The sequence below is a fragment of the Euphorbia lathyris genome, chromosome 3 (genome assembly GCF_963576675.1).
Source record: "Euphorbia lathyris chromosome 3, ddEupLath1.1, whole genome shotgun sequence".
In the NCBI taxonomy this organism is placed as follows: Eukaryota; Viridiplantae; Streptophyta; class Magnoliopsida; order Malpighiales; family Euphorbiaceae; genus Euphorbia; species Euphorbia lathyris.
In genome coordinates, this window is record NC_088912.1 from 75,717,188 (window position 1) to 75,789,276 (window position 72,089).

The following is a 72,089-nucleotide window of genomic DNA, read 5'->3' on the forward strand; positions in this document are numbered from 1 at the left end:
TCTATTAATAGAAAGTCTCTATCCACCTCTTAGTGACTCTTAACTCATTTTTTATTAATAATTTATTATTAAGGAGTCTCCCTCCTTTCACTGTTGGTAGATAGAACAATAATTAATTATTGATTTGTCTCTCTCCTTTCACTATTGGTTAATATAACAATAGTTAATAACTTTAATAATAAAATAATAAATAGAGAGTGAATATAAGAAGTATTGTTGGAGATGATATGTATTAGTAACTCTTAAATCACTAAGAGTCAATTTTTTATATTATTTTTAGGGAGTGAACTAAGAGCCTGTTGGAGATGCTCTAATGAACTAACAAATAAAAGATAAGGACCTGCTAATAATTTTTGCCCATAAAGGAAAGTACTTAATTGAGGATTAGAGAAAAGTTAGCATGTGTCAACTTTAAGGCCATTCCTTATTTTATAAATTTATTGTCCTTGAAATTTGAATTTAAAGTTTGTGTCTGTTTCCCATTTATTAAGATCGACTAATAAGAAAGTAAGCAATTTAAACTATCCCATTAGTTTCGAATTCCAAATTTGGAACAAAGAGGAGAGAACAACACTTTAGGCATGGTAAAACGACGGCGTAGACCCCTTCACTGTCATTTAAGTGGGGTCCATCTTCAGGTAATCTCCGTTTGGTCCTCTACTTCCATCTACCCATGTGAAAAACGGCATGCCATTTGGTTTGTTTCAATAAAGCAAAAGAGAATTCAGTATCGCCGGAAGGTCTTCCGGCGATGTCGTCACTGGTTCCCTTACCCTCTCCCGTTGTTCCGACTTCACCCGCGCCACCGCTAACTATCTCAACTGCTTCTCCGCCTGTGCCCTTCGTCACTATCTCAACTTCTCCGCCTCCGCTGCCGGAGCCCAACTCAACTGCTTTGACGCCACCAGTGACTAACTCAACTGCTTCTCCGCCTTTAGCCTCCTCGAATGGAACGGTGTCTATAGGTTCACTGCCACCACCTTCGTCGCCGCCGAATAAACTTCCTCCGGGAGCTCTGGCGGGACTTATAGTAGGAATTGCATTGGGAGCAATAATGGTGCTGATCGGCGGGGGTATTTTTTTCATTTTATACAGGAGGAGGAAGAGGAGAGAAGCAGAGAGCCTTGGAGGCCCAGCTCAGCCAGGACCTAAAGGTTTACTTACGGACTTTGCTGCATTATTGTATATGCATTTGCAACAAATTGAAGAAGCATCCTTACCTTCGAAGAAAAGTTTTTATCGTGCTATAGCAATTTATAGTTTTCTTTCTGATTGTGTACATCTAGGGTTGTTCACTTTTCCACTCTCTGCATTCCTGCTTGATTTAGCTCACGGATGGTTGTTTTTCCTAGATTGGTGTTCAATGAGTAAACACAGCACGACCAATGATTTCGATAAAACGCTCAATCCCTTTATTTTATTTCTTGTGCTAGGCTTGGTCTGAAATGCTGAAGTAATGATCCTTATCCGTGTTATAATTAATTTAATGTGAAACTTCTAGGTTCATCAATGCTTATACACAGGCTCTAAAGATAGAATATTCACCTGCAAATTTACATCTTTTGGATGATAGAGATTCGGCGGAACCAAATCTTAGATTTTTGGAAGAATGAGGTTTTTAGAATATCTTGATCTTGAAGTTTTGGGACTTGATATCACCTTTTTTGTGATTATACTTTATAATTCCATATACAATAGTCTGTTGGTAGTTGCTTCAATTCTTGGTATCTCTGTCCTTTGCATCTATTTGTGCATGTTATTTTCCCCTTCTGAAATTCACTTGTCTGTATCATTGATACTTCAGTCTCGAGCTGTGGTTACTCGAATTCAACATTACAGTTATGATTTTCTGAAGCTGCTACTTGTTTATTGTCTGGTTGATCCAATTTCTGATTATGAATTCTCTTTGTGTTTCTGTTCATATACATTTTTCTCCAGATGATTATAGCACTAGCCAGCCACAGCTTTGGCAACCTAACTACCATCCACCTACAGACAACGATGTGATATCACTGCCAAAGCCCACCCCTCCCCCTGGAATGTCCCCGATGCTCTATCAGTCCCCACTTCCCGGTCCTGCTTCATATAGCAGTTTGGGTTCTGAGAAGCCATTTGCATCACCATCCCCTGGCATTCATGGATTTTCGCAGGGTACATTTACTTATGAAGAACTAGCAACAGCAACTAATGGTTTCTCTGATACTAACCTCATAGGTCAGGGTGGATTTGGTTATGTCCATAAGGGAGTCCTCTGTGATGGAAGATTGGTTGCAATTAAGCAACTTAAAGCTGGGAGTGGACAGGGAGAACGTGAATTTCAGGCAGAGATTGAGATCATTAATCAGGTCCATCACCAACATCTTGTTTCACTCTTTGGATACTGCATTGCTGGAGCTCAGAGGATGCTTGTCTATGAGTTTATCTCAAACCAAACCTTGGAATTTCATTTACACGGTGAGTGTTTGTTGAGATAAAACTTCCTCGTTATGACTCCTGAGTATCATAGAATTTAGTTTACATGGTGAGAAAAGCCTTCGCAAAGACAGGTTCTCATCAAATGACTGGTTAATGGTGAAATCTATTGATAAGAAATTGCTCCATTTTTCTTGTGGTTGGGAAATCTGTTAGATGTAAATCGACCAGCCACATTGGAAATGTAGCAACATCATTCATTACTATACTTGAATTACCTTTTGAGCCCAATGGTTTAGGCAGAGGTCTAGGGATCTAGAAGTCATACTTGCAGGAAGGTATATGCCGCATAATATAGAAGACTGAGAATCCCATGATTCTATAACTTCTGTTTCGAGTATATTAACATTGTGACTATATTTGTTGCTATGGTATCATTCTCTTGTGAAACTTGAATGGCCTCACAGGAAAGGGGAGACCAACTATGAACTGGTCAACCAGAATGAAAATTGCCATGGGCTCAGCAAAAGGATTAGCCTATCTGCATGAAGAGTGTAAGTATACCTAACTTGATATATTTGGTTACTAAACCTTAATCAGTTGGGATTAATTAATTCGTATCTGAGAATTAATTGACTTCTCTTGGAACATGTTTCAACAGGTCAGCCCAAGGTTATACACCGAGATATCAAGGCATCAAATATACTTTTGGATGATAGCTTTGAAGCAAAGGTATGAAAAAAGATCTCTCATGCTTGATAACTTTCAAATATATATGGGAGTATATTTACTATTCTCATATCAACCAAATGAACTTGGAGTTGAATCTTGTAGTATATTGTTGAAAAGAACTTCATTTATCACTGACCTCTTTCTTCCTAACAAGAAATTCCGTTCTCTATGTTTCTTGAAATCTTGTGAGATTCTTACTCATTTCTTGCTTTGAAGTGTACAAGGATATGATTTCATCCTTTAATTGCATCATTGAATATTAAATAAATGCCATGATGTCAAAACACAAATGAAGTGCCGAATCTACGTCCTTGAAAATGTTTTAGAAAATGCACCGACTCCTTTCAACATGCCATATTAAATATAACTTAGTCTAACTTTATTAATTTGGTAATAGTTAATGATGATACAGTGAACCCGATTTTTTTTTTTTTTCAGCTTGCTGATTTTGGACTTGCAAAGTATTCTTTGGATACTGATACTCATGTCTCCACTCGGGTTATGGGAACTTTTGGGTATTAAAATTTTATTGGTTACTTTCTGAACTTGAGTAATTTTGTTTGCTTTTGGGATTGCTGAAACTAGAAGCTCCAAGATTGGGACTTCTCTTTCCTTATCATATTGTTGGGAAATTTTTGAAGTGGTTATATTTTGCCCCTTCTCCAATTGCAGTTATTTGGCTCCAGAGTATGCCTCTAGTGGAAAGCTCACAGAGAAATCAGATGTCTTTTCCTTTGGCGTTGTGCTTCTGGAGTTGATTACTGGGCGTCGACCTGTTGATAGAACCCAGTCCTTCCTTGATGATAGCATAGTTGAGTGGGTAAGTACTCTTTTGAAAGCACTAGTCGATTACAGTAAAATGTGACTCAAAAATATTAATTATACTATTGCTTCCACTGAAATTAAAACTCCGGGCTTTAGATATTTGATGATTTTAATGTCGACAACAATATAATTCTTAACTAAAATGGTTACCACTACGCCGAGTTCATTTGTTTTTTTTTATGATTTATTAGTTGCTTAAATACATATTGCAATTACTGTTGAAGATAGAAAATGACAAAAATGATCTATAATAGCAATTAGCTAGGCTGGACAGCAAGGTGTTAGTGTAGAGTATTTACAAGAAAGTTGAAATATCATCTGAGCATATTATTGCTTTAGTCTACATTCAATTTGTATATTTTTTATCATAAAACAATTAAAAATATCATGTCTCCAGAATATGCTAAGGCATAAAACTAACCATATTGAAAAATTAAGGCTTGTTTCCTATGGGAGTTAACAGTAGTTTTGATTAATATTCAGGCAAGGCCTTTGCTCAAACAAGCTTTGGAAGATGGCATCTATAATCCTTTTGTTGATCCGAAGTTGGAGGATTATGATTCCAGTGAATTGATTCGAATGATTGCTTGTGCTGCAGCTTGTATACGCCATTCGGCAAGGTTGAGGCCAAGAATGAGCCAGGTGATCTCGTATGTGCTAACATTGATTGGATGACCTTGGCCTTTTCAAGTTTGAGTTCCATCTATAATTAGTTAATTACTTCTCTTCAGAGTCTTTGTTAGTCAAAGCATCTGACATCCATCTGTTCTTGTTTTAGATCATTGTTATTATAATAGGAATGACTGATAAGTGTCGTCCTAAGTTTCACTTAAACTGAAGCAGATTTCACCTTAAATTAATTCGGACACATGACCCTTCTATTCTTTCTGCACAAATCAGGTAGTTGGAGCACTCGAAGGAAGTATGTCCCTAGATGATCTAAGTGATGGAATCACACCTGGCCATAGCACGGTATTTAGTTCTCACGGAAGCATCGACTATAGTTCAATGCAATACAGGGAAGACTTAAAGAAATTCAGGAAGATAGCACTAGAAAGCCAAGAGCATGGAAGCAGTGAATACAGTGGAGCAACAAGTGAATGTGGCATGCACCCATCTGGTTCTACTAGCACAGAAGGCCAACAAACCACACAAGAGATGGAATTACAGAGAAAGGAAACAGCAACCAAATATTCTCATGATGGTTGAGTGAATTATGAAACGTTTTCTCTTTCCCTCGAGTTCCACTGAATTACAAGTGAGCTTAAGTCGAGCAAGTGACACGCAGAAGCAGAAGTCAGAAATTGATTCCAGGAATTCATCTGTAAGTTATTTACTAGAATTTGTTTGTTAGGGAACTGAGTAGATAAGATGGTGTAGTTTTGTATTTTGTATTATATTTAGGCCAATTTTTGTAAGATGATATAACTGTATTATTGTATCATTTTGGTGTAGTTTGATCGGGTAGCATAGAGAGAAGATATATTGAATCAGAGTTCCACAAAGTGTATTGGAAACACATCTTTTTAAAATACCCATTACTTCTTTTTTTACTTGAGATACAATTCATTTCTACATTCATCTTTTTATACCGGTATCATTCACTTCGAACTGGATTGTTACATTATCTATATTATTAACATAAAGCACATAAAAGTTTGGTTTTATTGGTTCAATATAATGCAATACAGTTTGTATCAAGAATTTTCAAGATAAATGTAAGCATTTGTCAACTATCAAATATGAAAATGAGCTACATTTTACAAACTTGTACGTTGAATAAATTAAGAGTTGAGTTGGACTACAAGAGAAAATGTGTTCTGAAAGATTTTCTTATTGAATTTTGTAAAGTTCGTTGGGGAATTTAAGGCCTTATATGTCAACAGGTACTCCAACTTGTCCAAAATAGCATATTGGCTCCCTGAACTTTAAGAAGGTCTCATTAGGTCCTTCAACTTGCTTAATCCGTAACCTTTAAACACAAAATTCTCTATTCCATCAGGTCATTACTGTTTGTATTTCACGCGCAGTGACGTGGAAAAATAGCATGACACATTGTTTTTCTATGGGATAGTCGATCCGTCAATGGTAAAAAACCTAATTTCTGAAAATTCATACATCATCTCTCTGTCTATTCTCTCAATTCATGGAGTTGAACCCTAATCGCTGAAATCGATCACTCTTAAACGGTGAGGGAATCAGTAAACGTGAGTAAGTGACCCTGATTTAAGTAAAAAGAGATTAACTTAGATTTTGAACATCTGGTTTTGAACGTCTGATATAAAGAGAAAGAAATAGAAGGTTGCTGTGTTTGTAGAAAATCAACAACAAGACATACAGTTGGTAAGTCTATTTTCTCTATTTTATTCGACTTGCAAGAGTATTTTTGCTATAATGTTCAAAAGTAAGGGCAATTTTATTCTTTAGGAAATTGAAAACATGTGGGTCATGATAGCTTGTCTGCATTTTGTACCTCTCTTTTTGGTAGTGAAAATAGTATTTATCTCTTACATAATGTTAAAGTATTATCTTTATCTCATTATAATGTTAAAGTTATTTTCATTGTTTTATTCTGCAAGATTCTCATAGCATATGTGTTTTTATTTGCTTTTTAGTGGAAAGCATGGATGAATCATTATTCAGTATTAGGTGGCATCACAGAGGGAATGTAAAAGAAAATGGAGGGTGTATAAATTACATTGGGGGCAGTTATGAGGTTTTAGATAATTATGATTCAGACAAACTTTCTCGAATAGATCTTCTTTGGATTATTAGAGAAAAGTTTAAGTACCAAGTATGTGGTCCTCTTTACTACCAAAAGGAGGGCAAAACAGATTTCACTGAGATTGTGGATGATGCTTCTTTATGGGATATGATGAAGGGATTGAAAAAGGGGGATATTGTTGATGTATTTGTGGACTCGGTTGCTTTGGATGGAAGGGAAAACATGGCAGATGGGTCCCACAAGGCTGATGACTTGTCAAGTGTTGCAAACATGGTTATTAAGACATCATCTACTACATGCTCTAATGTTGTAAATGTAAATAAAGAAGGCCAACCACTTACTGGGGAATTAAATGTTATTGATGCCTTGAATATAGAAGACATAGTTGTTGAAGAACTGAATGAAGAAGGCACTGATGTTGACTATAACGGTGTAGATGATTACAATGAACCAGTACAATCAGATGATAAAGATGGCTCTAGTTCTGGATCTGAAGCTGAATCTAACACTACAGATGATGAACTATATAATGCAGAAGTTGAAGATGATGAAGCCAGCGAACGAGATGAAGAGGGAGAGGAGATTAAAAACACAGTCTCAAGGCATAGAAGGGAAAGATCTAGGAGGAATAGAGGTGTTGGCCAAAAGGAGATAGAATTGAGGGAAGCTGGTCCCGATATTGGATTTGATGACTGGTTAAAGAAAGGAAACAACTACGGTGGTTTATTGGGGGGTGATGAAGATTATATAGGGAGTTCTGATGTTGACAGTTTTGCTTCGGATGATGAAGAAGGAGTTGACGGTGAGATAGAATTACCAAGCAGAAGGAGAAATAAAAGAATCCATTATGATCCTAGCTGTGAGGAGACATTATGGGAGTTAGGGATGATATTTGAAAATGTGGAGCAATATAGAGAAGCAATTACGAAATATGCTGTGAAGAAAGGTGTTCAACTAACATTAAGGCCAAATGACCAGATAAGGGTTAGGGCTAAATGTTTGAAAACTTGTACATGGCATTTGTTTGCAAGTAAGCAGAAAAGGTCCCAAAATTTCCTAATCAAAACATATTACCCAGTGCACACATGTTATAGGACTAATAGAAATAGACACTGCAATACAAAGTTCTTAACAACATACTTGAAGCAAAAGGTGGTTGATAATCCTGGAGTCAAAATATGGAAGCTACAAGAACATGTGAAGACAGAACTTGAGATATATGTAGGAAAAACTATTTGCAGAAAAGTCAAGACTAATATCATGAAAGAGTTGATGGGTGACTATAGAAAGGAGTTTGAAAGACTTTATGATTACAGAGATGAGATATTGAGGTCTAACCCAGGTTCTACATGTGTTGTGCATGTAGATATGAAAGGTGTACCTCCCAAATGTCAATTTAGGGGATTTTATGTTTGTTTTGCTGCACTGAAGAAGGGATTTAAAGAAGGCTGTAGAAAATGTGTAGGTTTAGATGGCACGTTTTTGAAAGGAATATGTAAAGGGGTAATGTTGGTGGCTGTTGGTAAGGATGGGAATCATCAAATCTACCCAATCGCTTGGGCAGTTGTGGATGCAGAGACCAAGGCGACCTGGAAATGGTTCATCAATTTACTGCAACAAGACTTAGGCTTGGGCAATGGAGATGGTTCATGTGTTGTCACAGACAAGCAGAAGGTATTTTTTTAATTTAATCTTGTTCACAGACAACATGTTAATTTTACTTTAATATTACTTTCTCCAATGGTTATATGTTTACATTAGTCTTCTTGTTGGGTTTAATTATCTGTACAATATGTTTTTATGTAGGGTTTAATTCCAGCAATCCAGGAAGAACTACCCAATGCAGAACATAGGATGTGTGGAAGACATGTATTAGCAAATTGGGCGAAGAAATAGAGGGGTGTAGAGCGTAGACAATGTTTCTGGAGAGTTGCTAAGTCCACGTTTGAAGCAGAGTTGAAGGATAATTTGGATGCCTTAAGCAAGTTAGGTACAAATATTGTACAAGAACTTAGGTGTTACAATATTGAAAGATGGTGTAGGTCATATATGTCAATGTCAACTAGTTGTGACGTGGTTGATAATAATATGTCAGAGTCATTCAATGGGTGGATATTGGCTGCAAGACACAAGAACATAATTAGCATGTTAGAAGAGATTAGGTTGCAAATGATGATTAGGATAACTCAAATGAGAGCATTTATGGATAAATGGATATCTGATATATCGCCAATGGCTATGGAAATTTTGCAGAAAAATACATCAGCGGCAATGAAATGTATAATAAATTGGAATGGAGATTCTGGGTTTGAAGTTCAAGAGGCAGCTTACAGGCATGTTGTAGATATGAAGAAAAATATTTGCTCTTGTAGAGCATGGGGTCTTAAGGGAGTTCCATGTCCCCATGCAATTGCTGCATGTCACAAGCTAGGATTAGAGCCTGTGAGCTTGATTGCTCATTGGTATCATAAGGCAACTTATAGCAAGGCTTATGCAAACTTTATCCAGCCTGTACTGAACATGAAAATGTGGCCTATGTCAACAAATCCACCTATTGAACCACCTGAGGTTAAGCGAATGCCAGGCAGGCCTAAAAAAAATAGGAGGAAATCTAGGGATGAGCCCAAGAAGTTTGGAAAATATTCTCGTAGAGGGACACCAATGACTTGTTCTTTTTGTAAAAAAGAGGGGCATAACAAGAAAGGTTGTAGTTTGAGAAAATCCGGAGGAACAGAGGTAATTGACAATTAATTTGTATTTATTTTTTGCTTATTTAGTTGAAATGTTTATTGACTCTTACAATTTAAACTTTATAGGTTTCTAGTTCAAATGCAATTCCTGCTACCTCACAATCTGCAGCATCACAAAGCCAAAATCCGGTATGACTAACATATCTGAAATCTCGGTATGTAATATAGCTTAACGTATTTACGATCTTAATTGGAATTTTGTAGGGTGAAAATAGTAATGGAAGAAAAAGAAAAGCTACCGATTCACAGACAAAACAAAATGCAAATCAAAACAAGAATAACATGGGTGGCTATGGTGTTTTAATATCAGAAAGAACAGGTTTTACAGTCCAGAAGGTAATTTGGTTTTCATTTATGTTTTTGACATTTATTGAAGTCTATGGAGTTGAAATGAATATTGGGATCTCTTTTATACGATATGTAGTCTGGTACACTCGGTGGAATTGTTATTTCAACTGGTGCACGAAATGTTAAAAGTTCAGCAGAGGTGACAGGAGATATTGGATACCACCCTCCCAAACTGAAATGGAAAGGAAAAGAAGCTATGACTTCAAACCAAATGCAACAGCTAAGAGGTAATAGGGAGATGCAATTTCGAACTAGTCAGTCTACAACTAGAAGTGCAAGTCAGCCTACAATCGGAGGTGTAAGCCTGAGTACAAGTCAACATACAAGTGGAGGTGTAAGTTTGAGTGCAACAAGAGAAAGCCAACCTCAAAACACAACTTCAAGTCAACCAATCAGTTCTCAAACCACCTCAAATCCTACCGTTGTGAGGTGGTATGGTAGTAATTAGGATAGTAATGCAGTGGTGGTACACTAATGTTTTTTGGACATGTTTGTAATGAATGTTTATATGATCATTTTGATCAATTTTGAACTGGATTTAGATGTATAGGCTTAAGAAACAATTGGAATTGATTTTAGGCTTGTGATCAATGTGTCATTTTGGAATTGATTTTAAGCTTACGCATTCTTTTATAGATTGGTTTTATTGTTATTATATGTTATTCTATAGATTGGTCTTGTTGTTGTTGTTATATGTTATTCTGCAGTTTTCTTTTTTGAACAGGGTCACATGAGTGCCGATTTATGCTAGTTTTTTTTTTCTGTTTGTCAATTCATATTCTCCAAATTTATACCAGCAGTTTTTTTGTTTCTGCTGCAGAATGATGCCATTTTTTTCTGCTTAACAATGCCTATTATGCAATTTCATGTCAGATTTTTTCCAGATTCCTATTCTGGACAATTTACTTACACTTCCCACCAACTAGTGGAGATTATCTCTGCTTTATGGCTTTTATATTTTGAGACATAATCGAAGGAAGAAACAATTATTTGAAAATTTGTCTAATAAAATTATGCAATATTTTCACAGAACAAGAACATGAGGTTATAGCAATTGGCTATTTTCATTGATCATAATTGAGATTTACAATCCAAATGTTTACTAAAAGATATGCTAAATAAGCCCCCAAACAATTTTCCAAGTTACAGAATCACCATAATCCTACATTACAACCAAGATATCCCACAAAACATTACACTAAAATCAAATAACTCCAAACCTATCAACCCCACATAAGCAACATCCCACATAGAAACCCAATCATGATATCAATTTATTCCATGAGCTGTATTGAGTATTTGACACTTTGACACTGCCATCCAATTCATCACCATCTCTATTTTTTTTCTTGTTCATCACCATCTCTATTTTTTTTCTTGTTCAAACCACATGATAGAACCACAATCTTTTTCCTTCCCCTGAAATTGCAGTTCAAATAGAATGAGCAATTGGGAAGCATCAAATATAACAGAGATTATATAAAATGCAACTTACCCAATGCTTAATGCAAATAAAGAATCTTCTTCCTGGGCTTGGTCTGCTCTAAGAAACTCTTAAAAAAGCAGTTTCACCACAATAACAACTAGATATATTCTGCTCAAGAATAAAATTTCAGTCATGGAAGAAATGGCAGATGATAATCGGTAAGGAGAAATCGCACCTGATAATGGCTAAAGAGAAATCGCACCTGATAATCGGCAAGGAGAAATCGCAGATGAAGAATTGGATTACAGCTGACGAAATCGGTAAGAAGAACTCGCATCATGAAAAAATCGCAGCAATTTATTGTTGGAAGAAACTAAATCCAAAATGGAAAGAAATTGGAGATTAAGAACAAAGAAGGAAAAAAATTGCAAAATGGAAGGAAGAATCCATATGGAAACATCGCAAATTGTAAATGGAGTTTGGGTTTTTAAATTGGGGATTACAAAATATTACGATTGCTTGTTTTTTCACAATTCACGCGCTCGTCTTTGATGGTGAGACACGCGTTCTGATAATATATGACAGGTGGACTTTTTGTGTTTAAAGGTTACGGATTAAGCAAGTTGAAGGACCTAATGAGACCTTCTTAAAGTTCAGGGAGCCAATATGCTATTTTGGATAAGTTGGAGTACCTGTTGACATATAAGGCCGAAATTTAAACTCTTTTAATAGACTTTATATTTTTTTTGGTTTACATTAATATACTTTATATAAAAGTATTAAAAACTATCCATTTTCAGAACATAGAAAAATGATTAGACATTGTTTTACTTATTTTTCTCCACAAAACTAGTCAAATGGGACAGTGTATTTACATATGTAGACCTATTATATCAAACTAGAAAATTATATACCGGTTTACCCAAAACATCTTTATTCGCACAAATCCATCGTCTTTTCTTTTCTCTTTATGATTACGCATGCGATTTTGAGTGACGATTTGCGGATAAAATACGAAATCTGGAAAGAAAACACAAAACATTGAGAAAACCAAATCAAAAGATAAGTTCCCTCAATCTCTTTGAGTTTTTTGCACAATGTATTTTGGCTAGGTTTTAGGTTTTAATTTTGTTGTGATTGAACATAGATTTACCGTGTTATATTTTGTTATGGTTAGTGTTAACGATATAATGATGATTTTCGAACTCATTTAAGATGTATTTGTTAGATTTATTGGTTTAGAAATTGAATTTTTTGGGTTCATTTGTGATGCTTTGCATTTTATGAGTTTGTTTTGCAATTACCAAATTGCGAAACAATAAACTTTAAACCCTAATCTAAAACTTTGTAAATAGGTAAATGATAAGTCTTCTAATGAATTGAATGAACCATTTTTTTTAGCAAAAAGGCTTCACAAGTAGGTAAATACGAAGACTTCTGACGAATTGCGAAGCCTTTTCTTTAGCAAAAAGGTTCGCAAATAGGTAAATGCGAAACAAATTTTTATCAAAGGGCTTCGTAATTGCGAACATTCCACTTGGATTGCGATTCACAACTTTTAAATCTGTTTCACAATTGAATAAAACGGCAAATAGTTTTGCTTCACAAATAGGTAAAAACGTCTTAAGGTGAATTGCGAAGTTATTCTGTTTTACAAAGCAGAATCTGCTTTTACTTAAATGCAAATTGTAAGTATAAATACATTTTATTGTTTTGTTTGAAATGTAAATATATTGTGTGAAATGCAAATTATTTTCTTTTTTTACAGAGTCAAGTGGCAAAGCTAAAAGCGGATAGTGATGTAAAATTGTATCCGTGGAGTTTGGGTTCAAAAGACACAATAACGGTAAGAGATGATATTGCTACCATGCTGGAGCTTCAAAATAAATTGATGGGCTCACAGATAAAAGACCTTCAAAAGTAGATGTTTTTGACATCTTATGAATTTAGATAATGTTCCCTTCTCCTGTACTATTGTCCATACGTTGTTAACTAGAGAGATTGAACATATTGGATCTTTCCCTAAAGAGATATGGTTCTCTATTGAAGGAGCTGAAATGAGGTTTGGAGATGTGAGAGTGAGCTTATCTCTAGCTTGCGAAGCTAGATTTGGTGGTTTGGAGAAGACTACGAAAAGGAATAAAAAAACTAAATAAAAAGAAAATAATCAGCAAGTAATTGAGAGGAATAGATCCCATAACCCACCGTCACATATCTCAAACTTTCTCAAAATCTTACTAACAGCCACCTCCCTCTTTTCTCCCTTTCTTCTTTCTTTCTTCCAAACAATACCTTAAAAGCCTGGTCAATCACAAAAGTAACTAAATTTATTTGGGATGAGGTTCTTCCTCCTCCCATCTATGTTTCTATCTCAACTTTTTTTTTAGTATTTTTTTTTCAGTTGAATCCATACTTTTCATCGAATTTTGATTTGCATTTTCCAGCTATAACATTTTTAGCTACACTTTTTTTACGGATTTAGCAAGAGCGGAAGCGCATTATCTTATTCGTAAATCTATGGATCACGAGGTTGCAACAGTAGAAAGGATTTAGACCCGATTGGCCGAAAGAATCTAAATATTGACGAGCTGCTTTCATGCGGATTTTGATTCAAAAGAAGTATTTTATTTTAGTTGTAGTTATTTTTTTTTTTTTGCTCTTTGTAGTTTTGTTATGTCCTTTATGGATATTAGACTTTAGCTTGTACTTTTTTTTTTGAATGAAAGAATATCTTTATTGAATTAAATCTAAAAGTAGGACATTATTGAGAAAGGAGGATGGAACAAACCACTCTCGACAACCAGACCTAGAACTAGCCGCTCGGGCAATACAATGAGCCGCATAGTTCGCTGATCGTTTAACAAATGAGATTGAACAACTATCTAAATCTCTAATTAGATTGTCACAATCCGAAACTATATCAGCAAGGTAGGATAAAGACAAGGACGGCCTCTGTATAGCTTGAACAATTGCCAAACAATCTGATCGAATCACAATGTTACTAAGACCAGAATTTTTAATCCATGTAAGAGCCTCTTTAATTGCAATCGCTTCAGCCATCACAGGATCAAAAATCCCCTCCGTAATCGTTTGACCCGCATAAACAAATACCCCACAATGGTCACGAATCAAAAAGCCAGTCGAACAGAAGCCATCATCGGCAAACAGCCCAGCATCGACCGCTGGAAATTGCCATTTCACATCCCATCTCTCGGGAAAAACAAAGGATTGCCGGAGAATTTGAGCCTTTCGCCAATCCTTAGCAGCACTTCTTGCCGATTCAACAATTGTCTGCGCCTGTGAAATTTTTCTCTCCTAAACAACAGAATTCCTATGCGCCCAGATACGCCATATCAGAACAGCTAATTTTGACAATTCCTCATCATTTCCCGATAATAGCTGACATTCAAGCCAATGTAAACAATCACCCACATTCCTCATCCTATCATCTCCAAAATAGAAAGACCAGACATGCCTTACCACATTACATTCCAGGAAAACATGATTTTCATCTTCCCCTACCCTCCGACAGATCGGACACAAATCAGGTAAGACACTATGTCGCCTACCTAAATTTGTCAACGTTGGCAAACAGCGCGCAAACAGCCTCCACAGACAATTCTTTACTTTAGGGGCAGATTTCAACTTCCATATACTTTTCCACACACCAGACACAGAAGCTAAGGAATTAGATTCCAACAACTCCCGGAAAACCCTATAACCACTCTTCACAGAGTAAACTCCAGACTTTTCAAAAAGCCAATACCAACCATCATCCAAACTCAAATTTCTACAAGGAATATAAAAAATACTAACCTGATCAGAAGGATGAAAACAATTCTCCACCAATAGTCTATTCCAATGACCATCCTCCTTTATCAAGTCCTTAACAGTGCCCGTAGGGAGAGCCATAAAAGTCGCGGGGGAAGGAATTGGATTTTCCTTCACAGGTAACCAAAGGTAATTCCAAATAGTCGTGTTAACTCCATTACCAATCTTCCGACGAACACCTTTTAAAAGAATTTCTCGACCCGCCAAAATACTTCTCCATACATAAGACGGATTATGCCCAATTTCAGCTTGAAAGAAGTCAGAATGTTGGAAATATCAAGCTTTGAGAATCCTTGATAAGAGGGAATTCAGAAATTGAAGAATTCTCCACCCCTGTTTCGCTAAAAGAGCAATGTTAAACTCATGTAGACTACGAAAGCCCAGCCCCCGGAAGCATTGGAATAACAAAGAGAGTCCCATCTTTGCCAATGGATGCTGTTACCGACAGAATTAGAGGACTTCCACCAAAACCTATTGAGCATTTTGTTAATATCCTCACAAAATTGATTAGGCATAAGGAAAACACTAAGAATGTAGGTGGGAATCGACAAAAGGACAGCCTTAATGAGGACTTCCTTTCCAGCCCGAGATAAAAAATTCTCCTTCCAATTGCTTATGCGTTTCCAAAGTTTATCTTTTATGTAATTGAACGTTTGCATTTTATTCCTACCCACAGCAATCGGAGCACCAAGATAACATCCCATCTCATCATCCTCCCGAACCCCCAAAATAGATTTAACCACAGATTTGTCAGTCGGAGAAGTATTTTTGCTGAATAAAATTGAAGATTTCTGGAAGTTGATACACTGACCAGAAGCTAGTTCATAATCAGCCAAGCAGTCATGAATCACACGAGCCTCGTCCCCATTTGCCCTGAAAAATACATAACTATCATCGGCAAACAACAAATGGGAAATAGACGGAGCAGAATGAGCCACTTGACACCCATGTAAGAGCCCGACTCTTTCCTTAAACCGAAGTAAAGAAGAAAGTCCTTCGACACACACTAAGAATAAAAAAGGAGAGATGGGATCTCCTTGTCTAAGTCCTCGTGTGGGAATAATAGGACCAATCTCATTGCCACCATTAGCAATTTTGTAAGTAACAAAGGTAATACACATCATAAGCCATTTGACCCACTGCATATTAAAACCCATCTGAATCAACGCTTGACGTAAAAATCCCCACTCAACCCTGTCGTACGCCTTACTCATATCCAGCTTTAATGCTACAAGACCGTTCTTACCATGTCTCTTATTCTTCAGCTTATGAATCACTTCATATGCCATAATAATATTGTCCGATATCAACCTACCCGGAAGAAAAGCACTTTGAGAATCAAAGATTACCATGGGCAAAGCAAGCTTAAACCGGTTAGCCAGCATTTTTGAGATTATTTTGAACAAGACATTGCATAAAGCAATGGGTCTTAAATCAGTAACAAACTCCACCTGAGGCTTTTTTGGTATGAGAATCAAAAGAGTATCGTTCAATGTGGGAGGAAGTTGAGAATGAGCAAGAATAGACAAGCAAGCCTTAATCACATCATTACCAATTAATGCCCAAAAGTGCTGATAAAAAGCAGAGTTTAATCCATCGGGCCCAGGACTTTTGTCCGGATTCATAGAGAAACATGCAGCTGTTGAAACACCTTTCCACATAATTTTGATTTGACAAAATTGTTTAAGTATAAATTAGAATACATATTCTAAACGCACTAAGTTTAAATGCTTTGATTTATTCTACTAATGTGTTTGTTCAATGTTGAGTATAAATGTTATAAGTCATAAGGATTGGAAGACCCAAGCCCAATACGGAAGCCAAGGCCCAAGTCAAACAACTCAGTACACTCGGCCCGCGTATGTCAAGACGTTGTCGTTTTGGACAAAAACGCAACTCAGCAAACGGAAGGATCTAGAAGACCTTCGGGAACAACTTCACAATGAAGCTGCTGAGTAGTCTCGACAAAGCGTACAAGACAGCAGCTGGCAAAGGAAAACTTCCAGACAAAGTGTTTCCTCTTTTAGCAAAGTTCAGACGACACAGTATGCTGTCCAGTTGACTTTACCATAAAAGGAGAGACCATCTGCTGTGCTGACCGAGGACATGAGATACACGATTGTGATTGGCAGAGAGCTCTGTGCAAGTCAGGATGACAACGACACATAGCCGTTTCCCTCCAACGGTTATTTCGAAATTCGAAATGACCGAATGACCAGACATCTCTATAAATAGTGTCATCACAAGCTTCACAAAACATAGAACTTTATTAAGCCATTACGCTGACCAAATCTCTACAAGTTCTGCAAGCAAGAAGCAAAGCAAAATTCTTACACTACTTTTTCATATCTGTGTAAAAGTCTAGAGTGATTGTAAATCGTCTAAAGTGTCTTAGCACATCTTTGTATTAGGACAAAAACACTTATCATTTCTAGAGATAGAAAGGAGAGGCTGAGTACTCGGTTTTAAGTACTCAGCGGAGAGATTAGGATTGAGTAGAAGTATAGAGGAAGGTACTCTTGTCATACTCAATTGCTGATATTGTAAAAGGTTTGAGGCTCTACCTTTAAAGAGCTCAGTAGAGGATTCGAAATCTTGGACGTGTTCCGGGGACAGGACGTAGGCTTAGAAGAAGCCGAACCTGGATAAATCTGCTGAGTGAAGTATTTCTAAACCTTTGACTCCTTATTTATATTGCTTGCTTAAACAATCAAAACTGACCAAGTCAAGAGGTCAAGTTGAGTTGTGCGCATTAAAACGTAAGAGCTCAGGAATAGACTCTAAGTGCTATCTCCTGACTCAAGCTAAGAAACTGACCTAGTCACCTATTGACTAAGCCAGTATCTTGCTGTTTACTCAGCGCCGCTGTTCAAACCTTTTCTTTAGTAAAAGAAGTCTGCCTAAATTGCGAAAAAATTTAAATAGTTCCTAACCCCCCCTTGGAACTATACTTGCAACTAAATAAGGGACCAATAGTTCTAAGGGGGGGTTAGGAACTATTTAAACTTTTTCGCAATTTAGGCAGACTTCTTTTACTAAAGAAAAGGTTTAAATAGTTCCTAACCCCCCCCCCTTGGAACTATACTTGCAACTAAATAAGGGACCAACAGCAGCTTTTACCTCATCGGCACAAAACGGAATTGAGAGCTGCTCATTCATCTCGGGACTGATACGGTTGAGCAAATGTGGTACCACTCTAGATGCATCAGATTCATTACTGGTGAAAATAGCCTGAAAGTAATCACCCAAAATACCCTCTAACCCATTGCCCCTTCCACAAAGCTCACCATCACTATTCTTCAGCTCCGTAAATGAATTATTACGTTTCCTTGCAGACGCAACCGAGTGAAAGTATTTAGTGTTAGCATCCCCGTCTTTCAACCAAAACAGTTTAGCCCTTTGACGCCAAAAATCTTCTTGTTGTTTCAAAACTTTAGCATATTCCGTAGCTGTACTGGCAAAGAGGCTAATACTAAACTGATCGCGTCGTCCACGAATTCTGTCAAGTTGAATTCTTAACCCATTCAACACTTTCTTAAAGTTTCCATCCAGACCTTTACTCCATACCTGTAAAGCTTCAGAACACCTTCTTATTTTTGACAAAATCACATCAGAAACATTCTCATTCCACGCTTGAAAAACAACTGAACTACAGGTTTGCTCCCTTAACCAGCTATTCTCAAATCTGAAGCGTTTTACAAATTGAACCGGGGCCCATACTTGCAAGGTTAACAAAAGAGCCGAGTGATCAGAACAGATAGTGTTAAGATTTTGTAGCTTTGAATTTACAAATTGGCTCTTCCAAGGCGTATTAACTAGCACACGGTCCAAACACTCTTCGATCCATCTACTTGAACCCCTGCCAACCTCCCATGTAAAAGGATGCCCAATCATTGGAACACTATACAAACCACAACTGTTAACCGCTTCTTTAAAATCCTCAATAAGCCCATTTGGATGTCTGTTGCCGCCTCTTTTCTCTTCAGCACAGAGAAGATCATTAAAATCTCCTAGACAACACCATAACTGTTCATTCGGATCATATAAAGATTTAAGAAGCTCCCAAGACTCTCTCCTCATATTCCTCTCAGGAAAGCCATAGAAACCAGTAAGAACTTTAGCTTGTACTTATATACCTCTATGAGGTTTTATTCCTTACTATTACCATGATTTACTTATATTTTTTTATATAACGAAATGATATAAGCATTTCAGTAGAAAAGAAATGAGGAGAAGTAAGATTTTATTTCGTCTTTTTCTTAATTGAAGTACAGTAAAGGAGTATTTATAGTACAAGAAAGTAAACAATAATATTGATTATTAAGCTAAGCACTTAATTCCTAACTCGAAGCTTAACTGACTAAATGTAAATGATTATGGTTGACTCTAAAATTCGAAAGATCTTCTGTGTTCTGATTAGGGTTGTAATCGAGCCGATTCGAGCCGAAGCTTCGCTCGCTATAAAATTAACGAGCTCGAACCCGATTTGAGTTTGCTATAAAATTAACGAGCTCGAGCCCGAGCCGAGCTTTGGCTTGCTCAACGAGCTCGAGCTGAGCTTCGAGCTCGTTTCGAGCCCAAAATCCTCTTTGGACTTGGTTCATTAAGAAAATTATCTAACCATGAATTGTTTGTGAGTAAATTACTTATATTTGTAAAGTTCGCTCGCAAATAACTCTTTAATTGTGTACATAAACAAGCTCACAAACAAAGTTCGTAAATAAATAAACAAGATGCTTACAAATAGTTCGTCCATTACTCATTTATTATGTTTGTGAACGAACTCATCTAATAGCAAATGAAATAATATTAAATTTAGATATTTGTGAACTAACACAAAACTATATAATTTCTTACAAAACTAAAATTTGTTTATAAATGTTCTAATCGAATCTACTCGCGAGCTTTGACCTGCTCAAGCTCGGCTTGTTTACAAACCGAGACAGTAAATCATGCTCACGAACGGCTCGTTTACAAATCGAATCGAATCAAACTGAGCTTTTATCGAACCGATCACCAAACCGTTCATGCGCGATTCGGCTCATTTACAGCCCTATGATACTGATAAATTCAGTTCCATTATCTGTTCTCAATATCTTGAGAACTGTAATGACTTAATTGTATTAATAGAAATTAAGTTTAGTTACCTCACCGACAAAATGTACAAATTTCACTGACTATGTTTAGAAGAATCCATCCTTTTAAAAGTATCCATCTCTAATGACAAATACTCTTCAAAAAAAATTTAAAGGGATTAGTCCTTTATATTTGTCTAGAAAGGTATAATGATCCTTCTAACTTTGAAAATAAACTATCCTAGTTCATTGAAATTGTTTAAATGACATGTATCACTTTAATCAAATTCAAATGGCCTTTAAAGTTTAAATTGCTGCTAGATCACTTTCAACAATTTAATAATTTAATACAAGTCACTTTTGTTTAAAAAATTAGAGAAAAGTTATATAATAGTATAAGCTTAAAAAACAAGAGAATAATTTACACCAATGACTCGAGAACTTTATAATTACTTTTATTATAAGTCTTAATTATTAAAATTTCAACATTATGATTTCTGAACTTTACACTTTATCAGCAGACTAAATTTCACCATGGCCTTAAACTTTTTTTTTTATTATTTTTTATTATAGCCTCTGAATTTTAAAATTAAACATTATGATCATAAACTTTGCACTTTACTAACATAATGACTTATTTTAACGTTGATTGAAATGAACACTTTAATATAGGTAACCCTTCTTTGTAGAGTTAATGAAAATTATCTTCTAAAAAATTTTAATTCTTGAACTTTTTAATTTTGAGATATGTTGTTTGATTAAGGGGGAGAAAATGATAATTTAAAGAAAGAAAATTCTGAAAATAATGATATGAAAAATCGAAAATAGTGACTTGGTCAACATTAAAAGTGGTAAGAAGCCATACTATCTAGTTTTGAAGTTCAAGGGCATGCAATATTCAAGGGTCATGGATGTAATTTTTCCCTTTATTAACATAATAACCCCTTTTATAATTCACTATAACAATCTCAAAATAAAAAAAAATTTAGAAATTTATCTTTTCATTACCAAAGAACATCTAACATGTAAATGATATAAAAAAACAAAAGCTTTAAGAATTAAAGTTTCTTAAATTGTCATTTTCATTAGATCTACAGTATATTACATGTTGTTGGAACAGTACTCTTGATCAATGGAAAAATGAGTCCTTATGTTATTAAAGTGTAAAGTTGTTTCACTCATATTTTAATTTAGGACAATTTCGTAATTAATCTACTTAATTTGGCCCAAATTAAAATAATTGATGGAGTTTGGAGGCAATTAGGTAATTATGCAATTTAATTTGGCTTGGATTTGGTATTATTTTGCCAATTGTATCTTTTTTGTCAAAATGTGTGAGAAATTAGAAGTATTAGACCAATTTGGTAATTTACCAATTATTCTGGCTGAATTGGGTAATTAACCCATTAAATACATGATGAAGCTGTATAAGTTGAGATAGTGGAGCTGAAACATGGATTAGTGAAGGAAAGCAGTTATGGAACTTACTTGCTGAGCAGTTACAAAATTATCTCACTAAAACGTGGAACTTACTTGATGAAACGTGGAACTTCCTTGCTGAGCAGTTACAGAATTATCTCACTAAAACGTGGAACTTACTTGATGAAACGTGGAACTTAATTGATGGACAGTTTCCAACATATTTTTTACACCAGAAAAGTATAATTCAAGAGCAAAAAATAGTTAGTGGATGAAAGCAGTTACGGAACTTATTGAAACTTTCTCACTAAAACGTGGAACTTACTTAACAATTACCTATTTACAGTATAAACACAAGTTTTGGTAGTAGGGAAAAGAATCTAACTCAATCAACAATCAAAACAATTAACAAAACTCAACAATGACTCAAAAGTCTTAGCAAAATCTCTACAACAATCTTGTCAATCTCTTTCAATTTTCAATTGTTTTAGTTCTACAAACTTTCTTGCAATTTTAAATTTCTAAGTTCTTCCATTCAATTTCTATATCGGTAATCCTTTCAATTTTAGAATCTCAATTCCTATTATTCAAGCATTCATTTTTATTCTCAATTTCAATTTCGACATCGTTTCCTTCGATTAATCTCGATATCCGTAGATTTAAGTGACGAACTTTAGACTCTTTTATGTCCTTTTAAGTCTTTTATACAATCTTTTGATCTAGAAGTTAGATTTCCAATTTTTGTAAGTTTTCCACAAACTTTCTGGCATGCTCGGCACAATCCAATTCACACAAAAAAGGAAGACGTTCAATAAAAGTTTAAGTCATAATGTCGATATTGTAATTTAGAGACCATAATGAAAGTAACTACAAACTTCAAAGACCATAGGTGTAACTTACCCCTTCAAAATATTTGTGGATTTCAGATGCAGGCGACCCTTACGATTTCCTAGCATAACAGCAAACTTTCTGTTAGAATAAAAAATACAAAAATTTGGCAACTTTTAAACCATTTAATGAACCAAAACCGAATCTCACTAAACAATCACTTAGTTAAAATGATACTACTTACATATGGTTTGAAAGGAAAAATAATGATTTAAAAGCGGCTGGCATTTGTATTGTAATCATCTCCACTCCACATAATGTTAAAAACACTCATTCCATTGAACTCATATTCTACCGGCCGCATACCATGCCGTCCTTGGCCTTTACTATCTATGTCATCTGCAATTTCCCACTCTATAAATACGCTTTCCAACTCATTGTTCTACCACCAACCAACCATCTCAATCCCTCACAATCTAGTAATAAAATAAAATGGCATCTCATTCTGCATTTGCCATCTTCATGCTCCTTGTCGTTGTGCCCACCGCAACTTTGGCAACGACGTACATGGTTGGGGATGAATCTGGGTGGACGGTCGGCTTTGACTACCAAGCCTGGGCTCAAGACAAGAACTTTCAAGTAGGAGACAAGCTAGGTAAAGTGATCAGCCTTCAATTGCTTTCATTTTCACCTAATTTCAACTTAATTTGGTCTTTTGTTATGTTGGCGTACTAAAAGCATCAACCTTGTTTCTTCATTTGTAGTTTTCTGGTATCCCAAGGGAAATCATAATGTGTTTAGAGTAAACGGAACTGCATTCCATAACTGCACTATTCCGCCACTAGTAGAGGCTCTGACTACTGGAAATGATACCATCACATTAGCAACATCAGGAAACAAATGGTATATTTGTGGAGTAGGCCAACATTGTGCATCTGGTGGCCAAAAACTTGCTATAACTGTGCATTCTTATGCTCCAACACCATCTCCATCCATGGCACCTTCTCCACTAAGCCCTATTCCTTATGCATACGGTGGCTCTGATGTTGCAGATTCGGAATATGACACTCCTGCTCCATCTCCAGTTGAATTTGCACCTTGGGAATATGCCACTCCAGCTCCTTCTCCAGTTGAATTTGCACCTTGGGAATATGCCACTCCAGCTCCATCTCCAGTCGAACTTGCAACTTGGGAATACGGAACTCCACCTCCAGTTGAATCTGCACCTTCGAAGTATTTCACTCCAGCTCCATCTCCAGTTGAATTTGCACCTTGGGAATATGCCACTCCAGCTCCATCTCCCGTCGAACTTGCAACTTGGGAATACGGAACGCCAGCTCCACCTCCAGTTGAGTCTGCACCTTGGAAGTATTTCACTCCAGCTCCATCTCCGGACGCGGATACGGGTTACACAGAAAAAGCTGCCAAAAAAAGACCCTTTATCAACTTCTTCAGGGAGTGATATCACATCTGATAGGGTCATGGTCCGACACATGGGGGATATTCAACAAGTTTCTAATAGTTTGCAATAAATGTTGAGATTAGTACCAGTTATTAGCCATTAAGCATTACTTTCATATGTCCTCAGATACTTTAATTCATGTTTTTTTTTTTTTTTTTCGGAATTACAAGAACTTTTACACAACTTGACCAATATAGCGCTTCCTATAATATACTGTTTTTATATTTTAAAGCAGAAGCTTTTGTATCTTAGTTTGTAATGATAAAAATCAGGACAATTCTGCCAGCCATATGTTATAAATAGGCAAGATGAACCTCAAGAGGATGAAGCATTCAAAGACACAAGTCAAGCTTTTGCATTTAGTCAATCCCAATAGAATAAACTGGCTTTGATGGCTATTTACGGGTGAGTCCTCCACTTAAATTTTCAAGGCACGGCAACTTCACATGAAATCTTCCTGTCGATCTATAATTTCTAGGACGATTACAAGCAATATAATGCATAAAACTTATGAAGGAAGAAGCAGAGGACTAGAATTTACATGATAAGTAAGCATCTTACTGTTCAACTGAGAGCGAAATTTCTTCAATTTCCAGAGAGGTGAAACTGAAGAGGATGCTGGACGTACAGGCTGCCGCCACTGTAAATACTAGTTGCTGGTCTATACAAAAGTTGCTTTATGCTGTAAAATATGAAAGGTTAGATTCACTTCAGGAATCTTCAGGTCAGAACATGAGAAGCATGACGAACACTCGAACGAAGCCATCAAACTCTCTCAAAGCACTAGCATTTTGCAACTCCACAGTTTAAAAAAAAGTAGGACCCTGCAATTAGGGAAGAAAGAATATGATAGAACACTTTCTTCAATGCTGTTAAGACTTTTTTGTACTAATGATCTGTACAGTATCCAACTTATTAATTAATGCAGGAGAGGAAGCATGTGGCATAAGATTCTGGAACAGATCTAAATCACATGCCACTACCTAAAATTAATCTCAATCAAAGATGCAAGAGGAAAATCCTTCATGAAGGAAACAGCTAGACATTAATATTGATTGTATTACTATGCCATAAGCTTATCTATATTCTATACTATTTTCTGAGCCTTCCTCCACGATCTACACATGTAAACTAAAGTCGTATTTATTTACAGTTCGTAACAAGTGAAACCCTGGTGTACGATAGATTAGATATGAACTTCATGTCTCCAAAACAAACAAAGGTTACCTGCCAAAAGGTAGACAGGAATGAAGACGCAGCAGATTTGACACGAGAAATTACTGATCCCACAGGCGAACCTTTAAAAAAGAGTGATTCCTCTACTTAAACACTGATAGTCAGAGCCGACAAACCAATTCTGAGTTCAAAGCTCAATCATCACCACAGCCAATTCTGAGTGGTTTGCAGAGCTCCTGATTTTCAAAATACCAATGGCATACAACTAATATGTTTTTAAAATTCTGAAAAGAGAGACATATACAAGCCTTGCTTGTCCCTTCAATGGAGCAGTTTTTCAAAAGAAAGTAAATGTGCAACACATCTGCATCCTGTTATGGCATTATTGTTTCTAATAATAGCCAAAAACATTTGTTTCCACAAGGTCTTACAAGACGAAAGTGAGCGTCCTCCCACGTCATGCAAACCAGAAGCATTTCAAATTAATTAAAACACCACAGTCAATTTCCCCAATAGATATTCCTCATTACATTCTCAATCGACTTGCTAACATAAAAGCTCTAACACCATATCTCAAATAGCATTATGAATCAAATTTATGAGTTTCCTGAACTAGTTGAAATATGAGATATCCTAATCATTAAACGATTCAGGCAGCCACCTATTTTACACAGAGAGCCTCACGAATGGTCAGAATGTAAACAGAACCCAATGCCTTTTTTCCAGAATGAAATGGTTTGAGTCTTAACTAGGCAGCCTAAATAGAAGAAAACATATCCATTGCCCACTTTGATTTGAAAAGCAATGTCTATGAAACAAATAGATTCAAGCTTCATAACTTAATAATGCCACATCAACAAGCAACGGAAAATCCTGAAACACCTTCATTCATTAACAACTAAGCGTAAATCATGACAGAAAAGAAATGTTGCAAGGATAAAGTTCCAGTGAAAGAAAACAGAAGCAATAATCAATCTGTAAAAGAAAATTCAGATTTCAAAACTATTACAATTGATTTATACAACAAGTCAGCTCTCTCTCAGCACTAATAAAAGAATACAATACATCAAAGGTAAACTGTTAGAATTACCTCACTCATGAGAAACATAACCATTAAAACTCAATTCTATTGTAGATAACTTCTTTTTAGACACATTCTCCTCTTCTCCAATAGCTTCATCTTCATCGGAATCCAAAGTGAAATGACCATTATTCCCCATTTGCTCCATCATCACCGTACCAAGAGGCTTATACTGCAAAAATTGATTAGGATCTCCATTCTTCTTTATCATGATGGAGTACATACTCACCGCCAAAATCACAAGAAAAGCAAGATGACAATTGAACTGAAGAGTAGCGATTCCTCTTGCCCTATGATAGTCCTCGTGCCCCTTGCATCTGATAGTATAGTTACTTCTGCTTTTTTGATGCAAAGAGCAGCCACTAACAATCATATTAGAGTAAAAAGAAATACCCATTTGCAAAAACCATGTCCCTTGCAAAATCAACCCAACACCACGGGCCATTCTGGCGTAATTATGCAACTTGAACGAAGTCTTTAACTCCAAAATCGTGGAAATCACACAAATCGAAAGAGGAACAAGCATGAGATCAAAATACCTATTCTCAATCCCACTCGTGTCCTTCCTCTGCTGATAATACAGCAAGAATTCTTCCGCAAAAGCAAACAGAAGGATCAAATCGAGAATTGACGGAGGAAACCGAACGGTACTAAAAAAATTCGGTGCCAAGCCTAAAATTGAATACAAACAAAACAGTGCAGCAATACCAAGAACTTGCAAGGGAAGAACCACTCCAACTGGATCTTGTGAACTGACGGCGTTGAAAATAGAGATCAGAGAGTCAACTATAAAGAGGACGGAGAATAAACCAACGGCGATGTAAATTAAAGAAGAGGAAGACTGGTGTTCCCGATTATCTTGTGGAGTTAGGTTTCTTAATTGATCGATCGTAGGCGGTGAGATTGAAGCCGGAGGAGGAGTTTCATCGGAAGAGGCCATAGATTCCCATGTACCAATAGTAATAAAACCAGCAGCAGCCGTGGCTAGAGAGAAAAGCCCCATTTTTTGTATGAATTTTCGTCTGCAATTCCTGTGTTTCAAATGCAGTTAAAGGAAATAGGACATGGCTTGGAAAGTTCAGAAAAAAGCGTGTCCGAATTGAATTTTGCTCTATTTGACTTTTCGTTTGTCTTAATAGGTTAATACGGTTGATGCTCGGAATAAAATAGGTGGCGGTCACCCGATTTTTTTTTCCTTTTCTTTTTTAATAAGCAAAGGTGTAGCATAAGGTTGGGTGTTAGTTCGTTGAAGTGTTTTATTGATTCCTAGGCGATTTTTAAATGTTTGACCGTCTCGACATCGTCTAGACCGTTTAAACGATAATGAACAAAAATATTTTTAATTGTGAATTCTTTTTTTGCTTTATTATAATTCATTTTTAAATTGTTTCAATGATATTGTTATTGAAATGTTGACGTTTGCACAATTTTAAAGATATATGTTACAAATATACGTATTTTCTATATTAAATTATTTTATATTATTATTTTTAGATAGTATAATACATATTTTAATTGAATTTATACGAGAATTTGTTGATTAATAAATAAAAAATATAAAAATACAAATCTTATTAATCCCCGATTAATTTCCGACTCATCCCCAATTAATCCTCAAGGGTCCTGTCTGCCCGACTAGTTGATATTGTTGAGATTTTAGCAACACCGTAAAGCGTCCCTGTGAGGCGCCATTGGGATCGGCCGGGGGGCACTCCGATGCCTAAGTAAGTAAACTTTTTAAGAGAATAAACTGTAATGACAAAGCAAGGTTAAGAAGAATGTGTAAGTGTACCTCTGTTGTCATGTTACAAGGGTATTTATACAAGTTTGAGTGATAACTGTAATAACCTTCTCTTTAGTGATCCTTTAATGAGGAGTAATGCTCTTTCAATGTAGTTTAACTCCATCCTTTAACCTCCGTGCTTTGGCGGGTTCTGAGCTATCATTAATGATAGTTAAATGATAGCGAGTTACGCCGTATGATCCTCCGCTTCTTCTAGAGACGGATTGCCATATGAGGCGAATCCCCTTATTGCCTTTCTTAGGTGGATCCTTGTAAGAATCTCTGATACGACACCGTATTTCTTACTAAGGCGGATCGTCTGGAGCTCTACGAGACGACACTGTATTCCTGTTATAAGCTGAGTGGCGAATCGTGAGGAGAAATGCTCAAGACGACACCGTATCTTTATCTGTACGTCATATATGTCTTGGAGGTGAATCCTTTCTCTTCTTAAGCCCTCTTTGATATGGAATATTTCCAGTTTAGTCTTTCATACTTTATGGCGGATGTTATCAGAAGCCCCCCTAAATGGTCTTCTAAGTTCTTTAGGACTTCTCAGCTTCCTCGTATGCTACTAGCATTTATTGTACCTGACATGCACCTTTATCTAGGCCAATGACGTTTTTACAGGTGGCAGTTCTCGACACAGATTTCGAAATCATTTTAATCATTTCGCTAACTAGAACATGCTTTCTTTTCAACTTCTTTCATCTTCGTCTTTGGCTCTTTACGATTTTCTCCATTTATCTGCAGAAGTTTGATCTCTCTCTACCTTTCGATTCTTCATGTAAGTTCATCTTTTTCCTGTAGTTTTTCCATTTTTTCCCGAGTTTTCGTTTTTGAATGTTTCTTTCATCTTCTACTTCTTCTTCCGAGAGAACTTCGAGTCTGAATTTGAACCTCTCCTTGGCCCTTTCTTCATCTCGTATTCCTATTACGACCATGAAGGCTTTAAACCCTACTTTTGAAGAGGAAGCAAGTTCTTCTGTTCCTAAAAAGAAAGGGGCAAAATCCCCTAAAATGGAAGTAACCTCTTCCAGTTTTAGCTTTACTCTCCTGCTAACTCTTCAATCTCTATACCCCTGGCTTCGAACGGCTTCCTGCTTAGTTCCTACACCTTACCAGAGACCCACGTCTCCCCCTCATGGTTACTTTGCAGTCTATCAAAGCCATGTTGAGAGGGGCTTTAGCTATCCGGTCCCCAAAATGGTTGGGGATATTCTTGAATTTTTCTGTATGCCTATCTGTCAATTGCATCCAAATGGTTGGTTAGATTTAATATTAGATACTTACTTGGCGGTGAATCTGGGCTTAGTTCTGAGCCCTCGCCTTTTTCGGACTCTTCACACCATGTCCAAGCGCGGGGTGGAAAGTCACCTTACCTTTTCCAAATTGAAAGGGTATTCGCCGTTTCACAGTAAAATGTCGAACGTCCATCGTTGGGAGCAGAGCTTTTTCTTTGTGAAGATAGTGGATGGCGTACCTCTTGGATTTCCTGCCAGTTGGAACTATAATCCAAAAGAAAGGGCGAACCAGAAGTTTTACCTTACCAAGGATGAGAAGAGTACCCTACGGATTCTTCGATCTCTCAAGCACGATTTTTGGACGTATGACCAGGCTTTGACTATTATGAAGTCTGGCGAACCTCTAGCAACAATACGAGACGGAGAGATCCGCTACAATAATTTCTATGCTTTTGAAGGTATCTTCTGCCTTTTTTGATTTGCCTTATTGACATGTTCTTGCTCTTCGCCCCTTTTTGCAGGGGGAGAATTAACGCCAAGGATGTTATTGCAGAGAGGCGAAAGCTTCAAGCATCTTTGATCGCCTAGGAGAAGGCGAATGCTGCGCTTAGCAAGAAGGACGGGAAGCATCCTGCAACCTCCGGAGCTTAATCTCCTCCTTCTTTGAAGAAGGCTCGGGCGGCTAGTCCTCAAGTGCGGGCTTCACAAGCCGGTGAGCCGGATCAGCAGATGGTTCCGGCTAGGACTCCTAAAGTCTCTCTATTCTCTTCTTCCTTTTCCCAGGTATGTCTTTTCTTTCTATATGCATTTTATGGGGAATTTTGAAATTTACCTTTGTCTTTAATCTGTTCTTCAAACTTTCAGTCCTTGAAGCCTGATCTTGGGGGTGATTGGATGTCCACTTATGGCCCGGGGTTGGTTCTGGCTTCGGAGCACGTAATGCACGATATTGAAGAAGCCATTGGCAAGCTCCCTGTTGTTCTGGAGACAAGGGCCAAGTATAAGACCTTATCTCATCTCAAAATGATCAAGCGTCGGGCTCTGGCGGTAAGTACCATTTCTGACCTTGACATACTCTTTATGATTTTCTTCTCTATCTTATTTTTTTTCTTTACCTATTCCAGACTATTGATCATTGTAATGCTATGGAGGCGGACCTTGCTATGAATGTAGTGAATGAAGCTTGTCTTAAGGAGCTAGAGGATGAGGCCTCTTGATGCGCGTTTTACGTATACGTGTATGTGAAGGCAAGTGTACCTTAGTCGTGTATCAAGTAATAAAGTGAAAGTAGAGTATCGTTCCCACGAGGATGGTGATTATAAGTACTAATCTCTTTGCTTACTATCTATTATTTAAACAACCGAAATGTAGAGTTTGTTGGACAACCAAGCTAAGACTTAAGCAAGAAGTGAAATAAAAATTACACAAATTAAGTGAGAGATTACTTATAATAAAAGAAACTAAGGCTTTTAGCTTCACTTAACCTCTTTGCTTGGTAATAACACTTAACCCCTTTTAAGTTGTTTTATCCTTCTTAAGATGGCGATTTTTCTTATTAACTATTAGTTCTAGAGATTGGTTCTAAACTCTTGACTAATTACTTTCCCTTGGTCCGGCTCAAGTAATTAATCAAGAGAAGCATTAAGTCTTCTTAGTTCCAAACCTTCGATTTATTACTTTCCCTTGGTCCGGCTCAAGTAATAAATCTAAGATTTGTAATAAGATTTAATCTAAACCTTTTTAACCTACTTTACCTTGGTCCGGCTAAAGTGATTACTTAAGATTCAAGAAAAACCGCTCAAGTAATTAGTTCTAAACTTTCGATTAATTACTTTCCCTTGGTCCGGCTCAAGTAATTAATCCAAAGAAGCATTAAGTTTTCTTATTTCCAAACCTTCGATTTATTACTTTCCCTTGGTCCGGCTCAAGTAATAAATCTAAGATTTGTAATAAGATTCATGAAAAACCTTGGAAAAACAATAAGCCACACTAAATGGTCTTTAGGTCCAACTTATGAATTTCGATTAATCAATTTAATCACGATCAATATAAACGATTAATTATACCCAAGTAGAGAGTTGGCCCATCTCCTACAAGCATTAAGAATCATAAGTTAGTTCTTAAAAAGGATAAAGATAACTTAAATAGGTTAAACGTAATTACCACATAATTAAGGTTAAGATCCGCTTTTAGCCTTAGTTAAGGGGGTTTTAGCCCATGATTAGATTAAAACACACCTTAGTAAGATAGATAATGGAGTTCATAGTAATAAAAGAGATTAAAGTTTAGAAGAAACCGTAATAACGATTGTCGAATGAACTTTTTCGATAACTTAAAACTTACTTTTATTAAATGAACTCTTGCACAAACAACAACTTGAGCACAATAACAACAATTATAATAACACAAACAACTGATTTTTGAAGAGAAAAATCAGCAAAGTAACATTATAGAGGGAGAAGTTAAGCCTAAGGTTGGTGTGTCTTCAAATGGCACCTAAGGCCTCGTTTTATAGTAAAATGGTACACAAAATTCCAAAGACCAAATCATCCTTATGGCCTCCCACTCCTTATCATCTGAATTTAGCATTTAAGAGAGCATGGGGGAAGATTTTAATAATTTAGGAGTTGAAATGTCAAAGGAATCTTAGGCTTCAACATATTCATCAACTTTGGATAATTTTCTGGGCCTAATGCACTTCGAATTTGGAGATGATTATTATTAGACATTTGTTCATCTTTCTCTTAGCTTTCCAACGCATTTTGAATCGCCTCAATCCGAGTCCGTATGAGGGAGATAAGTTGAAAATACGACAATGTGTCAAATCTGTCCTAGTGTGAACAATTGGACTTTATTTTACAGCACCTATCCGCGACGAAGTGCACGCTAGGTGTCACTAAAACTCCTTTTTCTGGTCCCTTTTACTCCCGAGTTGCCGCCTTAAGCCCCGACTTGGTTATTTGTGCCGAAAACCTTGTGAAAGTGCCTAGAAAACACACAAATTGGCTTAGATACATAAAATGAAGAAAATATACAAAAACCATTATTAAAATTTATTAAAATGGTACAAAACAACTAGTAATTAAATACTAAAAATGCTATAAATTACGACGATAACAACACCCCCAAACTTAAGCTTTGTTTGTCCTCAAGCAAAGAAAAGCTGAAAACAAAATTTATCGTCGAATAAGCTAACGTAAAGACAGGAATTATTTCAAGCGAAAATGAGCAAAAATTCTATATTCAAATCTCGGACTATTTCTTTGGATAAAATGATTTGTTTTTACACTCTTATTTTCCAAACCGACATTTTTCATTATGTTGAATAAAATTAAACCAATTTAAACACCTCACATGGAAGTCACTCTTACGCTCAAGTGTTTAGGGCATTAAATTTTCGCTCAAATCCGATAAAAACACTAACTATTAAAAATTTACATGGTCATCCAAATCTTTACCAAACACGACTGACTATAAACACGATCAAAAGGTCTTTAACGGGTTGTAACGTTGGTTGAGGGTAAAGGTATGGAGAAAAGGAAATTTGTGGGTAAATAAATTCACGGGTAATTATTTGATAGATTCTCAAGAGAGATTTTCTCTTTCAGAAATTCAAAATTTTGTAACGGAAATCTCTCTTTTATTTTTATTTATATATATGATACTATATATTTTTATTTTTATATATATATATATTTTTTCTCTTTTTTTTGACTTTATATATATAAATATCAATATGAATTTTATTTATATGTATATATATATATAGAAAGTATGAAATATACGAAAATAGAAAGGTATAACCGTTATATATCGGTAGAAGTGTTTGTCTGAATTTCGTATTTATTGTGAATCATCATCTCAAGCATATTGGTTACTAATTACCCATAAATTTAGGGGGAACAAAAATGGTATTTATGAAGGGAATGCGGCTTGTAACGTGGTGAAATGAATGGAATGTCTAGGCTTGAAGGGGTGAACGACGGAAAATATGTTTAAGGTGGGCTATCATTTTGAGTATGAAATGTGGGGGTAAAACAAGGAAGGCCTTAATCATGTCGTGTTTTGAGCTAGACGTGTGAGGTTTTGACCGGTATTTGATGCAAATTCTCAAGTTTCGTGTAATTATGGAACACTCGTGAGAAAAAATGAAGCATTAGTGAATGCTTTTTAAATTAGGCTCAAAAACTCACTTTGGAAAGGTAATGTGTGCCAATTAACTCAATTTTATTCCTCAAAATGTAAATGTCGATTTGTTAAATACTGAGTGAAATCAAAAAAATTTACGTATTCAAAATAGTCCAAAATTCGTTTACAAAATTTAAGATTTTCAAATAAAGTTTCATCCTATCAAAATTTAACATTTATTCTAGACAAAATTTTGTTTGATTTTCTTGTTTGATTAAAGCAAAACTTTAGAGTGGGGTTTTTATTCAAAATTATTTAATAAAAATATTTATTTAAAAGCTAAATAAAGATAGTAAAAATCAAGAGAAAAATAAAGGTGGTGAAAATAAGGTGCAAAATAACACCAAAGTAAAAATAAAGTGTAAAACAATATTAAAATTAGAGGTACGTTACACGACTGAAACAAAAGTACGAAAATAACAATAAAAGAGAAAATAAAAATAACGTTCTATCCTTTACTCACATCCCCCATTAGTGTAGCATTTAGTCCCGAAATGCGAAATAAAAACTAACACTAAAGTAGAAAGTAAAGGATAGAAGGACTCCCTGTCGAAGGCAACTGTGAGGATTATAGTGTGTGGGGTTGATCGGAGGTAGAAATTAAATGCTTAATGGAGGTTATCGCTGGAAAAGTCGCCGGAGATGGATGGAGGGATGGACGGCTGTGCTGCAAAAGAAGAGAGAAGAAGTTAGAAATAAGGAAGAGAACAAAAGTGGGGCATTAAGCCCTCCTAATCACCCACCTCGTCGAGGTTGAGCCCAACCTCGTCGAGGTTGGGATTCACCTCGTCGAGGTAGGGATGCACCTCGTCGAGGTGATGAGTTCCAGAGACTTGCAAAATCTCTGGAAATTTACACTTCGACGAGGTGATGTTAACCTCATCGAGGTGAGGAGTTCCAGAGACTTGCAAAGTCTCTGGAACTTTACACTTCGACGAGGTGTACCTGTAGCCTTTTTTTTTAAAGACGAAAAACAAAACGAAAATAAAATTGAAATAAATATATATTATAAAAGTAAGAGTGAAAGTTGAGATAAAGAGGTTAGAAATATCGGGTTGCCTCCCGACAAGCGCTAAGTTTAACGTCGATCAGCTCGACGTTATTGAGTGGCTAGTTGCTCGTGGTCGGGGCATTGAGGTATACGATGGAATCGTTCATGCTTGTGTCTCCGGCCTCGTATAGTTTCACTCGTTGTCCGTTTACTTTGAATGGTGTCACACCTTCTCGTTGAACCGCGACCACTCCCGAAGGGAATGTTTCGGTTACTTCATACGGCCCGTGCCATCTCGACTTCAACTTATCGGGAAAAAGTCGTAACCGAGAGTTGTATAGAAGAACTTTATCCCCCGGTTTGAATGTTCGTGGAATGATATGCTTGTCATGCCAACGTTTAGTCCATTCTTTATATAATTTCGCGTTTTCATATGACGAAAGGCGGAATTCATCGAGTTCGTTGAGCTGCATCAAACGTTTTTCTCCTGCAGAACATATATCAAAATTTAAAAACTTTAGAGCCCAAAACGACTTGTGTTCTAGCTCTACGGGTAGATGGCATGCTTTTCCGAAAACTAGACGATATGGTGAGGCACCTATAGGGGTTTTAAAAGCCGTCCTATAGGCCCACAACGCATCGTCTAACTTAATCGACCAATCCTTTCGGGATGAATTTACCGTTTTTTCTAAAATGCTCTTTAATTCCCGGTTTGATATTTCAACTTGACCACTTATTTGGGGATGATACGGGGTGGCTACCCGATGGGTGACTCCGTATTTCGCCAATAATTGGTCAAATTGCTTGTTGCAAAAGTGCGTGCCACCATCACTAATGATTGCTCGGGGTGTTCCGAATCTAGTGAAGATGTTTTTCTTTAGGAACTTCGTAACCACCCGAGCATCATTAGTAGGTGAAGCAATCGCCTCTACCCATTTGGATACGTAATCAACTGCAACAAGCACAAATTGGTTACCAAATGAATTCGGAAAAGGACCCATAAAATCAATGCCCCACACATCAAAAATTTCACAAACCAATATACTCGATAGGGGCATTTCGTGTCTACGTGATATGTTACCCGTTCGTTGGCACTTATCGCAAGATTTTACGAATGCATATGCATCTTTAAAGATCGTAGGCCAATAAAACCCACATTGTAAGACTTTGGCAGCCGTACGGTTTGGACCGTGGTGGCCACCGGGTTCACATGAGTGACAAAACTCAAGTATAGATCTTACCTCTTCTTCTGGAATACACCTACGAATTACATTGTCTCCACAAACCCTAAAAAGGAAAGGCTCATCCCATAGATAGTGTTTTGCATCGGCGAAGAACTTACGTCTTTGTTGGTATGTGAGCCCGTGAGGAAGTATATTACCTGCTTGAAAGTTTGCGAAGTCGGCGAACCATGGTAATGTTGATATGCTAAACAGTGATTCATATGGAAAGAACTCCTTGATCTCTCTTTGCACGTCAGTTTTATGTGGTTCAGACTCCAATCGTGAAAGGTGATCGGCAACCACATTAGCTACCCCTTTCGTGTCTCGTATCTCCAAATCAAATTCCTGGAGTAGGAGAACCCATCTTATCAATCTTGGTTTTGCATCCTGTTTAGATAAGAGATATTTTAGTGCAGAATGATCAATGTAAACAATAACTTTAGAGAGCACAAGATAAGAACGAAATTTATCAAAAGCGAAAACAATTGCTAGTAGCTCCTTTTCGGTTGTTGTATAATTTTGTTGTGCTTCATTCAACGTCCTACTAGCAAAGTATATCGGTTGAAAATTCTTATCTTTCCGTTGTCCCAAACATGCTCCAACTGCCAAATCACTAGCGTCACACATTAGTTCAAAAGGTAAACTCCAATCGGGACTAATCATTATTGGTGCATCAATTAACTTTTCCTTCAATAGTTCAAAAGCGGATAGACATTCATTGGAAAAGTTAAACTCAACATCTTTCATCAATAGTTGGGTCAATGGCTTTGAAATTTTCGAGAAATCTTTTATGAAATGCCTATAGAATCCTACATGTCCTAGAAAGCTTCGGATAGCCTTAACAGAATTAGGCGGTGGCAATTTTGCAATCACCTCCACCTTCGCCGGATCTACTTCTATGCCTTGACATGATACTTTATGGCCTAGAACAATCGATTCATTAACCATAAACTGACATTTTTCCCAATTTAGAATCAAATTAGTATCTTCACATCTTTTAAGCACTAGTTCCAAATTATGCAAGCAACTATCAAATGTTTTTCCAAACACGGAAAAATCGTCCATGAAAACCTCCATGAAGTTTTCAATCATGTCATCAAAAATTGCCATCATTCACCTTTGAAAGGTAGCCGGGGCATTACATAATCCGAAAGGCATTCTACGATAGGCAAAAGTTCCATATGGGCATGTAAAAGTTGTTTTCTCTTAGTCGCTTGGAGCAACCGGGATTTGCATGTATCCGGAATAGCCATCTAAATTACACATATAAGCATGTCCCGACAATCTTTCAAGCATTTGATCGATGAAAGGTAAAGGAAAATGGTCTTTCCGAGTGGCATCATTTAATTTTCGATAATCAATACACATGCGCCACTCGGTTACCTTTCTTACCGGAATTAGTTCATTTTTTTCATTAGCTTGAACAGTTATGCCTCCCTTTTTAGGTACAACTTGTACCGGACTTACCCAACTACTATCCGAGATTGGATAGATGATACCTGCATCAAGGAGTTTTAGAATTTCAGTTTTCACCACCTCCTTCATGCTTGGGTTTAGGCGTCTTTGAGGTTGGGCCGTCGGTTTAACTTGTTCTTCCATGAAAATTTTGTGTGTGCAAATAGAAGGACTTATTCCTTTGATGTCCGCCAATGTCCATCCGAAAGCTTTCTTATGATCTTTGAGCACATTAATCAACTTTTCTTCCATTTCACCTGTCAAAGAAGAAGAAATTACAACAAGTAAGTTTGAGTTTTCACTTAAAAATGCATATTTCAAATGAGATGGTAGGGGTTTAAGGTCTAATTCGGGTGGCTCTTCCAATGATGATTTGGGCCTCGGTTTGTCCCCTCGAACGATTTTCTCACATGCAATCCTCGGGGTCATAAGTCAAGTTGGCAACTTCTCGATCTATCACGACCTCCTCTTGATTTAACCCGAGATCATTTAACATTACTTTTTCCAATGGGTCTTCACACATGTCATTCTGAAAAACATCTTTAACAACTTCGTCTGTTATATCAAGAAAGTTACAATGGTCAATATTATCGGAAGGATATTTTAAAGAATTGAAAACATTGAAAATCACTTCCTCATCTTGTAACCGGAGAATTAATTTTCCTTGTTGCACATCTATAAGTGTTCTCCCGGTTGCTAGAAAAGGACGACCCAAAATTATCAGGACTCGATCATCCTCCTCCATATCAAGAACAATAAAATCAGCCGGAAAGATGAATTTATCCACTTTAACCAACACATCTTCTACAAACCCTTTGGGGTATGCAAGAGAACGGTCGGCTAATTGTAAGGAAACCTTAGTGGGTTTCGGCTCTCCTAAACCCAATTTTCGAAAGATACTTAATGGCATGAGATTTATGCTTGCTCCAAGATCACATAGAGCTCTTTCAAAATACATACCACCGATAGTACACGGGATAGAGAAACTTCCCGGGTCCTTCAATTTGGGTGGTAGTTTATTGAGTAGGATAGCCAAACATCCTTCCGTTAATTTCACTGTTCTCGAGATTGGTTCTAAACTCTTGACTAATTACTTTTCCTTGGTCCGGCTCAAGTAATTAATCAAGAGAAGCATTAAGTCTTCTTAGTTCCAAACCTTCGATTTATTACTTTCCCTTGGTCCGGCTCAAGTAATAAATCTAAGATTTGTAATAAGATTTAATCTAAACCTTTTTAACCTACTTTACCTTGGTCCGGCTAAAGTGATTACTTAAGATTCAAGAAAAACCGCTCAAGTAATTAGTTCTAAACTTTCGATTAATTACTTTCCCTTGGTCCGGCTCAAGTAATTAATCCAAAGAAGCATTAAGTTTTCTTATTTCCAAACCTTCGATTTATTACTTTCCCTTGGTCCGGCTCAAGTAATAAATCTAAGATTTGTAATAAGATTCATGAAAAACCTTGGAAAAACAATAAGCCACACTAAATGGTCTTTAGGTCCAACTTATGAATTTCGATTAATCAATTTAATCACGATCAATATAAACGATTAATTATACCCAAGTAGAGAGTTGGCCCATCTCCTACAAGCATTAAGAATCATAAGTTAGTTCTTAAAAAGGATAAAGATAACTTAAATAGGTTAAACGTAATTACCACATAATTAAGGTTAAGATCCGCTTTTAGCCTTAGTTAAGGGGGTTTTAGCCCATGATTAGATTAAAACACACCTTAGTAAGATAGATAATGGAGTTCATAGTAATAAAAGAGATTAAAGTTTAGAAGAAACCGTAATAACGATTGTCGAATGAACTTTTTCGATAACTTAAAACTTACTTTTATTAAATGAACTCTTGCACAAACAACAACTTGAGCACAATAACAACAATTATAATAACACAAACAACTGATTTTTGAAGAGAAAAATCAGCAAAGTAACATTATAGAGGGAGAAGTTAAGCCTAAGGTTGGTGTGTCTTCAAATGGCACCTAAGGCCTCGTTTTATAGTAAAATGGTACACAAAATTCCAAAGACCAAATCATCCTTATGGCCTCCCACTCCTTATCATCTGAATTTAGCATTTAAGAGAGCATGGGGGAAGATTTTAATAATTTAGGAGTTGAAATGTCAAAGGAATCTTAGGCTTCAACATATTCATCAACTTTGGATAATTTTCTGGGCCTAATGCACTTCGAATTTGGAGATGATTATTATTAGACATTTGTTCATCTTTCTCTTAGCTTTCCAACGCATTTTGAATCGCCTCAATCCGAGTCCGTATGAGGGAGATAAGTTGAAAATACGACAATGTGTCAAATCTGTCCTAGTGTGAACAATTGGACTTTATTTTACAGCACCTATCCGCGACGAAGTGCACGCTGGGTGTCACTAAAACTCCTTTTTCTGGTCCCTTTTACTCCCGAGTTGCCGCCTTAAGCCCCGACTTGGTTATTTGTGCCGAAAACCTTGTGAAAGTGCCTAGAAAACACACAAATTTGCTTAGATACATAAAATGAAGAAAATATACAAAAACCATTATTAAAATTTATTAAAATGGTACAAAATAACTAGTAATTAAATACTAAAAATGCTATAAATTACGACGATAACACCTCTCTCGCCAGATCCAACGCCCAGGCGGCAAGCGCTTTGGCAAACGGTTTAAAGGGAAAACTTGATGACTTGGAGAAAAAGCTAGAAGAGAAGACTTCGGAAGCTGCCAGGTTGTCTGAGGAGCTAAGGGCAGAACAAGAGAGGCAGGAGAAGGGTTGGGAGCGTCTGGAGGGAGCTTGCAGACTTCACGCCTACTATTATGGCGAACGCATCCTGGCGGCCCTTTTAAAAGACTTTCCGGATGCAGGTATCGACGATCCTCAAGTGGAGGTGCCCTCTGAGAATGAAGCGGTTTTCTATGCTTCTTTGGAAGATGCTAGGGCAGTCATTTTTAAGGAAGCTTTTTCCCCTCCTGCTACATCAAAGAAGAGTGGAGAGATTATTGACCTGGAGGGTGTCGTTTAGGATATGGAGGATGCCTTCGAGGATGACGATGTTGCTCCGGTGAGGATCTCCCTAAGGCAAATGAGCTTGCAAGAGGCCAACATGCTCTTGCCCCTGAGCCCACACCGAAGGCCCTTGAAGCTCATCCAAGCTCTTCTCCTTTTGATGACAATGTTGATGACCTCACCGTTTAGGGTCTCTTCGATGTAAAAAATGCTACAATACCATTTTGCACATTTAATATTTTTGCTTCTTTTCAAGAAGTTTTTACTTTTGGATGAATGCCTCTTTTACTTTGAGTATTCACTTAATTATATACTTGCTCGGGAGAGACATAAGTGTCTAGACTTATTCTCTGAATTTTTTCAAGTTTTCAAACTTTTTCTGAATTTTCTCAAGTTTTCAAACTTCTTCCGAATTTTCTCAAGTTTTCAAACTTCTTCTGAATTTTCTCAACTTTTCAAACTTCTTCTGAATTTTCTCAAGTTTTCAAACTTCTTCCATCGTACCCGGGGTAGGTGGCCAGCCGTCCCCCGGTAAGCTTGTGCTAAGCTTTTTAAAGATTTTCTTTGCGCAGGATAATCCGCCCATTAATAGGATATCTAAATGACCACTTTACAATAAAGAAGTGTCTATCCGTTGTGGGACATTTATAATTTAGGATCCGCCTTATGAATGGACTTTTAAAAGATTCTTTCACGGGGAAAAGAATCTGCCCTGATATGGAGGGACTTCATATACAATCTCCCCACGGGAGAAAACAATGGAGAACAAAACCGTCGCGTTGTCTTTGCCTAAAATCTCTTCACGAGAGACACAATGACGATCATAAATGGAGAATCTATGCCTTCCCTCTTAGTTAGAAGACATTTATGTGTTATGTAAAAAAGAAACATACGAGTAAAAAATTAATTTCACAAAATCAATCTTATTCATTGAGCAAAGAAATGGCTTGCCTTTATTACAATGGTGAATAGCCTTTCTTATGAGCCTCATTAAAACCTTATAACAAGAAAAAACCCATTGGGAAAAAAATCTTATTCTAAGGAAAAAAGAGTACTCAAGGCCCTTTTCCTTCCTACTTCTGAAAGTACTTACGGAGATTCTGGATGTTCCAAGTTCTTGGTATTTCTGTTCCATCCATCTCCTCCAGCTTGAAGGTGGCGGCTCCGATTTTGACCGCTATACGGTATGATCCCGTCCAAGTTACGCCTAACTTGCCTTTTCCATCTGCCGACTGGATTTTATCCGCCTTCTTCGGGACTAAGTCTCCTTTATTTAGCTCCACTAGGCGGACATTTCTGTTATGATAGGAGGCGATTCGTTGCTTATAGGCGGCAATTCTAACAGAAGCTTTATCCCTCTTCATTTCAAGATCATCCAGGCTTTGTCTAAGCCTTTCTTCATTCTGTTGCTCACAATAAAAGGAGACTCGCCCACTTAAGTTCTTAATTTCAATGCGGAGAACTGCTTCGACTCCATACGTGAGAGAGAACGGGGTTTCTCCAGTCGCCATCCTAGGGGTTGTACGGTACGTCCATAGGACCGACATCAATTCATCCGCCCAACATTTCTTCTTTTCTCCCAGTCTCTTCTTAATACCTTTGACGAGCGTACAATTTGTAACTTCAGTCATCCCATTGGATTGCGGATAATAAACAGAGGTGAAGTTGTTGGTGATTCCCCAATCCGATCAGTATTTCTTGAATTCTTCACAATTAAACTGTGTCCCGTTGTCCGTGACAATTGTATGAGGTACGCCGAATCTTCCAATGATGTTGTCATGAAGGAAATCTATCATTCGCCTGGCCGTGATAATTGAAACAGGTTCAGCCTCCGCCCATTTGGTGAAATGGTCTACTACTACTATCACGAACTTGTATTGTCTTTTAGTAGGTGGAAAGGGTCCTACTATATCAATGCCCCAGGTGGAGAATGGCCAACCTTCTATGATTGGCCTCTGAAGCGCTTGGTGTACATGTGTCTCATTTGCGTGAATCTGACAATTGTGGCATTCTTTCACCATTTTTTAGCATCTTTTTCCGCTGTGGGCCAATAATATCCTGCCAATCTTGTTTTTCTAAAGATCGTAGCATGCGCCTTGTGTGCTCCACATATTCCCTCATGCAATTCCTAGAGAACCTCTTGTCCTTCTTCTGTAGTTATACATTTTAACCAAGGCTAGCTAAAGGATTTTTTGTATAGCTGATCCTCCATAATAGCATGATGAGCGGCCTTCTTAACCACCTTTCTAGCTTGGTTCTTGTCTTCAGGCAAAATTCCTTCCTCTAGGTACTTCACTATGGAGGTTCTCCAATCGTTCTGAGCCAACTAGACGATCGTCACTTCTTCTTTATCAAATGCCGATATCGTTTTTATTGTAAACGGAAATGTGAGGTCTTGCCATTGACTTTTGGTGGAAGCTGCTTTTGCTAGGTGATTCGCCTCCGTATTTGATTCTCGCGGGATGTGTACTATTTCCCACTTCACATCTTTGCCCTCTAGTATAGATAGGATCCGCTTTGCTTCCGCCACATACTTTACTAAGATTTCATCTTTGACCTGGAAATTCTTCGCTACCTGGTTCACCACCAGCTTTGAATCGCTGTATATCACTATATGCTCTGGTACAATTTCCTTCAATAGTTGTAATCCGAGGATTAGAGCTTCGTACTCTGCCGCGTTGTTAGTTGTGGTGAAGTCTAGTTTGGCTGCGTAGCAAATTCGAACATACTCAGGCCCTTTTATTACTACTCCTGCTCCGACTCCCTCTTCCAAAGAGGCTCCATCTGTATGCATTATCCATTCTTCTTTTCTGACTTTTGGCGAGATAGTGAATTCTTTTGTAAATTCGTTAACAAAGTCCGCCAAGACCTGGCTTTTCAATGCTACCCTTCCCTCGTACCGGATGTCAAACTCGCCTAGTCGTATGGACCACTCCATCAACCTGCCGGATGTTTCTGGCCACTGCAACACCTTCCTCATTGGTATACTCATTCACACTATGATGGTGTGTGCTTGAAAATATGGGCGCAGGCGGATGGAGGTGACTACTACTGCCAACGCCATTTTGTCTAGTTTCGAATATCTGGTCTCAACATCTTTCAATACTTTGCTTACATAATATATAGGATATTGTTGTCCTTCTTCCTCCCTGATTATGACTGTACATATTGCTTTTTCCGTAACTGAGACGTATAAATAAAAGTCCTCACCTTTAGTTGGCCTACTCATTAGCGGTAGTTTAGATAGGAACTCCTTTATTCCTTCAAAGGCTTGTTGGCAATCATCATTCCAATCAAAAGATTTTTGCTTCTTAATCACTTCATAGAAGGGAAGGCATCATCTCGCGGAACAAGATATGAATCTTCCCAGAGCAATGATCTGCCCGTTCAGGTGCTGCACCTCTCGAAGGTTCTTTGGTGGCTTCATTTCTAATACCGCCTTTACTTTTTCAGGGTTAGCCGTGACTCCTTGGCGATTAATGATATAGCCCAAAAATTTGCCAGATGTGGCACCAAATGTACATTTTTCCGGGTTAAGCTTAATATTATGAATTTTTAATACATCAAGTACCCTCTTTGATGTCCGTCGCATGCTCCTTCATGGTTTTGCTTTTGATGATCATGTCATCAATGTATATGGAGAATTTATCACCCTTCTTATCTTCGAACATTTTGTTCATCATGCGCTGATACATGGCCCTGCATTTTTCAAGCCGAAAGGCATCACTTTAAAACAATATGTCGCCTGATGTGTGATAAATGATGTCTTGATTCTGTCCTCAGGATGCATAGGTATCTGGTGATAACTAGATTTCACATCTGTGAAGGAATAGACCTCGTGCCCTGCCATTCCATCCACCAGAATGTCAATACATGGTAATGGATAATTGTCCTTCGGGCATGCTTTGTTCAAGTCCATGAAGTCGACAAACATTTTGTATGTTCCGCCAGCATTTTTAACTAAAACCACGTTTGCTAGCCATTCAGTATAAATGACTTCTTCTATGGCATCCGCCTTTTTGAGCTTTGCGATTTCTTCCTCTATCGATTTCTGTCTCTCTGGCCCATGATTTCTTCTTTTTTTGTGTAACCGGTGTAACTTCCTCCATTGTATTGAGTTTATGAGTAATGAGATCCGGGCTTACTCCTCTTAATATTTCACTATCACCTGCAAAAACCTCCTGGCATTCAACAAGTGTTTGCATAATTTCCTCCTTGATCTCTGGGTGCAGCCCCTTTGCAATTTTCACTCTTTTTCCTTCGGAGATAAGGCATGTCTCAGTCTCTCCTAGAGCGGTTGTGTTCATATTCTCCTCCTCTTCCTGTTCATCGTTATCTTCTTATGGGCGTATGGTTAGAGACGCCGTATACGTTTCTTGAGCCATTTTTTGGCTTCCTTTGACCATTATTCCACCATTTTCAGTTGGCACGTACATAGTTAAATGGCATACCGATATTAGGGTGGCAGCTTCGGAAAGGAAGGGTCTTCCCAAAATAACATTATACGCTAACCGGCCATCCAGGATAGTAAATTCTTGCTCTCCTTTCCAAGTCTGGTTTGCGTCTGTGATCTCACATTCCAGCATTACATGTCCCTTGGTTTGGATAGTATGCCCGGTCATCCCCATGATGTCAACAATAGTAGCTTCAACCTGCATTGGATCTATTTTCAATTTGGCGAATGCGCTTCTTATAATTACATTGCACGAACTCCCAGTGTCAATCATGACACGCTTTATATCCCATCCTTCAATGTTCATCATGATTACCAGCACATCGGAATGAGGACCATTAGGGGATCCAACTTCGGTAAAAGGTTTATTGAGAGCCGCCTTATCAGAATCCTGCATCCTTGCCCTTTTAGCAAGCGGTTGATATCCGGGTCCACCTGCAATAACGTTAATTACTCCTTTACCCTTGCCTTTGGCGCCTTCTTTTTCTTTTCCTTCACCGTGTTCGCTTTGAACGAACCTATCAAGCACCCCTCATTCAATTAACTTCTCAATTTCTTTATCTAGCGCGAGACATCGATTCATATCATGTCCCTTTCTTCTATGGAACCTGTAATATTGTTTTGTATTTTTCCCCATGGAGATGTGATGTTCCCCTTTGAAATCAGGGTAGGTGACGTCCTTTTTGAATCTACTCTTTTCTAGCCACAGTAAGACTTCATTTTTAGGAGTGTTGAGCTGCGTGAAATGTGATCCGCCTTTGTAGGGATGTTTGCCTTTTTTATTCGTCCACCGGTTATCAGTCCACTTGTTGTCTCATCCACTGGATCTAGGATCCGCCCATCTACTTTCACGCCTGCTAGATCTGCCACGCTCTCTTCTTTCTAGGGAATTATGGCCTGACGATTCATTATTTATGTTGATGTCATCAATTTCCATGAATCTTTTGCAGCATTCCACTAATTCCACCATTATCTTTGGTTTGTGGATAACCAATTTTTCCTGCAAACGTTTACACCTCGTGTTTTTTTTATTATGGCCTCTACCGCTATATTTACATCAATGTCTGTTATATCTGTGCACAAGTCGTTGAATCGATTGATGTAAGTTCTTAATGGTTCGCCTTCCTTATGCTTTAGATTATATAATGTCCTGCTAGACACTTTGCAGGGGATACTACCTGCAAATTTTGCACAGAATTCCCGACACTGGATTGCTGTCAAGAACATTCTTAAGTATCTTAGAAGAACTAAAGACATGTTCCTCGTATATGGACAAGGAGAATTGAAAATTGAAGGATATTCAGATGCTAGTCATCTGACTGATGAAAATGATTATAGATCCCAATCAGGATACCAGTTTATCCTGAATGGAGGTTCAGTTAGTTGGAAGAGTTCCAAGCAAGGAAGTGTTGATTTCTCGTCAACTGAATCAGAGTACATCGCAGCTGCAGAAGCGGCAAAGGAGGCTGTTTGGATTAGGAAGTTCATAACAGAACTAGGAGTGGTACCTGACATTGTGAATCTCATTACTTTGTACTGTGATAAAAATGGAGCCATTGCACAAACAAAGGAACCACGGTCTCATAATGCATCCAAACATTATCTCAAACGATATCATCTCATTAGGGAGATCATAGCCAGGGGAGATGTGAGAATAGAAAAGGTGCCCACTGAGGACAACGTTGCAGATCCGTTGACCAAGCCATTTCCACAAAGAGCTCACGATAGACATCTTAGTTCTTCTAGTATTAGTTTCAAGAACAATTGGCTTTAGTCCAAGTGGGAGAGTGTTGGAATTTAGTGTCCTAAAGACAATTGTTTTAGGATATTAATATTAATGAATAAATTATTTATTTGATCATTTGATTAATTAGATATATAGCATTAAAATGAAACTATATATAAAGGCAAGAATCTTTCATAAAGAAAGTAACCCTAAGTTTATTTAAGTAGTTATAAAGTGTTCATACAAGCATGAAGTGAGACTGTATTTTATAATAGACCAATAGACTTAAAGTAAACCCAAGTCAAGTGATATGTTATAGGGGTTGGCATATTACTGTTGAGACTTGCATGTAACAGTGTTTTCTGTCGAGACAGAAAGCTGATCTCACAAGCTTTAGATATTCAGATATCTAGACAGTTACATGGATCCGGTGAAGGAGTTCATTAGGATTGGGACCCGACTTGAGATAACATAATGGATTGATTTATCTAATGTGTCAACTGTTCATCTCATTGGTATTAGTAGGTATAACTAATCCTCAAACTCAAACATTCGTTAATTAGTGATTATGGATTATGGAGTCTGATACTTTGATTCTGTGCGAGCACGATCCAATAGGTGAGAGCCTAGGGTGTGTGAGAGCAGGGTTGGGTATCACACAAAGTAATTGCAGAATAGTTAATGTCAGATTGAGCATTCGTCACTCCCGGTAAGTGGGAGATATATCCAAATGGCCGTTTGTGGTGAATTGACTGAAATCCTTGCAAGGTGATACAGTTAAGAGTAGAAATGAACATTTCACTTAACTTATCTTTTCAGAGTGAATTCAACCTGTACAAGTAAAACCAGACTCTTCGTTATATGTAACGTTGACACATTCCATGGTTATAAGGAATTGACCGACAGGATATAGTTGATGAAGGATCATATTATATTGTACCTAATACAGAAAGGTTAACGTCAGTTATCAACCTGACTTCTTAATTGCTCTGGGGGAATATCATAGGTTCTGCTAGTAACAGCTCGTGACGGTATTCCGTTATATATATGTTGGAATTAATCGTGATGAATAATTTCAAAGGATATATACGGCTAGTGGCAATAAAGAACCTAATGAGTCGCATATGGGACTTGGAATTGGAGGACGAAAACGTAATTAGCGGGACACAGACACATGGGCCAAAATTTACATATTAGTTAGGGATATTAATTTAGTTTAATAATTATAATTAGATTATGATTATGAATTAAACTAAAAAATTATCTGATAATATTAATTGGATGTTTTATGCAATTAAAACTCTAATTAATTATCCTTAACATTAATTAATTATTAATTTGATTAATAATAATTATCTAAATATAATTAGTTATTGTTTAGATAATATTTAAGTGTTTATTTAATTATCTAATTAGGAATCCTATTCAGAATAAGATTCCAATTAATTAAATTCCTAACACAACTGGGATTAGGGTTTCGGAAGTCTATAAATAGACCCCTAGCCTCAGTATTTCGGCCAACATAAGAAACAAGAGGAGAAGGAATTGTTCCGTCGTCGTCTCGGCTAATTTACTTTATTTCTTACTCCCTCTTTGATCTCGTATCGATTTCTGTTAGAGGCAATTATTGCGATTGCTATTTATTAAAGGTTGATTACTGATTTGTTTTGTTTTGTGTTGAATCAAACATTCGTAGTTCACGAGTTGATAATAACAAGTTGTGGGCACTTCGTTTGCAACGGTCGATAGTTCTTCGATAAAGGTATTACTTTCTATCCCTCTTTATATGAAATAATAATTAACAGATCTTGGAAAAGGGAAATAGATAAAATAGATAAAATTTTATTATTCCGCTATGCCTAGGCTTGTCTATTTTCCTTCAACCTGTGCTAGCAGCGCCCTCTTGGGGTTGTTGTTGAAGGAAAATAGGCTAACGTTTGGCAACGGAAATATAAAATTTTTAACCTTTTTCCATTAACCAAGATCTGTTAATCGTTATTTTATATAAAGAGGGATAGAAGGAAATACCTTTTGAAGATCTATCTACCGTTGCAATCGTAGTGCCCACAACTCTTACTCCGAGTTCCCGAGCACAAGACAAAAACACAATTCAAAATATGATTAGAACTCAACCGTATAAAAGCAACCAAAGTAGATTGCCTCTAATAAATCAACACAAGATCAAGGATAAGAGAAAGAGATTAATAATCAATTGAAACAGGAGGAAGCGGTGGATTATTTCGTCCTCAACTGGGGGTGTCAAAATTCTCTCTCTTCGGTTAGCTAGGGTTGACCGAAATTCTCATGTAAGGGGGTGGGTATATATACTCTCTTGTATCTAAACCCTAGTTAGATAGAATTATGTTACTGAATAAGAATTTAATTCGGAATAAAATTCTTATTAGTTATTATCTATAATTATATCTAAATATAAAGATAATAATAATAACTTGACAGGATAATAATAGAAGCAATTTAATCTCATTAAACCTCCTAACTTTTTTATCCTTTAATTAATTTAATTCACAATCATAATCCAATTAGAATTGTTAAAAATCAAATGAATTATTTATGTATTTTATATACATAAAATCGCCCCCATATGTACTGGGCCAGTGGACTCAGTTGGGCTTCCATCAATTAATTAATATCTGTTTCTCTTTTGGGCTCCAAGTCTTATGTGTAACCCATTAGGTTCTTATTGCTTCTAGTCGTATGCAACCATTAAATTAATTTTCTCAGAATTATATTTAATCTTTGCATAACGGAATGAGTACGCGAAATGTGATTGGCAGATCCGAAACATTCCCCCAGAGCTATAAGAAGACATGTTGATTCTGTCATTGACCTTTTCGTATTAGTTACAGTATAATTCGATCCTTTATCAATTACATCCTTGAACATAATCTTATGACTATGGATAATGTCAAGTCACATATAGCGAGACGTTCGTTTTACTTGTACAGGACGAGTTAACTCCAATTAGATAGGTTAAGTGAAATCTACATTTCAAGTCTTAAGCTATCACCTTGCAAGGATTTAGAGTCAAGTCTTCCACAAGCGATCCTTGGACGTCTGGAGTGACAAATGCTCAATCCAATGTATAACTATCCTGCAATTACTTCCTGTGATACCCAACGTATGCCGTTCACACCCCGGAGTCATCTCTATTATGGATCGTGTTACAACAGGATCAAAGCATCACATTCCATAATCCAGAATTACTAATTAACATTCCTTTGAGTCTTAGGATTACTTATACCTATTAATACCAATGAGATGAACAAGTGACAAGGATAAATCTATCCATCCTGTTATCTCAAGTCGGGCCCCCAATCCGAATGAACTCCCTTTCATCGGATCCATGTAACTGTCCAGATATCTGCATATCTGAAGCTTGTGAGATCAGCTCTCTGTCTCGACAGAAGACATTATTACATGCAAGTCTCAGCAGTGATATGTCAATCCTATTTCTAAATATATTACTTGACTTGGGGTGGTTTTAAGTTTATTAGTTTATTATAAAATTTCGTCTCACTTCATGCTTATATGAACACTTTATAATCACTTTAAACAAATGATATAGTTCTTAAAAGAGGTTGCCTTTATATAGTTATGTAACCATATCTTATTAAAACAAATGATATAAAGAACATTTCATTTACATTAAGTTTATATCCTAGAACAATTGTCTATAGGACACTAAACCCCAACAGTTGTTACGCGAGCACCCTTCTAGCCCGCTCCGTCACATCGTTTTTATTGAGGATATCGCGCGCCCTATCAGCCGATTCGTTGCCTAATTCCCATCGAACAGATTCCACCATCTGGTCCAAAAATGACTCGGGAGACCATTCGTGTGAAGGTTGCACCGTACCGTCAAGAGGTGGTATAATTTGTTCAAGGGGGCTGTTATTGTGGTTTTCGTTGGTAGGGATATTCCCAATGGGATTATTTGAAGAAATTTTCGAATGTTCGTTGTGTAACCCTATTAATGTTATGATTCCACCTTCACCGCACCAATTGATATTATTGAGATTTTAGCAACATCGTAAAGCGTCCATGTGAGGCGCCACTGGGATCGGTCGGGGGCACTCCGATGCCTAAGTCAGTAAACTTCTTAAGAGAATAAACTGTAATGACAAAGCAAGGTTAAGAAGAGTGTGTAAGTGTACCTCTGTTGTCATGTTACAAGGGTATTTATACAGGTTTGAGTGATAACTGTAATAACCTTCTCTTTAGTGATCCTTTAATGAAGAGTAATGCTCTTTCAATGTAGTTTAACTCCATCCTTTAACCTCCGTGCTTTGGCGGGTTCTGAGATATCATTAATGCTAGTTAAATGATAGCGAGTTACGCCGTATGATCATCTGCTACTTCTAGAGGCGGATTGCCATATGAGGCGAATCCCCTTATTGCCTCTCTTGGGCGGATCCTTGTAAGAATCTCTAATACGACACCGTATTTCTTACTAAGGCGGATCGTCTGGAGCTCTATGAGACGACACCGTATTCCTGTTATAAGCTGAGTGGCGAATCGTGAGGAGGAATGCTCAAGACGACACCGTATCTTTATCTGTACGCCGTATATGTCTTGGAGGTGAATCCTTTCTCTTCTTAAGCCCTCTTTGATAGGGAATATTTCCAGTTTAGTCCTTCATACTTTATGGCGGATGTTATCACTAGTGCCTAGCGTTTTTTACAACTTTGGTTCTATTACTAATAGAATCGAAATAAGTTATATTTTAAAATTCAAGCTGAACCAATTAGAATTGATAACTGAAAATGGTAACATTTTAAATGTATTTTTTAATAGAAATAATGGCAAGCCATTATTCTTTCCGAAAGAAAGATTAATGATAATTAATGCATGATTGATATATAGTTAATAATAATTAATACGTGATTAATGCATGGATGAATATACAATAATGAAAAAAGAAGAAGAAGTCTCTAGCATTATACCACGCCACGTGGACCAAGAGACACGCCTTAACAAGCTACACCCCGATGAAAACGAGTAAAAGAGACCTACCATTGTTCTTATGGAGTGCGTACATATACCTTGACAGTTCTAAGAATTCCAAAAGACACTTTTATAACCATCCATAAATGAGAATAAATGCAATTAATAGCTTTTAAGAGGAGTAATGACATAACTGTTCGAATACACCATCATTAATGTCAAAGGTTACAAAAACCTATATTCCTACTCAGAGGTATTCGAGGTACACTTACTGATTCTTGCACACTCTTGTCAATTATTCTTATTATTCTCAAATAACATACTGACTTTTGCATCGGAGTGTCCCTCTATCGATCCAAATAGCACCTCACATGGAAGGGACCTCGATCAATGATTTTTTACAATTTATCAATTGGTGCGGTGAACGTGGACTCTAACAGACAGAAGATCACGAAATCTTGATCATGTAGAGTTTCACAATGAACTAGAGATATTTTTGCCTAGAATGAATAAAAGTGTATAATTTGGTAAAATGGAAGGAAAGAGTATCAAATGTGTTAATGGACCTCTCAATTGGGCTAGATTAGTAATTAGCCCTAAATTCAAACTTTAAAATCAATTAAAACCTTAAACTATAAAATCATTATTTAGGTTCCGAAACTAAGCAAAAATATCATTTGAGTCCCCATTTTATCTTAAAATCAGAGTGACTATTTGACATTGACTGTAATGATTTATGTGTTGGCTCAAAATGAGTTTGGAGAAGAGAGTCTGAAACTGTTCAGCCGATTATTTTCGACGAGGACTAAATTAATAATTTTTGCTTAATATGACTCAATTGATGATTTTTGCTTAGTTCATGGACCTAATTGATGGTTTTGATAGTTTAAGGAGCTAATTGATTTTGAAGTTTAAGTTTGGGGACCCAAATGGATCTTATGCCAATAATTTAGGTATAACACCCATTTGACCTATTAAACTAAAATTTGAAAGTCAATTAGGAGCTTAAACTATCAAAATCATCAATTAGGTCTCTGAACTAAGTAAAAATATCAATTGAGTCATCATTCTATTCTAAAATTAAAAAACTGTGACTATTTGGCATGGACTGTAATGCTCTTTGTGTTAGTTCAAAATAAGTTTAGGAAAGAGGGTTTGAAACTGTTCAACCATAATGATTTTCAATGAGGAATCAATTGATGATTTTTGCTTAAAATGAAAATTCAATTAGTAATTTTTACTTAGTTTAGAGACTGGATTGATGATTTTAATAATTTAAGGTTGTAATCCACTTTAAAGCTTTAGTTTAAAGTGCCAAATCGACAATCTATTTATATATTTAAAGCTGATTACTTTTTACGACATGGTAACTTCTCATTTTTTTTAATTTCTTATTTTAAGCAATTTCTTATCTTTATACATTGCAAAAGAATCCTAATTATTTTCTTGAGAGTAATGAAATATTACACACTACTATATCAACAACTCCTCTCACTCCCCAAATTCTGGCCACTATCATTCAGAATGCAACGTGCTTCCTCAACTACTACTTTTATAAACATTCTCACAACTGCTGGAAACTCCGATGAAAATTGATTCTCATTTTTATCTCTTCTCTATTTCAGACGGGTTACCTTACCTCTCTATTTTCTCTTTTAGAGTGATTCCTTATTGGTGAGTTTTCTCCCGATATGTCTAGTTATCTTTTTTTTTTCAGTTTCATTTTTCTTTTTGACACAGATTCTTTTAATTTGCTGTAGACAGGGGCAAAACTAGGGAGGATCACGGAGGGTCGACCGACCCTCCGCCCCTCCGGGAAACCCCACAGTAGGGGTACTCCGTAGTGGCGGAGCCAGGACCGAAGGTTCGAAGGGGCTCCATAGTATGTAGGAAAAAAATAAACGATGACTCATTTTTAACGTGAACATTAATGAAATTTTGGACCGCAAATTTACAAAATAAAACAAAAGGATTATGATATAAGTTTTCAAAGCAAATAAAAGGGATAGTAAAGCAATAAAATTCCAAGTTGTTTCCGGGCAGACTTCTGTACAAACTGTGCTTAAATAGTTAAGTGCAAAAATACCCTTAATAATTTGGGTCTGGAGCAATTTTATTCCTAACGTTTAAAATGGTGTAATTTTATCCCTAATATGGGTAGTCAAGAGCAATTTGACCTCTAACGTTGATAATATGTCAAATTTCAGATACTATTATAATTTAACTATAGAATTGGAGATTAATATTTATAAATTCGGTGAATTTTTTGAATTTTTTCTGTCCAATTCGTACAAAAAGATAATATTTTATTTTTATTTTTTTCACATCTACGTATGTTTGTGATTTGTTACTGATAAAATGACACACACGCGAAGTGTAGATAACAAAATTCATGACGGAGAAGACAATTTGATGAATTATTTCTCAAATCCAAATTATTAATGTTAGAGGTAAAATTGCTTTTGACTTTCAACGTTAGTGGTAAAATTGCACAATTTTAGACAGGGGCGTCTCCAGCATTTTGGAGGCCCTAGGCAAATTCTCTACTTTTTTTTTTAAATTATTATTTTAGAAATAATAAATACGGAATAATAAAATGATTACATCATATCATTAACTATAATTCAAACAATATATTAGTCTTGATATAACAATCAAAATCAAATAACAATAACCTAAAACTAAGAAATTATTATTCTTCTCGCTTTTGTATGTGCAAAATCTCTAATTAAATCACTGTAATCTAGTTCAGCTAAAACTTTCTTCTCAATAGACAATATGGCCAAACCGTTCAATCTCTCTTGTGACATAGTTGATCGAAGATAATTTTTTATTAACTTTAGCTTAGAGAAACTTCTTTCGGCAGTAGCTACTGTAACCGGTATAGTCAATATAATTCTGTAAGCAATCCAAGTATTAGGAAAAGCAAGATGTAAATTCTTGATGTACTCTAACACTTCAACCGGGTTGGTTAAGTTATCTGGTAATGATTTTCTCAATAGTTGCAATTCTGAAAATAAATCAAGGCCATCAATATCTGAATATTCTCCATCTTTCAGAAAATTATCAAGTGCAATACACGCATGCTTCATTTTCTCATCCTCCATAGCTTTCAACTTGCTCAAGTTAAATAAGAACCCAAAAACATCTTCATATTTTTTAAATTGCTCAAATCTTGTAGTGAGCGAAGAAATAGCATTATCAATTATATTTAAAAAATAATTGACTAGAAAAGATTGTTCAGCCACTTGGATTGGTTCATCTCTGGTATTCTCATCAAAAAACCTTTTTTTAAGATGAACACGAGTTTCGCGAAAAGTGGGTTCAACTCCTATTTCTAAAGCAATCTTTTCAGCTTCACTTTTTGCAATTTCAAATCCATTATTTTTGTACGCTTCGAAAAAAAGAATGAGACATTGCAAGAGATTAATACATGCCGTAATATTCATATCCTTACTTTGGAGAATCTTGCTAACTTTATTCACCTTTTGTAGAATTTCAAACCAAATAACCATGCCAATAAGGAAATCAAAGTTTTGAAGTTCATAATTTGCTAAAGAACTTGCATCACTTGTTGTTGTTGCATCAGCACTATGTTCTACTAGATGAAGTAATGCATCTCTTATTTGAAGAGCTTGGAATCTTATTGCCCTTACACTAGAAACACGACTTTCCCAACGTGTATCAGACCATGACTTTAATGTAAGCCCTTTCCCATTTTGATCTTTCACATAAGATTTGAGGACCTCCCATCGTTTTGTTGATCTAGAGAATAATTTATAAATCCTTTGTACCACTCCAAAAAATGATTTAGCTTGAACAGAACTCATGGCCATATCACTAAGTGCAAGATTAAGAGAATGACAACCACACGGAGAGTAAAATGCTCTAGGATACTCTTTTAGTACCCTACTACTTACACCTTTGTATTGACCCTTCATATTAGAACCATTATCGTAACCTTGCTCTCTTATGTCACTAAAATCAAGTTTCAGGTTTCCAATAGCATCTTTAAGTTCATGAAAAAGTGCATCCTCTGTTGTTTCAATAACTTTCAAAAAGCCAATGAAAAACTCTTCTACTTTTATTGGACTCGTAGAAACATTAACACATCTCAAAATGAGACTCATTTGTTCTTTATGACTAACATCGGGAGTACAATCAAGAATAACAGAAAAATATTTTGCCTCTCTAACAATATGAAGAATTTTGCTCTTAACCTCACTCGCTAACAAAAGTATTAGCTCATTTTGAATATTATGACCAAGATAATGGACACGTCGAGTCTCTTTTTTTCGAATACGCCTAAGGTGCTCTTCCATTATTGGATCAAAATCAGCAATCATTCGAATTATACTAAAAAAATTTCCACTATTATCATCATCAAGTCTTTCCTTATTCCCACGAAACGCCAAATTACTAGTAGCAAGAGTTTTTACAACACATATAATTCTTTTCAAAACTTCTCCCCAAAACTTTTTCTCTTTCTCAATGGCTTTTTGATTAAAGGAATCAATTGTCAATCTTTTTCTCAATCTCGTTTCTGCCTCCATCCAGTCTGTTATACTATTTAGGTGATCATTGCTCTTTTCATGCTCATTGAGCCTATAATGAATATTTTTCCAGTCATTATATCCAATGGTTACTGTTGTTATGGGACTAGACACAACTCTGTCTCTTTTGAACAAGACACAACAAAAGCAAAATACCTTATCTATCTTCCGAGAGTATACTAGCCATGACCTATCAAGTTTTTCTCCATTCTGTAAAGATCGAGTGTAGTGTTTATTACAAAAATTCTACTTTGTGCATTAGAAGGATATATTTCATCTATAACTCTTATGGGCCATTTCTCTGCTAAAAAATCAATTTTTCTTTGAGACATATTAAACTCCCAATTCCCTGGATCAAATAAATCATTTAAATCTTCTTCGTTCATATCCACATTTTCATTTAAAGGCTCACCATCTGTAACTATATTATTAAGATTATTATCAACTAAATCTTCATCCGCAACATTCACAGGATTCAAATTCTCAGGCAAAATTTCATCAACATGTGAGATGTTCAAATTGTCATTGTTGATAGGTATATTTTCAGCCAAATTTTCATCAATAGTGACACTCTCGTTTAAATTTGGCAATATATTAGTAGGTTTTAAATACCTATTCATCGATCCCATTAGAGATTGAGTGAGTTTATCTTGTCTTTCCTTTTTCTTTTTCTTCGAGCTTCCAGATTCAAATTTTCGTTTACCCGCCATAATATTAATAACACCTAGAAAATAACAATAAATATTATAATAAAAAAAATTAGATAGTAATTGAAAGAACATTTTTTAACGGTAATTACTAATTATAATTTACAACCTTTACATAGTCATTTATCCTTACATAAAATTAGAAGAAATATTACATTTTAATTAACTTCTCTAATTAAAATAATAAAATATATTTTCCTTGATTGATTTTCACAACTTTTTAAATATTTGTTTACTATATGGTACTTGAGAATGAGAAACTAGCAAAAAAAGAAGAAAAGATTGACATTCAAAATAATCTATGTCAAATGAAAAGATTTTGAAAGATCTATGCTTTAAATTTAATCTATGTCAAGTGCAAATTTTTTAATTTATTTAAATACCTTTCTTATTTTAATCTATATTTAATGCACAGTTTTTAAATTTATTTTCACTAAACATGATAAAAAAAACTAGTCTGGATGATGATTTATTAATTTTTTTATACTAAACTTTTATAAAAAAAACATTAGATCAAATTAAAACTAAATAAAATAAAAGACTAAGCATTAAGAAATTCAAAATCACACAATTATTTGAATAAAAATTAAATATTCACCTCTACACCAACCAAAGAGAAGCAGCAAGGAGAATGAGGAAGAGTTCTTCTTGGACAATGTAGAGAAAAGAGAAGCAAATTTTTATGTCTGACAAATATTGTGAGTGGCGGCACCAGAGTAGTTTTATAGGGATAGAGAGGTGACTTTTTTTTTTATTTCTAATAGTAATTGGAATAGATAGTTTTTGTCCTGTTCAAATTATTAATAGTTAACAATTGTACTTCTAATTAAGATAGGCTGCAGTGTTTTAGTGTTTGGTTTGCGTGAAAGACTGAAGGAGACGTGTTGGTGTAACTAAAGGCAGGTTTTATTTTTAAAAATAATTAAATAAAATATAGTAAAGTACAATATCTATTTTTTTTACGAAAAAGTGAGGCCTCACAATTTGTGAGGCCCTAGGCACAGGCCTAGGGAACTCCCCTTAGAGCCGGCCCTGATTTTAGACGTTAGGAGTAAAATTGTTCCTGATCTAAAATGGTACGGGTATTTTTGCACCTTCACCCCAATAATAATAATAATAATAATAATAATAATAATAATAATTGGTTAAAAATAATAATAATAATAAAAAGTCTGTACAAGTCAAATTGAGAGTACAAGTTTAAGCTGCATTTAAAGTACAATAGTGGAAGTTAAACCCAAATTAAGTTTCTCCGGAAGTTAATTATCAGTCTTTTATACAAAAAAGTGACTGAACTTAATAATCAACCTTTTATACAAATAATGGAGAAAGACATAAGCCGGCCAACCTTTCCAAAGGTTTTCCGGCGGGCCGGAGGGTCGGTTGACCCTCCGTGACCCCTTGGCTACGCCCCTCCGGCCCTGGTAAGAACAGAAACCGCCATGGATGGCGATGTAGAAGATGGAGCTCCCATCTCTGTAATTTCAATTTTTTTTTGAAACGTCATAAGCAAAACGACGTAGTTTGAGGTGTATGTTAGGGATTTTTAAAATTTGAGGAAATGACATAATTGCCCTTAATTAAATATAAAACCTTGCAGCAAAATATTTGGCCTCCACACCAACTTTTTCGCGATTTGCTCCTGTGTGCGAGAGGTTGCTGCTGCCGCCGTTCAACCTTCTGCTTCCGCCGTTCGTCGCCGCCGGTGAGAGGGATTCCGCTTTCTTCGCCGCCGGAAGTTGGGCAAGAGAGATAGAGGTAAGTTTTTAATTTAAGGTTTTGATTTTAGGGCATTTTGATTAAATTGAATTGATAATGTGATAGTTGGGTCTCTAATTGAATTGATGATATTTAGGGGTTTTGATTTAATTGAATTGATAATCTGATAGTTTAGGGTTTTAATGAAATTGATAATATGTTAAATTGTAGGGGTTTTGATTAAATTTTGAATTGATAATGTGATGGGATTTTAATTCAATTGACGATATTTAGGTGTTTTGATTAAATTGAATTGATAATATATTAAATTTTAGGGGTTTTCATTCAATTGAATTGATAATGTTATAGGGTTTTAGGGATTTTGATTAAATTGAATTGGTGAATTAAATTGGATTGAATTGATCAATTGAATTGAATTGAATTGGTGATATTTAGGGATTTTGATTAAATTGAATTGGTGAATTGAGTTGAATAAGTGATATTTATTTAGGGGTTTTAGGGATTTTGATTGAATTGAATTGGTGATGTTTAGGTATTTTTAGATTTTAGCTCATCAATTACTAGTGAACAGTGGATATACCGAAAAAAAATCCAAAACAACTTTTGTATATAAATACATTTGCAGTAGGAATCAAATTCTTGAGTCGCCGTACGAAAAAATTTCTACATACGGTGCAGCCCCCGAGGTTTGAGTCCTGGCTCCGCGCCACTGGCTGTAGATTTTCCCTTTCTATGCGATTCCTCTCTCTATTCTCTTCATCCGTTGATAATTTAATTGCCTTTTTCTTAAGGTTTGGTTTAATTGGGTTTCTTCTACGAGCTAATTTGTTGGGGTCTTTTCCTTTTGAATCTCTGGATTTATTTTCATTAATTTAGTTGTCTCTGAAAAAAAATTTGGAAAATTCTCTATCATTCTCTAGCATTAGATATTATTGCAAGTAAACATTTTGTTAGAAAGAAAAGTAATAGAATACCCATTTCAGCATATTTTCCAGCCATTGTTTAAGGCCTATTGGATAATCAACCAATCCAATATGATCTTCGGTATGTCTTGAAAGCTTCATTTATTTTTTAATATTTGACACTTTCTATGAATTTGCAGTCAAAGTAAGCATTTTGCTTTCTGGTTATCATTCGCCTCACTCTCCTAATGCCATTTTTTCACGTTCCATATTTTTTTTAAGGAGAGAAAATGGGTGAAATTGGGGGATCTACAGTCCATGTGATAAACGGGAGATGGTTTTCTTCTTCGTTAATCATGGCTGGAGCAGGAGCAACCTATCTTTCAATTGTGTTTTCTGGGCTCTTCACTATCTGCCGTGGTGTTTTATTTTTTCTTAGACCTATAGTTGCAGCTCTCAAATTGTTACTTAATGATTAAGCTTTTGGTTGAAACTGTTTCTACAAAAGGCTGCCAATTGCAAAAATGGTCACATGCATTTACATTCATCTTCTCCTTGATTTTTGGTAAATCTATTTCATCTATATGCTCTATGTGGAGTTGTTTCTCTTACATGGCATGATTATACTTTCAATCTGGTTTAGGCCATGATGTTTATAGTTGCATTTTCCATTAAATAATTTTATCCTTTTATCTTAGGGACTATTTTTCATGGTTCACTTTATTTTTATTTCATTTTACATTTGTTGCGTTTGTGTTATTTTTCTCTTTTGTTAATCAATTATTACAGGTGTTGCATCAAATTTGTTCGGTTCAAATTATCTTTGGGTTTTCAAGTTTCTTCAATTATAAGTAATGGATATTTGTATATAATTGTTTCATAATGAGCATGTGATTCTCTCTTTTCCATTAGTAGTGGTTTTTACTCTCAGTTTTTTCCCTATTTAGGTTTCGATTGAATCTTAATATGGTGAGAAATTTTGCTTGCAATTTATTTATTAGTAGTTATCTATGAAGCACGGACTCTTCCCCGGGGTCGCCGTGGCCGAGTCGGACTCGCCGGACTCGGGGACTCGGCGGGGACACGGCGGGGGTAAAAAAAAGTTAAAAATTAGGGTTTTTTTTAAATTTTTTTATAAAATTTAAGGATCAATTATGCAATTTGTCAAAAATCCTAAATTATAAACTCTATCGCACGAATTAGAATTAGGTCTTCTCTCCTTCCTGCGCAAATCGCGATTTCAACCCCTGTGCTGCGTACATCGCAGTTCTCCTAACATCACGATTTCATTTTTGTTTGGGAATAATCAGAAACAATTTCTTCTCTCCTGGGTTCTTCCTTCTCATGCGTTGCGATTCTTCTCCTGGGTTCTTCTCCTAACATCACGATTCCGATTTGTGATTTAGCATGTTTTTTATATATTTTTATATCTAATATATATATAATTAATTATATAAAATTTGCCGTGTCCCCGCCGTACCCGTGTCTCATATTTTCTAAAAATGCCGTTTTCCGTGTCCGCACCCGCGTCCGTGCTTCATAGGTAGTTATAATTTTAAGGCATTCTTTGTCAAATTTCTCTCTAGGTAGTTCGGTTAATTGGTTTTACTTTTGTGATCAGAAGGAATCAAGGATATTAGAATATCTTAACTCATGGTAATAAGTTGTCTTCGTGGTTTCTCCTTGCTGGCTGTAGTTTGTTGTGTGCATAAAAAGAAAATGAACCATGCTAAGGAGGTGGTATGTATCAGTGGATGGATGATTGAAATAATATTTGTAAGGGAAATGCTAATTCAACACATCACTGATCATGGAAAGATTCTTCGAATGTTAGAGCTTAGAATGAATCATATAAAAATGCTCCCTTGGGTAATGGTGATAGATTACCACAAGAGATTTAGATGGTGACATTTGTTTATCTGCATGAGTTATGTTGCTACCTTCACCTTCGGTTGATATTGCAAACCTCAGAACAGTGTATACCAAATGGGGCTTTGATTATTCTAGAATTAGACAACCTTAGTGTCATCAACTGTTTGGAGGGGTCCTCTCAAGCTTTGGATGCAGCTTTTTTTTACCTAACTGATTCGTTTCTTGAAACTTCCCATTTTTCCATTTTATTTTTTATTATTTTGTATATTCATTACTAATTATTATTTTGAAGTTTTTTCTTTTCAATTAAATCAGATATAATATTTATTACTAAAACTAAAAATTGTTATTTAATTTATACATAGTTTCAAGCTAGTTTATATATAAGTTTACCATACTTCATTTTGATTTATTATTTTCTTTTCAAGGATATACTAGTAATTATTTTCTTTTTCAAGGATATAATAGTAATTATTTTCTTTTCAAGGAGATTGTTTGAATCCATCTCTCGTTTTTTAGAGAACGAAAAGAAGCCTCACCCCTTCTTCTTTTTGTCTTCTCTACCAATTCGCCAGTTCATTGTGCATTTTCCGGAGCCGAAGGTACAATTTTCTGTCGCCATCCCGGTGATTATTCCAGTGACGCTGCCACTGCTACAGGAAAGATAGATCCTTGTTCTTCTTGTAGTTTGCATTTCAGATGGTATTTCTCTCTAAAACTTCCTTATATCTATGGGTGGTTATTAGGTTTTTGTTGCTTCGTATCTAAACATTTTTCTTTTATATATTTTATTTAATGATTAGTTTGAATAAATATTTTACATCAGGCTGCACCAATGAGGGCTGCTGCTGTAGAGGCTGTTGCCTCAAATGCTGGCAGATATGGCGCCCAGGCCTGGCAGGCATTCAAGGCAAGATCACCAACTGATGCAAAGGCAAAATCTCGTGGAATTAGGTAGTTAAAGCTGTTCTATTCATTGTGTAGTGCGTATGAAGTATTGATCTGCCTGTCATGAAAACATTTTATTAGAAGTTTGAGTGCTGCTAAATTAGATTCTGCTTTAGGGTTTTGTTTGGACGAATGTTTAACAAGGTCCGTTAAAGGGAGGGAAGGGAGGAGTGGCTATTTAGTTAATCTCCAAACCCCACCATGAAATTGGGGTTATTTCAAGGTTTTCTAACCTTCATTTAAACCCCCATTTAACCCTCACCTCCATTTAAACTCCCTTCCAAGCAAGGTTAGATAAATAACATTCCTTTAATTAACCTCCTCTAACCCCCAAACAAGCAGATGCTAAAAAACTGCATTATTATGTAAAGTGATTTGAGATTGTGATGAACTTGTTGGAAACCTGAATCAGACGAGACATAAATTATGAAAATTATTTAAAAACTAAATCAACTGCAGCTTTTTAGGCTGCCACATGGGGTAGACATATGAGTATGATAAAATAAGAACACTATTTTCCATTTTGTTCCAGCAAAAGTATTTATAAAAGCGCAAGAACCTTACAACTTTTCAATGACAATAAGGTCATATTGCTTGGTATTCTCAATTCACTTGTTAGTGAACTCTGTAAATAGTTTCTTTTAGTCACATCTGATGTTTTGCAGTCACATGAAATTTAGAAAACATGTTAGAGCTAGGCTTTCTTGTCATTGCTTGATTATTCTCAAGCTTGTGTTTGCATGTCTAGATAAAAATTATACTGACCACAAAATGAATTTCTGCACAGACTGCACTATTACTTCCAACCAAATGACTTGTAGATTGGAAATATCCTAGTTCAAGACCTTGCTTTATAATTAATTGTAGACAATTTTAGATTTTTTTATTCTCTGGGTATAACATGATTATGTAAAAGTTTGTGATTCTTATACTCATGAAGCATTCTCATACTATCACCATTCTTGTTGCTTTTGGATTTGCATTCATAGTCATAGAGTCCCTGATGCATGTGCTTACTTGATTAACTGTTTAATCCGCAGGCAATTGTTTCTCAGAGCTGAATTCATTGACATGAGATCAACCTCCTTTATGACATTTTTATACTTTTATCTTGTTACCTTTCTTCCCAGGGCAGAACTTTCATACATTCATATCTTAAATATTTCTTGCTCTGATAGAAGCAGTGTTCATCCAGTAGTAAATATAGAGTGAATGGTTTTATCCAGAAGATGAATATTAGGCCTAATTTAAGTAATGTTGCCATGTCAAGTTTACTAGTATTACAAGTTTCATGACCATAGTAGATGCAGTAATATCAGCATCGCTCTTACTTTGGGTGTATTCTTTCTGTACTCCCTTACATGTGTTACGTGCATTCTTCTACTCTCCATATTACATGTGTCCAAAAGTTATGCAAATACTCGTATTGGCACTTCCTGGTTTGTTGAGTTATCTATTTTAATAATTTTGTTATTATACTTTTTTTTCAGGGAAAGCTTGTCTTCAGTTAAGCCATCAATTAGAGCTCCTAGACAATTGACTTCGAATGTTAGCAAGACTGCAGGTAGAAATTCTGCAGGGCGTATTACAATTTTTCACCGAGGCGGTGGAGCAAAACGATTGTATAGGAAAATTGATCTAAAACGAAGCACATCATCTATGGGCATTATTGAAAGGATCGAGTACGATCCTAATCGTTCCTCTCGGATTGCTCTAGTAAGATGGGAGGATGCACACCCTCACTTCCAAAAGAAATCCAGTGCAGAAGATGAGTTTGTTCCTCCACACAAGAGTCTTGAACTCACCGCAGCTACAACGCGTGGTGTTTATTCCCTGTCATCCCTGTCTAGAGAAGTGGATAAGAAAAAAGTAGTTGAAGCTCCTCCCAAACTGGTGGGGACATATGCAATGATTGGTGGTGTTCAAACTGGAAAGCTCCCACAGTTGAAAAGTGTATGTATGAAGGCTCCAGAAAGCATAAAAACTTGCGCAACGGACGTCTTCTTGGCTGCCTTTTCCACTAAAAGGCCTGATAGAAAGACTCAATACGCAAATCTCTGCAGTTCTCTTAATAGTCCGAGGATAACAGTGGCTGGAGCGAAGCCTACGTATTATGCTGCACAAATGAGGGAGAAAGAAGGACAAAACACATTCTCTCTGAGTGAAATCCAAAAGTGGAACAACAAGAGCAGTATCTGGGCACATAGGCTCAAACCTAAAGCTGCAGTTTCTTGGCATAGTTCTAGGGTGCAGGATTTGAGCTTTAATGAAGCTGCTAAGAGTAATGAATGAAAGTCTGCAGATGAAAGCAACTTGATTTTGGCAAGGCCATAAAAAGCTGAATTTAGTAAGTAGTATGGTGCTGCTACAAAAGAAGCAGCTGCGGTGTAATAATACAGGGGAGGCTACTATGTTTAACTGATTTTGCTGTGCCTTGTTAGGAAACTGGCCTGAATTTTGAGTAGAATGACAGGAATATTTAGGCGGATGTTTGCTTGCTTATTTTTATTTTATCTTTTTGACCTTTAGTTTCTTGCACAGGTCTCACCTGTAACTTGTCAACTCGTACTATGTTTCTACTAGGCGGTTTGTAGTATTGAAACATGAAGTTTGAAATAGATCAATACCATTATGAGTTGAAAAAAGAGATAACTGGAGTAATACATTAAGAAAAAATTCTTTCTAATGTTTGATTGTGCTAAATTTAAGAAAAAAAAATATTCATTATTTCAAGTAATAATTTATAAAGATATCTTGATAAAGTAATTATATAATTTAAATACTTTAATTATTTTTAAGTTAAAGTATTCATTATTTTTAAATACTTTATTCTCTCACAAGAGAGTCCATCATCGAACCACTGACACTTTGTTATTTTGGGGGAGACTGGGTAAGGAAATTAATTAATATATTTATTTGCAAAAGATTTGTTTCACTATTTCATCATTGATGTAGTAGTGAGTGTTTGTAATTATACATGTAATAGATTTACACATATTTTTTTTTGAAAGGGGATTGACACATGTTATATATATATATACTAATTTGATTAATTCGCAGATTTAGTTTTTAGTCCTTTTAATAGAATTTTTATGATTTTGCTAGTAATACACTAATTTTTTTTAGACATAATTGATATTTAGAAGATCTGAATTGACAATTAAATACCATTCAAACTAGTTTTTTCTAATTTTCGATATTGTAAGGCCAAAATTGATCTTGGTTGAAAACGTTAGGATTAAATTTGCACCATTTTATAAGTTAAGGCTAAATCTATAATTCCTTAAAACGCTAGAGTTAAATTTAATTTTTTTATCTCAAAATTAGTAAATTTGGTTTTAAATAATTTTAATTTTTGAACATTTTTATTTTGAACTCATAAACGGTCATTTTTAAAACGTCGATTGAAGTTCAATGGTCATAATGTTAGAAAATGTAAAATTAAGTAACTTTTATATTATGTTAATATTGTGAAAATGAGTAAAATTTAGTCTATATAAATGTAAGTTACCCTCAAAGTTGATGTTATAAGAATAAAATAGACAATTTTTTTTTGGAATAAGCTACAAAAATGTCCCTAAAATTGTCAACCAAGAGCAATATTAAACTTAATGTTAGAAATGGTACAATTAAAGATCTAAGGTAGTAACTTGCCAACAAATAAACTTACGTTGTTAAATGTTCTGTTTCCCTAATCAACATAGCTCCTACATCTGTAGAATCACTGTGATATTTCATCATCACAATTCACAATCCTCTCTAAATCCTTAATCGCATTAGGCATAATGATGTGATAAGTGAAATTCATTTCTAATCCATCGACGATCGGTTCCAAATTTTATTAAGATCGGTCTGTCTCTATGGAGTTTCCCTTAGCGAAAGTGATTCGATCTATCATAGAGAATATATCAGGAAACCATTCCTGATAAACTGATTGAGAAATCTTTATTTCTTTATTGTCACCGACTTCACCTCTGTCAATGAGTTTGGGTTATCATTAGCAGCTCCGAGAACAACATCGACAAAGATAAAAAGGTCTGAATAATCAGATGGAGGAGGAGAAGTGGGCGAACATCGTAGAATGTCCTCTGATCGTGTCCATGGCAGTAGAGGAGCTTGCGTCCTCTTCATCGCGAGTTCATAAAATAAAATTGGATGCTCAACAAGGGTCTAAAGATTATTGTGAATTGTGATGATCAGAGTGATTTCTATAAAATTTCATTAGATATAAGAATGATGTTGATTGGGAAAACAAGCATTTAACAGCGCCGGTTTATTTGTTAGGGATATCCAAAATTAGAACAAATTATTAACTTTAAATCTTTAATTGTACAAAAATATTACTTTTAATTGACCACTTTAGAGAAATTGTTGCACCTTACTTTTTTTTTTTTTTTACAGAGACAATTAAAAAATTAATAAGTATAAGAGTAGATGAGATTATATATTAAAAAATGAGTTAAATAATGTCATAAAGATAGATCATAGTAATTTTATGTTTTTCTTTTTGAAAAAAAAAACACAAAAAGTATTTAAAATGTATTAATCATAATGTGAAAATAAATAACGTTGAATGGCTATTGGTGCAATTTACCCCTCATTATTTTTTGTTCTCGTCTAAACTCAACTCCATTCGTTTCAAAACTCCCGACATAAGATATTTAATTAACTGAGTCGGCAAGGGCACTATCGGAAAATCAATAAGGAAACCGTGTCCTCGCTGTGCTTAGGTGGCCGAGAAACTGTCATCACCATTTTTATAACAGAATTAATACTCAAAAACGGAAAGGAAAATCCTACTTCAGAAGTTCTTCTCCTTTCCTTGAGAAATTTTGAATATTTCTCCAGTTTCAATGGCTTCTCGCAGGCGTATGCTGTTAAAGGTCATAATTCTCGGCGATAGCGGGTACTCCTGCCAATTCTCTCATTTTTCATCTCACAGTTTTTCCTTTTTTCTAGATTATGCTTTTATTTCTTAACTTTCGTGACTCTTTTTTCAAAATTTGTGTGCTAATACGGTGTATTTTTTGTTTCCAAATCAATTGGCAGGGTAGGAAAGACCTCCTTGATGAATCAGTAATGTTCTTTGGGACCTAGATCTTGAGTTTTTTCTCTATTTTTTCACGGTTGGTTATTTAATGTTTTAATTTGTTCGTTTGGTTTTTTAATTATTGAAATCTGGATTCAGGTATGTTAATCGAAAGTTCAGTAATCAATACAAAGCTACGATAGGAGCCGATTTTTTGACAAAAGAAGTTCAGTTTGAGGATAGATTGTTCACATTGCAGGTCATTTCCAGCGTACAATATTTTATTTATTTAATATTTTTGTTCCCTTTTGTTCTTTTTGCCTTTTATATTCGGCATCTGGCACATTTGACAATTTATGCACTGTCACTAAAGTATAAAAGTAGAAATAAAAGAATTTGAAATTTGGAGGGTTTTAACATTTCATTGAACATCCATAGGAGTAAGGTTAATAATAAAAGAGGGAGGGTGATCCTCCCAAGTATTAACATCAGACTGAGAGCCAGAAGCTCGTTTGCACCAGCAACCTGACGGCTTTACATGCTTAACTATGAAAAAGCTCAAAGACGGTAAAAGTTGTAGAACAGCTACTACATAAGAGTTGCTATGAAATGCTTGGACCAAGTCAGATTCGAAAACAATATGAACCAACTGAGCGTACCTCGGAACCCCGAACTTTCGTTGAAAGAGCATCAAGAAGGCCGAGAATGGGGGAAGAGTAGGCAGCAATGAACCTACCGTTGCATTTGAGCCAATCAACGGGGGGAGCCATCCACAAGGATAGGGCTTGAACAACTTGCCATGAGGATAGGCCCCAAGAGTCGTGTGGAGGATCGATTCTGGGGAGTTGATTGACCCTTTCCAAAGCTTCTTGTTCCTAGCTTGCCAAAATATGCGAGAGAATGGACATAACTTGACAAATAACCTCTTTGGGCTTGGCAGAGGAAATACAGGCAAGCCAATAAGAGAAACAAGAGAAATTACATTTTATGCCCAAATTAGCCAATCGCAAAGTGGAAACCGCAAAATCACACTCCACTAGAATATGGGAAGGATCCTCAACTTGAGAATGACAAAATAAGCAAGGAGGGTCAAGGCTTGCACCCCTAAATATGAGAGAGGAGGCTGTAGGAAGAAAATTGGAAGAGGCACGCTAACAAAACTCTTCAAATTTGGACGGGACAACAGCAGAAACCACCAAGAAAATGGGTGACCGTAATAGGCTACAAAGGATCTCATCAAAAAATTATACCCGCTTTTGACGGTAAACATGCCCCTCCAATAAAAAAGCCAGCCATCCTCCTTAGGCCGACTTGTAATAGGAAGTTGACGAATCAAATCACGGTCTCTGCTAACAAGAGAAAGTAGCACTTCGTTCCACCCAGTACGAGAATCATTCATTAGGTCACTAGCCTTTGCGTTTTGGAGATTCAACAAAACATGGGTCTACAAAACATGGGTCTGAAGAAGGTTCACTTCCCCAAATACTAAAGCTATTCCCTAAGCCAACACGAGTCCTGCTGCACGCAAAAAAAAAGGTTGAGCAGCCATCAAACTGCTCAAAAATATAGCTCGGGTTGGGTCCAAGAGAGGTCGTAAGTAAAGGGTAGTATCGAACCTTAAGAACTCTGGCCTCAAGAGAGGATGAGTAAGACAGAATAGACAAGCCCTCCTTCGCTAGGAGGCTTAGGTTGAATTCATGGAGTTTGCGGAAACCCAAGCCTCCAAATCCCTTGGGAAGACACATTTTATCCCATGAAAAACCACCTAATCCTTGAGCCCCTATTAATTGAATAGCCCCACCAAAATGATTTGTTATTTTTTGCACTTTGTCACAGAGCGAGTCAGGGAGAAGAAAAACCTGCATAGTGTAGGTGAGAAGGCGTGATCTTCCGATTTAAGCAGAATGTGCTTCCCGGCTCTAGAGAGAAATTTGAAATTCCAGCTCCAAATACGACCCTCTTTCTGACATACTTAAAAATGTCATACTTTTACGCCCAATGATGGAAGGAATCCCTAGATAGTTACCTTGAGGACCTGACAAATAGAAGAACGAGCTCATATTGCTGGAGACAATTTCTTTAATCTCTAAACTCTCCTCAAAAGAAGCTCGGAAGAATAGGAGGCTGTCATCGGTAAAAAAAAAAAAAGATGTGTGATAGACGGAGCCTCCCTCGCTACTTTGCACCTGTGAAAGATTCCAGGTTTCTAATCATAGCTGACACGTCCTGAGCTGCAAGAATGAAGAGGTAATGGGATAGGAGATTCCATTGTCTTAGACCTCAGTGAGGGAGAATCAGATCACACCAAGTTGATCCTCATTGAGAAGAACTTTAAAACTCACAGAACTAATACAGTTCATGATAAGGTTGACCCAAGTTCTATCAAAACCCAGCTGTAACAAAACGCCCTCAAGGTAAGGCCACTCAAGACAGTCATAGGCTTTGGAAACATCAAGCTTAAGGGCAGCCACCCTTTGCCTTCCTTGTCATTTGCGCTTCAGATGGTGAAAAATCTCAAAAGCCAATAATATTGTCTATAATAGACTGAGCCTTAATGAAAGAACTTTGAGAGAGAGAGATGATGTTCAGAATACTCAACTTCAGTCTATTCGCCTTAGCTTTTGAAAAAAATCTTGTAAATTACATTGCAAAGGCGAAGCTGGAACCAGGGGCTAAGTAATCGAAGCTGGATCAGTCCCTGACGATCGGAAAATATTCTCGATAGTTAATCACTAAGTCTTCAGCCCCTGGTTCCAGTCTAGCCAATTTCCCTGCTCATCCTTCAACTTATTGACACGATTTCTTCTCCTGTTGGAGGCAAACTTGTGAAAAAAACGGGTGTTAGCATCCCCCTACACATTTGCTTAGCCCTTTGCTTCCGGTGGTCCTACACTCCTCATTTCGTGACCAGGCATTTTCAAATCTGAATAAATATTTGCAAGTCCTGGAACTCTAAGAAGAGACAGATGACATAATGTGTCATGGAACCAATTGATCTAAAAGCTCAGGCTAATAGTTAAGGTCTAATCATAGATCTTATATCAATCTCTTGACACACCCTCACACGCAAATGCCCCTGACTTTCAGCCTGTACAACACAGGCTCATCTCACCATGTGTTTTAATTCCACAAATTAATGGGGTTGTCAGGACTCGAACCCTCGACCGTTTGGTCCAAGAGGCTTTGTTACCATGTCATGGAACCAATTTCGATATTGCAAAGAAATGCATCCAGGAAGAGAGAAACCCATCTGCTACTGACCAATGTCCTGTCAAGATGCTCCTCAACCCATCCTTCATTGCCCCTGCTTCGGTGCCATCATGTAAACAGGAACCTTCCATACCCAGGTCCAAGAGGTGAGAGTCCTGGACAAGCTTTTGAAACCCATTGATTAAGTAAGGAGGATGCGGAACAGAGCCTTTTTTTTTTCTCAGAAGAATCCATAATATCATTGGAGGGTTTGAATTTGCTGATTAGTCAGGGTGTTAATGGAAATGGTTATATGTTTGTTGATAGAAGCATTTAATATGTATATATTCTGTATTCATGAATCTAAAACTATTGAAGTTATATTGATTATTTGCAAAAATTAGAATAGCAGTGATTATAAAAAGAAACAAAGAAAGCTGAGTATTACTTTGATGCCACTATGAATGAAGGGATGCCTTTATGTGACGTAGATTTCATGTCTCATACATGTTTTGTACTTAAAATTACATTCAAATTCAAACTTTAGAAAGGATGCCTTGAATTTATGCGTGTAGCAAGTAAAATATATTGTACGATGAGGGTAGTTGAAGAACATTAATGAAATAAGCTATACAAGCATCTGATGGCAATAAATGCAAGGTTTTCCTTTCTTAGGGGGCGTTTGGTTTGGGGTCTTTAGGAATGGGAATGGGAGGGTTTCATTCCCTTTGTTCTTGTTTGTTTACAAAAAAACCCATTCCCTTTACCCACTTTAGGTTAAGCCATTACCCCACTTTAGGTTAAGCCATTACCCCATGCCCTCTAGGGAATTGGATTCCCTTTACCCCATTCCCTTTCCTAAAAATATCCAAACACATAGGGGAATTAATGGTTATTCCCTTTCCTTTCCTTTAATTTCCCTTTCTTAATTTCCCTTTCTTGATTCATTTTCCCTTACCCCTTGTGAACCAAACGCCCCCTTACTTGACTGAATTTACTGGTTTTCTGTGATTGCTAAATCGAATTGTGATTTCCAGATTTATTCCAAACTGTTAATTATGTTGTTTTGAAAGTGATTGTAAAGTGTAGGCAGCTAAGAAGTTATGCTTGGACAATTTGACTATGAGAGAGAGAGAAACTAAGTTTTTCTAGGCACCGATAATCATGATTGCTTCACAATAATTAGATCAAACACATAAAGATACCTGGATTATTTTCTTGCTATCAATGTATTATGAATGTTATCTCTGTTCCAATGGATTGTAAATTTGCATTAACATGGAAGTTATCTTTGTAAATAATTTTCACAACTAAATGGAGTGCCCAATAACTGAAACCTAAATATTTTCTTCTGAGTGCGTTATTATCTTTTACAGATATGGGATACTGCTGGGCAAGAAAGATTTCAAAGCCTTGGAGTGGCTTTCTACCGTGGTGCAGATTGCTGTGTTCTTGTGTATGATGTCAATGTCATTAAGTCCTTCGATAACCTTAATAATTGGAGAGAAGAATTTCTAATTCAGGTTTTTATTGGTCCATTGACTAGAAATCTTATTTTAATATTTATAGATGACTGAAAGTTGCACTTTCTGATATGCAGGCTAGTCCACCTGATCCTGAAAACTTCCCATTTGTCGTATTGGGAAACAAGATAGATGTGGATGGTGGTAATAGCCGGGTGGTAAGCTATTTTTCTTTCATGAGATGTTATCCATGTCCTCCTTTCTTGTAATATAAAAATTTGTTGAAATGTGAAGTAAGAGAAAGTGAAGGGAAAAAAACTTCTTTCTTGTGTATGTACCTTAAATAAAAAGTAATCTGGGGTATACATATGATATTTCATTATGTGAATACTGTTTCTGCCATTGATTTTAGGTTTCAGAGAAGAAAGCAAAGGCATGGTGTGCTTCTAAGGGAAACATACCTTATTTTGAGACTTCTGCAAAAGAAGGATTCAATGTGGAGGATGCTTTCCAGTGTATAGCTAAAAATGCACTAAAAAATGAACCTGAAGAAGAAATGTAAGTCTTAAGAAATTAACTTCAATAA

At 36.3% G+C, this 72,089-nt stretch overlaps 4 protein-coding genes and 1 long non-coding RNA gene across 10 annotated transcripts in view; 3 read left to right on the forward strand and 2 right to left on the reverse strand.

The window, feature by feature from the left end:
• The first annotated feature begins 614 nt into the window (after nucleotides 1-614).
• LOC136223448 (proline-rich receptor-like protein kinase PERK15) lies at nucleotides 615-5,522 on the forward strand. Of its 2 annotated transcripts, none has more exons than XM_066011451.1 (8): nucleotides 615-1,154; nucleotides 1,939-2,454; nucleotides 2,880-2,966; nucleotides 3,074-3,144; nucleotides 3,583-3,659; nucleotides 3,817-3,964; nucleotides 4,453-4,619; nucleotides 4,870-5,009. In XM_066011451.1, the coding sequence occupies exons 1-8, from the start codon at nucleotides 752-754 to the stop codon at nucleotides 4,871-4,873; spliced, it is 1,473 nt and encodes a 490-aa protein (XP_065867523.1). In that variant the 5' UTR covers nucleotides 615-751; the 3' UTR covers nucleotides 4,874-5,009. The 2 variants fall into 2 exon arrangements, with proteins under 2 accessions (XP_065867523.1, XP_065867522.1); XM_066011450.1 differs by having other exon boundaries at nucleotides 626-1,154; nucleotides 4,453-4,611; nucleotides 4,870-5,522.
• Nucleotides 5,523-10,906: 5,384 nt separating this feature from the next.
• LOC136221824 (uncharacterized) lies at nucleotides 10,907-11,661 on the reverse strand. The gene is made up of 3 exons (XR_010685329.1): nucleotides 11,481-11,661; nucleotides 11,288-11,386; nucleotides 10,907-11,211 (listed from the first exon to the last, which is right to left on the reverse strand). It is a non-coding gene; the product is annotated as an uncharacterized lncRNA (long non-coding RNA).
• A 14,310-nt stretch (nucleotides 11,662-25,971) lies between these two features.
• On the reverse strand, nucleotides 25,972-27,190 carry LOC136222890 (uncharacterized). Its single transcript, XM_066010578.1, has one exon. It carries the CDS (start codon nucleotides 27,091-27,093, stop codon nucleotides 26,101-26,103), a length of 993 nt encoding a protein of 330 aa, XP_065866650.1. The 5' UTR covers nucleotides 27,094-27,190; the 3' UTR covers nucleotides 25,972-26,100.
• Nucleotides 27,191-57,988: 30,798 nt separating this feature from the next.
• LOC136222379 (large ribosomal subunit protein uL2mz, N-terminal part-like) lies at nucleotides 57,989-64,356 on the forward strand. 5 transcript variants are annotated; one of them, XM_066010087.1, is made up of 4 exons: nucleotides 57,989-58,139; nucleotides 61,450-61,576; nucleotides 61,701-61,828; nucleotides 63,313-64,356. In XM_066010087.1, the coding sequence occupies exons 2-4, from the start codon at nucleotides 61,574-61,576 to the stop codon at nucleotides 64,112-64,114; spliced, it is 933 nt and encodes a 310-aa protein (XP_065866159.1). In that variant the 5' UTR covers nucleotides 57,989-58,139; nucleotides 61,450-61,573; the 3' UTR covers nucleotides 64,115-64,356. The 5 variants fall into 5 exon arrangements, with proteins under 5 accessions (XP_065866159.1, XP_065866160.1, XP_065866163.1 ...); XM_066010088.1 differs by having other exon boundaries at nucleotides 57,995-58,139; nucleotides 61,362-61,576; XM_066010089.1 differs by having other exon boundaries at nucleotides 57,998-58,139; nucleotides 61,365-61,576.
• A 2,214-nt stretch (nucleotides 64,357-66,570) lies between these two features.
• Nucleotides 66,571-72,089, forward strand: part of LOC136222490 (ras-related protein Rab7) — a 6,088-nt gene continuing 569 nt past the window's right edge. The window contains exons 1-6 of the mRNA XM_066010268.1: nucleotides 66,571-66,728; nucleotides 66,872-66,898; nucleotides 67,011-67,110; nucleotides 71,417-71,563; nucleotides 71,641-71,721; nucleotides 71,916-72,061. Coding sequence (XP_065866340.1) covers nucleotides 66,676-66,728; nucleotides 66,872-66,898; nucleotides 67,011-67,110; nucleotides 71,417-71,563; nucleotides 71,641-71,721; nucleotides 71,916-72,061 — 554 coding nt within the window. The 5' untranslated portion in view covers nucleotides 66,571-66,675. The remainder of the gene's footprint in view (nucleotides 66,729-66,871; nucleotides 66,899-67,010; nucleotides 67,111-71,416; nucleotides 71,564-71,640; nucleotides 71,722-71,915; nucleotides 72,062-72,089) is intronic.

What these genes read in the sequence shown, in the direction of transcription:
- LOC136223448 (XM_066011450.1), top strand. Translation starts at nt 752, where the DNA reads ATGTCGTCACTGGTTCCCTTACCCTCTCCCGTTGTTCCGACTTCACCC. An exon ending in CGGGTTATGGGAACTTTTGG is followed by an intron (nt 3,660 to 3,816) that starts GTATTAAAATTT and finishes CTCCAATTGCAG; the next exon opens with TTATTTGGCTCCAGAGTATG. An exon ending in TGAGGCCAAGAATGAGCCAG is followed by an intron (nt 4,612 to 4,869) that starts GTGATCTCGTAT and finishes TGCACAAATCAG; the next exon opens with GTAGTTGGAGCACTCGAAGG.
- LOC136222379 (XM_066010087.1), top strand. An exon ending in GCAAAATCTCGTGGAATTAG is followed by an intron (nt 61,829 to 63,312) that starts GTAGTTAAAGCT and finishes CTTTTTTTTCAG; the next exon opens with GGAAAGCTTGTCTTCAGTTA.
- LOC136222890 (XM_066010578.1), bottom strand. Translation starts at nt 27,093, where the DNA reads ATGGGGCTTTTCTCTCTAGCCACGGCTGCTGCTGGTTTTATTACTATT.